At 45.5% G+C, this 72,089-nt stretch overlaps 1 protein-coding gene across 1 annotated transcript; it reads right to left on the bottom strand.

The window, feature by feature from the left end:
• Positions 1-17,116: 17,116 nt before the first annotated feature.
• Positions 17,117-31,382, bottom strand: LOC119431899 (uncharacterized). The gene is made up of 5 exons (XM_049658099.1): positions 31,108-31,382; positions 24,664-24,713; positions 18,307-18,548; positions 17,433-17,592; positions 17,117-17,343 (listed from the first exon to the last, which is right to left on the bottom strand). The coding sequence occupies exons 1-5, from the start codon at positions 31,380-31,382 to the stop codon at positions 17,117-17,119; spliced, it is 954 nt and encodes a 317-aa protein (XP_049514056.1).
• Between the last annotated feature and the right edge of the window lie 40,707 nt (positions 31,383-72,089).

Genomic DNA, 72,089 nt, shown 5'->3' with positions numbered 1-72,089 from the left:
TTGCCTGTAACTAAATATAACAGATTAGTGAGTGCGTTTTTCTTATCTATTTCTTTTTTGCTAGGACGTTTACCTGTAAGGCGAGGTGCCCTTTCTGATTCTATAAGATGCTGAGCTGCTCACGAGTCTGTTTTCTTTTATCCACCGAGGGGAAAAAAATCTTTAATTGGCATTTTCAAGACGTTTACAATGCGCATGTTTCTGAGGTGGTGTACTTACGAAAATAGTAAATACCTTAACGAACTGCAAGTTATAATAGTTAAAATGTATCCGTGCTCAGTACGCGCCTGTCATAGCCGTCTCGCCAGGAATGACACGCGAGTCTCGCGCAGGTCTGCATATGCCGACATCGCGAACATACTTGGCAGGCGGGAAATTGCGTGCACACTTTAATAATGCCTCGACACTGGCCAGTAAACAAAGATCAGGCCTGCAAGTCGTCGCAAATTTCTGGAATCTCATTCTATCTACAATGATTGGCTGAATGTCCTATCCATGCATGCATTCATGGTGTCTGCAACTTGAGATGGGAAATATTTGAGTAAATTGCGCTACTTGTCAGTATTGTAAATACTGTATGCATTTCATATTGTATACGCTGGTTATCTACATCTTCTCACATTCTTCTCCATTTCTTTTTGTGCACTCCGTACTGGCCGATGTTCAGGAGTGTGTAAGCCAGCAGAACTTTCCTTTTTTACAACTACTAACATAATATAGTTGCTTTTTGTACAGCCAGCTTCGTAAGGTCACACGGACGCGAAGCCATGAGCGCTTTGCATGGCGCTTTCTGTAGATGCAGTTTGAGCAAAGAATTGTGGTCGGTGAGAAGGTTCAAATTTGTCAGCGAATTTACCTTGTTTGTAAATGGCGGAGAATGAGAAAGGGTTGGGGTCATTGCCTCGATGAAGGAATGCCGGGTGGGGCCATGTCATCCGGACTCAGCGTATCATTTGTCCGCGTTGGCGCATATGTTGAATGGTTCGTCGCGCCCTTTTCTCCCTGTTCTGTTGTGTTTTAACAGAAAGTTAGACGACCACACTGCTTTGGAGCAATCGCGGCGCGCCCAGCCACATACTGTCACCAGCCTATTGATTTTGCTGGGTTCCTAGCGTCCCAAAAGCAAGAGCTGCACAAGAGTTGTGGCTTGCTGAAAACGTTTTGAACACTTTTCTTTCGGTTAAGAACTCAATACAAGAAAAACATGTGCACGCGCATTTTGGATTCCGCGGAAGTTAATTAATTGTGCACGAAGGCATCTGAAAACTGTGTGCCACCTAGCTTACTAGCTTACAATGACATAATAGGCAGCAGTGCTTAAGCAACCGGTTTTTACTAACACATTTTTAAAATGGGTGAAGGGGGGGGGATTGCTCGTCAAAATATACAGTGAAACGGAGGGAGACTCTCGGCACAAGTCTTTGTCAGCTTTGAAGACAGAACATGTCTCGGGGGGAACGGGTGGGGTTAGGGGAGGCCCCTTCTGGATCCGCCACTGGTTTGTAGTGGTGTGGGATGCGCTCTCCCTTCGTAAAACTGTATGTTTGTGAATGCAGTAAAGATAAAATAAAACACCCTTACACCCTCGCCCAATTTTCTTAGTCAGTACACCCCTATGGTGGGTGTAAGGGTGCTGTGACATCTAGAACAACCCTATGCTTCGAAAATCGACATGATGATGGGATGTTTCTTGAATCATAACACCCTTCACGGGTGTTATGATTCGCCATTTTCACCATCAAGGGTGCAAATTATTTCACCGTGTAGGCGCGGCGTATGCGTGCGATATTCCTTCGTCTGCTTGCCCCCTCCGGCGCGGCGTAGACCATCTATGGCGGAAAGTGATCACCAGACCGCAACTGACCAATCGGTGGAGTGGCGGGGATGAGAAAGGGATGCGGTACTTTCCAGGTTCCAGTGACTTTAGGTCTTGCTACAGTTACTGTATATAGCTCCCTCCCTGCAGGAGCCATAAATAGTAACTCAAGGTCTTGTGAAAGCGCACCCGCCGTAGTTGCTCAGTGGCTGTGGTGTTGGGCTGCTGAGCACGATGTCGCGGGATTGAATCCCGGCCACGGCGGCCGCATTTCGATGGGGGCGAGATGCGAAAACACCCGTGTACTTAGATTTAGGTGCACGGTAAAGACCCTATAGGTGGTCCAAATTTACGGAGTCCCCCACTACGGCGTGCCTAAAAATCAGATCGTGATTTTGGCTGTAAAACCCCATAATTTTATTTGCTAAAGCGCCTGAAAAACAACCTTAAGTAGCGCCATTCGTGTCAGTGTGCAGGCACCTCCTCTCACGTACGTTTTGTAGTTTGTAAATCGAGTTAGTTTAGGTGCGAAGCCCGTGGAGCATGGCGCTTGGCCGGAAAAATGGGCACGTGCAATTGTCCCACTAGGGCACACTAGGGCGGTGAGCTTCGAAGCGGTGTAGTGGGAGAGGTTTGAGAGAAGGACAAATGCGAAAAGTAGCGTTGGGTACGACAATGGAACGTATGTAGAGGCAAGTGGCGCGGTTTTTGTCGTGTCTGAAAGCGAAAAAAAAACGCTTAACCTTGCACTCGGCCGCGCAACGCTTGAAACAGCGAAGCTGGGCGATCGTAGCCCATGGAGCATTTTTCGGAAGTGCGTGCGAACTTTTCCTCTTATTACTCATGATGATATTTTTTGCGCGTCACGGACTTACGGCTGCCACTGCGCTTTGCACAGCGCAGCTTGCAACACCGACACGGCGTTCCAATGCCGACACCGCGTTCCAGGAGACCCGCTCCGTCAACGTGTCTCTCTCTCTCTCTCACTCTCATACCGCGCAAAACCTCCTCACCTCGCATAGCACGAGCGTACGAACTCGCCAGCTGTGGACAAAAACGATGACGCTCGAACGCAATGATATGGTTCTCATAAATGCATATTATGCAAGCGTGGCTGTATAGCCTATTTACTATAATATGAGCACCAGGTGGACATAAGTAATCACACGTCAATTAGCAGTCCATATAAATAAAACGTCACACACATCAAAAGCGTCCATCCCAACAAAAACTAGAAAGGTGAAGTTAAACACCTAATCAAAAGTGGGTACCGATGCAGCTGACATTCTTCTTGGTCGTAAATGTCCATTAAGTGCATGATCACCTGAGCGAAATGCGATCTTGAGGAAATTTTTCTTTCTGCATTTCGGTCTTGCATACGAAATTTCCATAGGCTATGCAGGCCTATCAGTAAAAACATATCGAATGAAACATCATCACTCGGAGCAACAAGATATCGGATACTGTGAGAATATAGACCAAAATATTTTTTTCCAATTTCTATGGATACCATCCTAAAATAAAATGGCATCTTTGTAAATAGTTTCTGTGCACACAACATTCCATTCATTGTAATTAATACCATGTTCAAAAAATGAAAAGCTGTACAGCCTAGTGGTTACGACGCTCGCTTTGGGATCGCGTGTACGCGGGTTCGAATCGCGTCTCGGCAAGACAGTTTGTTTTCTTTTATTTCTTGGTTAGTTTCTTGATACGCACCACGCACCACAAATTACGGCTGGCTTAAACAGCTTAGCTGATAAAATGTGCGGTATTCAATCCGTCAATATACAGAGCCCCTGAAAATGAAACCTATTTTTTTTTCAGGGGGTTTAAACTGGCAACGTTTACGACGGTGGTGCGGTTACCACTTGTTCACTATTTTAAGGGTGCATCGTGTCATGGAAGTGCTTCGCAGAAGAAAGTCAGCAAAACGCTTGTACTGGCAACAATCATCCCTGCAAGCAAGTAGGGCCGGACGCGAGCGCGTTTGCATGCAGACGCGATCTGCGTTGACGCGCTTTATAACGCTCCTGAAGGCAGCGCCACTGCGCTGGCAAGGGACATCCGGGTTATCTCGACGGCGCTGAGAAATGTAGGTCATGAAACAGCCGCCAGCGTTTTGGTGCTCTCATGATCATTTAGGTAACTTGGTAGGTACCAAAATTGCCATAGTATGCCAGGAGTGTATGGCGAACATAAGTGATTGGTCATGACATAAATGTCATGACATGCATGTCATGTAGGTCATGACAATGACTCAGCGAAATATATTAACACTCAAGAACCACTGAAATGGGTTCGGACGTGGGTACTAAGTGAAGGAAACACTAAAGGATGCTAGTAGAGGTCATAGTCATGAGTATGACTCATCAAAAATGACAATGACTTAGCGAAAAAAAATTAACACTCAAAAACCACTGGATTGGGTTCTGAAGTGGGTACTAAGTGAAGGAAACACTAAAGCATGATAGTAGAATTCATAGTCATGCCCATGACTGAACAGAAATGACAGTCACTCAGCGAAAAAAGATTAACACTCAAATACCACTGGAATTGGTTCGGACGTGGGCAATAAGTGAAGGAAACACTAAAGGCTGATGGTAGAAGTCATAACATGGGCATAACTGAGAAAATGACAATTACTCAGCGAAAAAAAAGATACCACTCAAAAGCCACTGCAATGGGTTCGGACGTGGGTACTCAGTGAAGGAAACACTATATGATAGTAGAAATCATAGTCATGAGCCTGACTCGGCAAAAACGACAATGACTCAGCGAAAACTGATTAACACTCAAAAGCCACTGAACTGGGTTCTGAGTGGGTACTAAGTGATGGAGACACTAAAGGATGATGGTAGAAGTCATAGTCATGCGCATGACTTGGCAAAAATGACAATGACTCAACGAAAAAGATTAACACTTAGAAGCCACTGAAATGCGTTCGGACGTGGGTACTAATTGAAGGAAACACTATAGGATGGTGGCAGAAACCATAGTCATGACCGTGACTCAACGAAAATGGCAATGACTCAGCAAAAAAAGATTAACACTCAAAACCCGATGGAATGAGTTCGGATGTGGTACTAATTGAAGAAAAGGCTAAAGGTCAATGGTTGAAGTCATAGTCAGGAGCATGCCTAAGGCTTTCGCTTTAAGGTCTCCTAGGCATTGCTAAAGAGACTCCTGAGGACTCATGACGGGAATGGCATGATATACGTGTATGTAGGTCATAAAAAAGCCGCCTACGTCTTGGTGCTCTTATATTCGTTTCGCCGCCTGCAGATTGATGCAATATTTCTGTATTTGTCAAAGGCATTTGACCGTGTTCCACATGCAAATTTAATTGAAATGCTTAAATCACTTGGACTACCAGAAATATAATACACTGGATTCAGGCTTACTTTGAAAATTGTGTTCAGTTTGTGGAAATTGATGGTGTAAAATCTAATAGCCTGCCTGTACTATCTGGTGTACCATAGGCGCCAGTGTTGGGACCCCTGCTGTTTCTTATCTATGTAAACGATATTGCTAAAACTTTGGATCCTAATGTCAAGGTAAAACTGTTTGCTGATAATTGTGTCATTTATTCTGCTGTCAGAAGTTCTTCATGCCAGGATACTCTTAACAGTAGTCTTTGTAAACTCGCGGACTGGTGCGATGACTGAGGAATTCAAATAAACTTTTCCAAAACAGTGTCAATGACAATAACATTCAAACGAAAACCACTAGTTTATGCTTACTACATGGGAAATGGGAACCTTGAATCTATTTCCTCTGCTAAAAACTTAGGTATAACAATTATCAGTAACCTCAAATGGTACACCGATAGTAACAACATATGCAACAAAGCATTAAAAACATCACTGCATATCCACGAAGTGAAAGATGATGAGTGGGTGAAGCACGGGAGGATCATTCGGGCACCCGTGAGTCCCCCGTTCATATATATATATATATATATATATATATATATATATATATATACTGTACATGTGTACAATATTTACAGCACTTATAGAGCCCTTGTGCACCGCAGCGCCCCTAGCGGTCTCCATGCAAACCAGAGCTACCAACGACGGACAACGACGAGGGACAAGTCTCGGCCCTAAGGTGCTTCGCCCCTAAATCTGCTTTCTACGTAGAAAGCTAAAGAAGTCACCTTCTTTTGTCCAGCTGCACGCTTATCATTCTCTCATACGCCCATTCCTAGAGCATCCTTCCATAGAGCGGGACCCGTTCATTACTAAGGAAATTGATAAACATGAACGAATTCAGCGCCTGGCTGCATGGTTTATTTGTTCCAATTACAAAACATCATCATCAGTTTCTGGTATGTTAAGCCAACTTGGGCTCGATCCGCTCCATGTGCGCCGTGGAATCGCCAGGCGGAAATTTTTTAACTCGTTCTTTCATAATCAAACAGGTTAGCAAATGCCGCATATATTACCCATGCTCCACACAGATCGTCACGTATATTTCATTCAGAAGTAATTCAGTCATACTTTGCCCGCACTAAAATCTTTCAGAAATCATTTTTTCGACTTACAAGCGAAGAATGTAATCATTTACCGGAATGTGTTGTTCAATGCACATCTTATGATTCAGTTGAAAAACTGTTGAAAAACCATCTTTTGTAAACCCTCTCGTGCTTGAACAGCATTGCTGCCTATAGTACAGTGTAAATAAATAAATAAAATAATAATCCATTCCATTATGTACAGCCCCATATGTCAATTAAGGTTCAACACTTCTGCCATGATCCTATGTGCCATGTGAGGCAATTATAACGCTGAACCCTCTCGGAGATTATGAACAATGACGCACAACAACGCCTCACGCAAACACGTTTTCCTGTGTGTTTGTGGACTACGCGGACGAACAGCAGTGGTGCACGCAAGATGACGTTTAACATCAACTCACCACTCTCGCATTGGACTAAACGCTGAAGAAATTACACATTCGCCGCCAACATAGCCGCTAATTATCGTCAATCAGAGCAAGCAGCATACAAAGCTTTGCTTACATCTATTTCCACAGTGCGTGTGATCCGCATGTTTTGTCTTCTAGTTTTACATGCACACTCACGTTCACACTCTGCTGAAAATGAATCTGCACTCGATTTGCTCTCTCCCATGAACTCAATTTCTCTCTTCCAGTTTCTCGCTGTAACCTTTGTTACGTCTTGGTCATCTCCAGCTTGTGACGCGTTTTGGATGCGTGTGCCTATCTGCTTCTCATATTGGTGCTACGATACGTGCTACTACATTTCCTGTGGCCTGCATCTTTTCATAACGGGCGCTAACATTGTTGCGTAGCATTCTTGCTTGACACCGAGTGCATCCAGCGCTCGCGTGTGCACTTGAACTGCTTGAAAAAGCTGTCTTAGCCTGGTCACATCCTAGAATAGGCACGGTATAGAATATCTTACTGTCTCAAGGCTCAATAGCGACCTCAGGTGCGATTCGGTCAGATGCACCAAGCTGCACCACTCTTATTACGATATCAATTATACGAACACTCCAAGCGCATTTATGCCGTCACCATGTTGTTCTGTATAGCGTCCAAACACGATAACATGCGCGCCGCGCACCATACACTCTATGTGCGAGTGAAAGCTTCCGAGGGCCAGCCAACGATCGCGGCTCAATCCCGCGCGCGCGATAAATGAAGGTGGGGCGGAAGCGCGTCAGGCACGGGGGGGGGGGGGGGGGGGGTAGGCGAGGGGGCGGATTCTATGCCGGCTGCTGCTGCTTACGGCGCGACCACGCGGCCGCCGTATCTTGCAAGCGATCTGCGACATGGGCAATGTGAGCGCACGCGCGGGCCTCATCTTTAAAGCGATCTGCGATGTGAACAAAGCACGCGGAGTGCCGGTAGCTTCGTATGCGCTTTGCTTTCGACGTTGAGTTCGCGTTGCAGCGAGAGACAGCACGAAGGTACATTCTCTCACTGCTACTGCTGTGCTTCCTCGCTCTAGCGTTTTGACAGCGCGTTTCCGTGGTCATCGAGCGAGGTGTATTCATGTTTACCTGTGCGCACGTGACATCATGCTTGTTAACTTAGTAAGCGAATGTTCGCAAGTTTAAACGGCCGATAAAACTAATGTCTTAACATCGTATAGCTGTCTACTAATTCGCCATCGCAATCGCTGCTTCACCTTTCGGGCTAAACTGCGACTTTTTTACGAGCTTGACCGATTGCATGAGAATATTGCATCATTTTATTAGCGCTGCTTGTTTGGCCGATCAACTCGAAATCTGTTAATAAACATTCTGGCTCAACCTGTTTCATGTGCTTGGGTTACTTTCCAACTTTCGAAACTGGTTTTAAATCGTTGCCACAACAGTTTGGCTCCATTAAACTTTATTAGTTCGAGCATTGCGAATTCCGCATAACGTTCAGTTTGTTGATTTCTAAACTGGTCAACATTTGTTTTAGCAGTGGTCGGGGTCTAAGGAATCGAGTTTTTAACAGAGGAGCTGCTTAAATAAGCCGAGTGTTAGTCCGTAACTTGCGAACAGAAAATGTGGGCCGATCCTGGCGGCTGTGCAGAAAGGGTCCAAGCGCAATGGCCCATATCGCTGTGAACTAGCGAAGCTGAGCCTAAGTCTAGCTAAGCATGGTTGGGACTATTTAAGCTTACTCAGTCATTGATAGCTAATCGATAGCCAATCAATAGTTAATCGATAATCGATTAATAATCATAAATTACGGAAAATGATAGGAATATTTTGTTGTACTGAGCCTAGCCCAAATACGTGGCCAATACCTTGCGATAGCGAATCGATAGCCAATCAACAGGTAATCGATAATTGATCAATAATCAATAAATTCCGAAAATGTTGGGGATTACTTGGTAGTGCTTAGGCACGCCAAATACGTGGCCAATACCTTGCGATAGCCAATCGATAGTCGATCAATAGCTTATCGACAATAATAAGTAAATTCCAGAAAATTCTGGGGATGACTTGGTAGCCTAGACCAAAATCCAGGAATAGGTAGCTGCCCATCAGCTGTGCAAGCTACGCGATTTTTTTTTACCGCCACTTCCTCGGCTCGCGTGTCCAGCTTGCAAACTATGTCTGTGATCTTTATGCTGTGTTCTACAGTTTTGTTAAGCTTAGGCGTTGCGTTTTCTACAGTAACAAAACGCTCCAAATGCTCATTGATGGCGTTCAGTAAATTCCTTTGATCTGTGTCAATACAGTCGTCAATCGGATTTTGTCATCACCATCGTGTATTCTTTTTTCAGCTTCTGTAATTGAATTTGTCACATCCAGGAATAGGTAGCTGCCCATCAGCTGCGATGTCTCTTTAGCACTGCGCCTGCAGTGCAAGCTACGCGATTTTTTTTTACCGCCACTTCCTCGGCTCGCGTGTCCAGCTTGCAAACTATGTCTGTGATCTTTATGCTGTGTTCTACAGTTTTGTTAAGCTTAGGCGTTGCGTTTTCTACAGTAACAAAACGCTCCAAATGCTCATTGATGGCGTTCAGTAAATTCCTTTGATCTGTGTCAATACAGTCGTCAATCGGATTTTGTCATCACCATCGTGTATTCTTTTTTCAGCTTCTGTAATTGAATTTGTCACATGAGTCCTGATTATTTTCCGCTTCTGAGTTATGACGTTGCGGCTCACAGTGCAAATAATTTTCGCTCACGATTTGCTGCACAGCGGCGCGGACCGGCTCGCATTGCTGTCCGCCACTGGGCTCTGTCGTATCCGCTCTTCTGTATCCAGCTTGCATCAACTGCCACGGTCGATGGTCTTCTTCTGAGCCACAGCCTCGCGTTGGTGGTATCCACGTAAGTACTCTGGGTACTCTTTACGACGTCATGTTATAAAGGGAGACGCCACAGAGCCAGGTGGTTTACAAGTGTTTCCATTTGTTTGCAGGTTGGATTGAAGACGCGCGATCCCAGCTTTTCTTTGTCTGCTTCGTTCGACTGTCTTGTCTTTGTAATGGGTTCAACACTGGCAGATAAACAGCGACCCAACGTTACTAGATACATGAAAATACTATCTCGTAACGTCTCAGTGACCCAAGTTGCAATTAAAGACTTTCATTGTAGCCCAACATAGAGTGAGTGGCACATGCCCACTGCTCTAAATCGGGTATTTTTATTTATTTTTTTTTGCGTGATCTTACATCTTGTTTTTTATGCATGCATGGTGGCGATCTACAGAATTTGTTCGCAATAAACTTCAGTTGTAAGTCTAGCGTTGCCCTGTGCGTTTCTTTTTTTAATATGCTCGCGTCTCTAGAACAATCACACTGTTATCGATAGATAGTTGACCCGCGGAAACTGCGTGAAGTGCCCTAAGAATGCTAACGCAATAAAAGCACTTTCCTGCAGCTTATCAACAGCATATTCTTCTCCATCCAACCATGTTAACAGGTGCGGAACCGTTTTTCGAAATCGAAGGTGTTTTAAATTACTTAAAAGACTTAAAAGATCCTAAAGATTCGTAGCACATCCTTGTAGCGTTCCTAGTAAACACAACTAAAGGAAACACATAGCTTAATACTGACGGATGGTTTCCGCCATTTTATTCTAACCGAAACTGCCCTCCTCGTCCTCCTCTTCCTTCGTCCACTTTGTTCTTCCCCTTCTTTCGTGGTCTAAATGCGGCACGCTTCCCCCTCCCTGGCTCTCTTTGTTCGCACCTCCTGGTGTGGTACTTGAAAACATTTCCGATGGAGGCACACTCTTCTTTACCAGAGGCTCCCAGATACCATATTGTCTTCAGGATGCCGTGCTGTGACGCCGTCTTTATCACAGAAAAGGGTCCATGAAATTTCACATTTGAAGTCCCAACGCCTTTTCTTATTAGGACCTTGTCATCAACCTCTATGTGTGGCATTTCGTTGTTGCGTCTTCTGTCAAAGTTTCTCTTCATGCGTTGTTTGTAGATATCCTCCGCCTGCGCGCTTTTCTTTGTTTCGGTAAGTTGAAGCTTGCCAAGGATACCCAGTTCGCGATCCGCAGGAAGTGTCAGCGGGACTCCTGAGGCGGCAAAAAGTGGGCTGCACCCCAAGCCACTAGTGTATGACCGGTTATGGTGCCGCACAGCAGCCTCTAGGCAGCATTTCCACCCACCTGTAAACTTTGGGTACATCCTTATAAATTGCTTCACATCTCGGATGGCACGCTCTGCAAGACCGTTTGCGGCGGGGTGGTAGGCCGAGCAAAATTTGATAGTCATGCCATGATCTCGAGTCCATTTCGGTAGTTTAGCACTACGGAAGGCCGGCCCATTGTCACACACTATGGTCTTCGTGTGTCTAAAACATTCGGCTTGAAAAAGAGCAATGACGCTGTGGGCGTCTTCCTTTCCTGCCTTAGCCGTAATCATTCTGGTGCATTCGTCTATGCAAAGTAGAAACGCCTGCGTTTTCCTGACACCTTCACCCGCTTTCTTTAGCTCTGCAAAATCCAAGTGAACGACTTCAAAGGGGACTCGCGAATGCTGCGGGATTATCATGACGTCTGTCGCCTGTCTGTACTTCACTTTGTTTACTTGACATATGTGACATGTCCGTATATAGTTGCTGATCTCTTCTTTCATACTTGGCCATGTAAACCGCATCAGTAGCTTGTTATACGTGCGCCAAAACCCATCATGCCCACCTGACTCTGGAGTATCGTGGTAAAGGTGAAGGATCTTCGGAACCATTGTCGGTGGCACGTGGTACTTTCCATCGATCTCTTTCATTTCTTCTGTGCCTTCCCACAGCTTCACGTAATTTATCTGTTCTGACTGTTGGCTTGTTTCATAGACGAGCAATCTGGACAAGGCATCTGCATCGGTGAGCAGCGGACCAGGACGGTGCGAAACGACGAAGTCAAATTGTTGCAGGTAGTTAACCCACCTTGCAATGCGTCCTCGTGGTTGTGCCATATCAAGAAGGTGTGTCAATGCCTGATGGTCAGTGAAAAGTGTGAATTTCGCTCCTTCTAGGTAAGTCCGGAAATACTGAACAGCTTTCAAGACGGCCAGTGCTTCCTTTTCGGTGGTGGTATAGTTCACTTCTGCAGGCTTCAATGTATAGCTGTAGTATCCCACCACACGATGTCTTTGGTCAGGTTCGTTTGAGAGTTTTTGATAAAGCACTGCCCCAGTTGCATAATGCGATGCATCAGTGTTCAACACAAACGGTAGCGAGAAGTCAGGAATGCGGAGAATAGGGTCGGATGATATAAGCCTTACTAGCTCACGGTAGGCACTTTCACACTCGTCATTCCACAGGAATGGTACGTCTTTTTGCATCAATCGTGTGAGGCATCGTGTCTTGACTGCATAGTCTCTTATAAAGGCCCTAAAGTGTCCAAAGAGGCCCAGGAAGGCACGAAGGGAATGTACGTCGTAAGGCTTCACCAACTTAGAAATTCTTTCAACGGATTCCTGCTTTGTGCTTTTGGTACAGCCGTCAAATGCCCTGTCTAGAAATACCACTTTTTCTTGGAAGAATGCACTTTTCTTAAAGTTTACTTTGAGATGTGCGAGGCTGAGCGCATGGAGAACTAGGGAAATGTGACTTTTGTGATATTCTTTTGTCTTCGAGAAAACGATTATGTCGTCTATATAAACATTGCAAAAGGTGCCCAAGTATGGTTTCAGAATGTCATTCATGAACTTTTGAAACCACGCTGGGGAATTCTTCCATCCGAAAGGCAATGGGTTATATTCGAACAAGTCGAATGGGGTAACAAATGCGCTGTACTTCTTGGTCTCCTCGGTCAAGGGAATCTGCCAAAAGCCTTTGCAGAGATCTATCCGTGAAAACCAGTGGCAACCACCAGTTTCATCAATAATAGCATCAATGTTTGGCATCGGGAAAGGTATTAATTCTGTTTGGCGATTTAGAATCCTATAATCGGTACAAAGACGAAAAGTGCCATCATCTTTAGGAGCGATTGTTATAGGCGAAGCAAACGATGAAATTGATGGCCGGATGATGTCGGCGTCTAACATTGCTTACAACTCCTTTTTCAACCAAGCCTTTTTCTCTCTTGACATATTATATGGGGCTTTCCGAACCACTGTTTTGTCTGCGAGTTCAAAGGGAACTGCATGTGACTTCATCGGCGGAGGATAGTTTTCTATGCATACGAGCTCTGGATACTTTGATGTCTTCTTCACATTGAACTAACCTTAGAGGGCTGGGTGTCTCTCCGCTTTTCGTCAGTTTAGCATTTTCTTCAGCCAATACCCTGTCATCCCAATAAAGGTTTATCTTGAGCTTTTTCATGTCAGGGCGAGATAAAAGGAAGTCATAGGTGACGTCAGGTATTGCCAGCACATCGCTCTTTACGCAATGTCCTTGAAATTCAATCACTACAGACGCCCACTCATTATGGGAGCTTACTGCCCCATCGTAACCCTGGACACGTAGGGTCCTCAAACTGTGGAGAAGGCTGGTGTCTATTCTTTGCTGGTTGATGATGGACACAGACGCTCCACTGTTCACGAGTGCGTTCATCTCAAGACCGTCAATCTTGACAGGAACATGAAGTAGGTTAGAAGACGCCAAGTACACAGTTTCGTGGCAGTCTTTCACGAGAGGCCGATCCTCTTTACCCAGTTCTGTGTGGGGTTCGCCGGCAGTCGGAACGCATACAGTGCTACCAGGACTACTTGAGCAGAAATTCGAGGACTTCAAAACGTTGTTGCGAAGGCTTCCTGCGAGTTGGAGGGATCGTATATGCGACTGAGGTTCTACGAGCTCATTGCTGTCCAGGAGTAATTCTTCTCCGCAAGGACTTTCCTGTGCTGGCTCCACGGGCAAATTTTTCAGACACCGCATGAGGTCGTCTATTGTATCGGGGGCTTTCAGCTGGACCTGTTTTCGAATACTGAGAGAGAGTCCCAGCATTACCAAAGCTATAACTGCGAGTGAAGAGAGTTCAGGTTCTGCCATGCGCAACAGACGACGCTTCTCAAGGCAGTACTCTAGTAGGGAGCCTAGTGTCTGAAGCGTAGCGCCAACTCCCATCTCTCCGATGGATTGCATTGGAAAGCCACCAGGAAGCTGCGTTTCCACTTCTCCCAATATGCTGGCTTTTGATCCAGGATCTGCAGATCGTACCATTTTCTGGCAGTGGCACCAAGGTAACGTCGCATGTTCTGAACTTTCTCTTCGTCGGATAGCCACCCGTTATTCGCAGAAGCATACTCATAATACCATAACCAATATTGCGGGTCTTCGGAGCCACCTTCAAAAACATCAGGTTCAACCATATCCGGCGCTCGTTTTCCTTTCCTCAGAGACTCGGCCAGTGCTACCATAAGCTGACTTTGTTGCATCATCTGTCGCTGTTGCACTTCAAAAACTTGCAAAACGCAGCTCACCTTCTCTGTTGACATATCCTCTGTCGGAGAACCACGGCGCATGGGTGCCAAAACAAGCTCTTCTATTGTTGCCAGCTGCAGGTTCACCTTGACTGATCCTGTCTGCAAAAGTTCCTCACGGCATGTGGACGCTTCTTTGAGCACTGCGTCGACGAGGTCAGGGGAGCTGACGTGGCGCGGAAGACTTGTTGACGGTTCATCTTGCACTTGGTAGCCAGTGAAGATAACGCGCTGCGACGAGGTCTGGTCAACGAAGAATGTAACCCACATCCTGTCGGGCTGCGCCAAATTAGGTAGCGTTCCTAGTAAACACAACTAAAGGAAACACATAGCTTAATACTGACGGATGGTTTCCGCCATTTTATTCTAACCGAAACTGCCCTCCTCGTCCTCCTCTTCCTTCGTCCACTTTGTTCTTCCTCTTCTTTCGTGGCCTAAATGCGGCACGCTTCAATCCTCTCGCGAGAGGCTGCTGGTATAAGATTGCATTATTTGCGAAGTACGTGCTTCCAGGCCTTTGCGTATAAGGGCCTTGCCAAACTGGTAGGGCAGCTGACGTTTATATTTTATTAAACCAGCCATACCAGGGATATTTTTTATGTCCATAGCACACCTCACCAGTCCTTGAAATTATATTAACACGCATATTTACGCACTTTACAGTGACTGTCTTAGGCCCGATACAGCACCACTTGCTGCTAAGGCAATATGTATGCACTGAAAGATAAGCGGGGAAATATCATAAGTGATTTCGATAGCATAGTAAAAGCAACGAAAAAAAACTATACTCCCCTGTACAGTACCCAGAGCAGCCAAGCTACTTTCATTCGAAGAAGTGATGAACAGGATGCAGAGGCTCCTTCTATAACTAGTGATCAAGTTAGAGGGCCTTGCAAGGCATGACCACGGGAAAAGATGCTGTAGAAGATGGAATAACAGTCGATTTATTAAAACATGAAGGACATATCATGCTTGAAAAATTTGAGGCCGTTTATACGCAATGCCTCATAATTTCGAGTGTACCAGTGAGCTGGAAGAACGCCAACATTATACTAATCCTAAAGATGGGTAACGTTAAAGAATTAAAGAGTTATAGACCCATTACCTTTCAGTATTGTATAAAATATTCACCAAGATAATTTCCAATAGAATCGGGGCAACACTTGACTTCAGCCAACGAAGAGAACAAGCTGGCGTCAATAAGGGATATTGTAATCATATCCGTGTCATCAATGAGGTAATAGAGAAATCTGCGGAGTACAATCAATCTCTCTATATGGCTTTCATAGATTATGAAAATGCATTTCATTCAGTAGAGATACCAGCACACATAGAGGCATTGCGTGATCAAGGAGTACAGGAGGCATACGTGAATATCTTAGCAAATATCTACAAGAATTTCACAGCTACCTTGGTTCTCCACAACAAATGTAATAAGTTACCTATCCAGAAATGCGTCAGGCAAGGAGACACAATCTCTTCAATGCTATTCACTGCATACTTAGAAGAAGTATTCAAGCTCTTAGACTGGGAAGGCTTAGAATTGAGGATCAACGGCGAATATCTCAGCAACCAACGAGAGAGGGGTTCGAGTGCGTGCCACGTGGAATGCGGTCCATGGGCATGAAAGAAAATAAGAAATCTGAAGACGAGCTGACGCATTGTATCTCAGTCTTAACGCTTGCCGGTCCCCGCGACAAAGCCTGCTCTTTCTGACGAAAAAGTTATCACCTTTACATTTGGTGCCGAAAAACTGGGAGCAGGACCTCGACTTGGATGTTCCATGGAGCAATTCAAGATGTGTGCAGCTCGAAGAGCTCAGCCAACGCTACTTGTAAAAACGATGAGCGCACTCATGGAGTCCAATGACTTCAACTTTGCACCACTCCAGACTATCCTTCAGTGTCACAGCATGCCGCCGGAGAAAGGAGCCAACTTTAACAAAATCTGTTCAAAGTGTTACCTTTTAGAGTGCATAAGATTAAGACCACCACAGACGTTCAGAAGGCGTTTCTACAGATTTCATTGAGGTAAGCCGACAGGGATTCGCTCACATTCCTGTGGTTTGACATTACGCCGACGGGAGTAGAAGACGTATAGAATGACTCGTGTTCCTTTCGGTACTACGGAATAACTTCTTCGTGGGCGACTTGGTGTTTACTTAATATGATAGTAGCGCAAGAACTCGCACTAAAAGATAACAATCTTTTATTTCGAGTTTTTGCGCTAAGTATAATGTTAAGTTTAGGTACTACATCGAGTTCCTTTCTTATCGATGGAACTCTACAATACCATTTCCAGCACGGATGTGAGCCTTATAAGACTACTGCGCTGAAGTTGTCTGCATTTATGTAGACGGCACACTGATAGCATTTGAAAATAAGAAGGCCGTTCGCCAGCTGTAGGGCGATGCCCCCAGGCAGCACAGCCAGGCTGGCCCCAGGGCGGCGATATCACGGCAAACGCCGGCACAAATAATGGCCCGCGGCCGGCAGCGCTACCGGCGTCAGCAATGGCCCGTGGTGGCATTGCCATCAGCGGACGACCTTGGCTGGCGACTGGCAGCGCCAGTACTGGCCATTAGCCGGCCCTGCCGTTCATAGCCAGCTTGGCTGCCCACTGGCAGTGCCAGAACTGGCCATTAGCCGGCCCTGCCGCTCATTGCCAGTTTGGCTGCCCACTGGCAGTGCCAGAAATGGCCATTATCCGGCCCTGCCGTTTATAGCTATTATAGCATTCCGCATTGCCCACTGGCATGGCCATATACCAAGTTACAATATTCGCGATGCTATTATTTTCTACGGTTTTATAGATTGTGAAACTGCGTGGCAAAATGTTGCATGGTTGCACAATGCAACATGCAATGATCTAGACACACATCTAAAAGAAGTTTATTTAAATAAATAAAATATCTGCACAATCCTGCAGATTTGTGACGGTGCACTACGCTGGCACACTGCCGGTAGACAAGGTGGAGGCTGAGCTTGCATCAGGAGCAGAAGGGGCAGCAGGAGCGGAAAAGGTGGCAGAGGGGAGAGGCTGCGCAAGCAGCGCTGCTTCAGCATAACGCCGCCTCCTGCCACCAGCACGGTCGATGGCGCCAGGCAGCCACCTCTTTATAAAATCGTGCGCTTCCCTCACGTCGACCCCTTGCTTCTCGCAGATGGCATCTGCATACAACACATAATTTATGTTATTGAAACACTGCGCAAGTAGTGCGACAAGTATACAATGAACACAAATAAAAAACGCATATCACCTGTTGCCACTCTGCAGAGGCGTGTGTTCACAAACGCCCTTTTGCCCTTTTTGCCATGAAGGCTGAACTGCAGTTGGACTTCATGGCCCATAAGGCCATTCAATATGTTGGACGCTGTGTCCCGCAGGCTTGTGCCCCCCAATCGAACCAGTTGCTTGCGCTGGAAAAAAAAAACAAAAAAAAACAGGAAAGACTCAAATTAAATAGAAAAGGCACAGCAACAAATTCAGGCAAGTTATGCTTGCCCTTGTCACAGCATTTTTTTTAACAGCATGACAACGGATGTAGATGCACAGAGCTTTTGACTTGTATCACGCTGTTACAAAATCATGCTTTCATTTCCTGCTCACAGTTGATGCTTGCAAGGCCACTGAAACTGATGGTAAAGTTTTCAGTGGCTCACCATGCAGCTGCCTTGCCAAGCCTTTATAATAGAAACCCGGCGTGGTTGCTTAGTGGCTTTGGTGTTGCGCTGCTAAGCACGAAGTCGCAGGATCAAATCCCAGCCACAACAGCCGCATTTCGATGGAGGTGAAATGCAAAATCACCCGTGTACTTAGATTTAGGTGCCCGTTTGAGAACCCTAGGCGATCAAAATTATTTCGGGAGTCGCCCACTACAATGTATCTCATATTCAGATCGTGGTTTTGGCACATATATATGAAACTTTACAGTAGTATTTTCATGCTATAAGCATGCCATGCCACAAGCACCATGCAAGTGCAACCTCATTCTTATTTTTAGCAAGAGTCTTGGGTTGCATTGTCTACAATAGATATCACTGCAATCAGTGGCAATCCTCCAGATAATAGTATAATAAACATGGCTTCATTATTGCCGTAGGTGTTTGTGATAAAAACAAACCGGTAAATACCAGAGCAGCAGCCACATCTTCATCCTGAAGCGACTGCTCTGCCACCTCAACATCTTCAACCGTTTTGGCAGGCAACTGGGGAAGTGTCGGGGGCGCTGCCTGCGGAACAGCAGGGCTGCTTTTGCTTTCCAGCCGGTCCAGCCTCTCCGACACCAGCTGCAGCTCCTGTTTTATTTGGGCAAAGCCCTCCCGCAGCTGGTGCCGGATATCCAGCAGCAAATGAATGCTTTTCAGTTCAGCAGCTGAAACAAGCATAAAGAACTTAACACTGCTGAAAGTAATTAGTGCACATGAAAAAAAATGCATGAAATAAAACTAACTGTTACAATATATACAGGGTGACCCAACTATCATGCACCAAGATTTAAAAATATGCAAATGCCACGTAGCTGGACAGAACCAAGGTAATGTTTGCCATCGCTTGGAGACGCTTGGTATCTTTTACATTCTGCCTAATTACATAATTAGCCTTAATTAACTTCTGAAATATTATACTTAGATAAAAAGTGCCGACGAGAAAAATGTGGAGCAACACGAAAACCTCCCGATACAGCTTTCTGTTCAATACACCCGCCATAAAAGTGTTTTTCGAAAGCCCGCAAATACAAGTAAGGTGCCTCAAGCGGACAGTCGCTCAGCAATTTTGCATGTATGCGCAGGCTTCTTTCACGCTTGGAAAAACTTGTACCACATATTCAGCAATAGAAAGCTATATCAGGAATTTGTTATGTTGCTCTACAATTTTCTCATTTACACTTTTCATCTATGTAATATTTCAGGTGAAGTGCAAAAAATATTCGGAGTATCACTAAGCGATGGCAAACAATCTTACCTTGATTCTGTCCAGCTACATGGCATTTGCATATGTTTAAATCTTGGTGCATGATAATTGTGACACCCTGTATAGAGCAGTTTACTATTATGTATCCGAGCAATCTTTTCTTCAGAAATGTCGGCCTCCATGCACTGCAACACATCTGTTCCAAAAGCGATTTCAAAGAATAAACGTTTGCTCACTGCCTAACTGCTTGGGTTACAGCTAGCATAATTCAGCAGCTAATACACATCATGCTTGCATTGTCACTTAACAACCAGGTCAATTGAATGCACATTGCCAGTCTTTCGTTCCCCCTCAATGCAGCTTTACTTTTCTCCTAATCAAAATAAGTCAAATTATGTTTTTTCTTTCTGGTATATTGGACTTCGATTCCACACTGCTGCTCACTGCATCGGCTGCAATTGTCACCAGTACCAATGCCTTGCCGCTTACATATGGTTCCAGAGTAATGAATGAGCACATAGTTATTTCAAATCATTTTTGAGACTGCTGGCACCACAGTGCACAGTAACGTAATCGCACAGTATTTGTTATTTCACACTACGAACAAAGTGCGGAAAAAAAATAGAAAAAGAGCATGCTGAAAACACTGAATCTAATGATTTAGGACATGACAACTTTTTCATTGGAAGACATGCCTTGAATTCCTAAATTAACACGTGACCTGTCTCAATAGCAAAGCAATTTGAAAAAATACATTCAGTGGCAAAAGGTGACCAATGACCACACATTAGCAGTATAATTGTATTTGCACGAGTGCATCGTTTTTAAGTCATAGGTTAACAGCTGACACACCCTGAATATGTATTCGCCAGTTGTACACGTTTACAAATTCCATTGCTGGCAGAAAAGTTCCCATTGCTGAACAGGTAGTATTAACACAAACATCAATATGTGTATTAAGAAAAAAAAAGCAGGTTGTGACGAAGCCTTTTCAGTGTGAACACTACTATAACTGGGCGATTACACTACAGGATATACAAATCTGCAGCGTTTAATGGTGCCTTATGTGCAGTTATTCGGAGTTGCACAAACTGTGCAAACATAGGGCAGTTTTACACTGGTTGGTACAATGGCATTCACAACCACAAGGAAAGGCTTTACAGAACGAAGAAACAATCATTCACTGAGCTGCCTGGCTGTTTGACCATACCGTTTTAAATGAGTACGGCACAAGCACTTTGTGGCTACTGACTTCATAATTACAGTATGAAGCCTCAATTCCTCGAGAGTGCCAGAAATGATTACAGTACTTCAATTTTAATACGACCCGTTGAGACTTCATAACACAAAAAGTAAAGAAGGTGATCACATGTAAAAGCCCATCAATCACCTTGGTGCAGTGGTTGAATGCCCTACAAAGAGCACGTCACTGAAGGGTGACAAATTGGCCCTTTAAATTCAGTTGTTCATGTTTGGAAAATGCAGGGAGACATGTTCTTCTCTCTAGTTCGTTTGAGTAGTGAATGAACAGTGCCTGTGTATCTGCATCGGCATTAACGGTATCGTTTTTGTGGTATTTAGCAGAAAACCATCACAACACATTTCAGCGAAAAGGTGGCTCCTTTCTCACATCTAAGCTGCACTACACTCTGTGCAAATTTTGAACTGATCACGTTAAAATGCAATGGCATTATTTTGTTGCAGTCGTGCGGGAGCAAGATTCCACAGGGTTTATTTCTAGGCTTATGACTATACCACCCCCCTCCAAAAAAAAGACAATAAAGGTGAGATTTTCTGCCAGTACCTGTTTAGTGCTGCCTCAAAGAGTGACACATGCTCAGGACTTCGCGACATTATTCAAAATTTGTGTTTTGGAAGAGGCTGGCACAGCTTGAATGTTAGGCCTAAGATTACGCAGTGCTTCTACACCTGTGTTATTCCTTACTGTACATAGACATGAAGGCTTTGCTGTCAGATATGGACATTACTAAACTTGAAGAGATGGACATTACTTCTACAGCAAATCAAGATGCATAATAGACTAATGAACAACATTTCACTAACGCTGAAGTGCACCATATTGCAACATACGAACTGAAGCAAGCAATTTCAGGAGGCATATGGACTTGATTGAATTTTGAATCTAGCACCAGTTCCGAGATAAGCAATGTCAAACTTGCAGTAAAAACTTATTGCTCTACTTTTCTTTCTTTTTTTTCAGGGAAGTTTTAAAATCACTTCAAAAATTACAGGACTACCACTCCACTATCCCATCGCAAACTTCTCTGATGCATATCACGAAACAGATGCCATCCTCTGAACTCATTCTAAGTGGACATGTCCTTCAAAGTTCCCAGCTACAATTCATAAATTGCCACTTGTGCAATGAAAGAATAGTTTAAAAGTTAGTTAGCAAAGCTTTCTTAATTAGTCAAACATTTATTTGGTTTCTTGTGCAAGTAATGTCCACATCCAAGAGTACATTGTTCAAGTTTGTTCTACAGACCATGAACAATTTTCAAAAAGTGTATAATTGTGTATGGAGAAATTTAAAATTGTGTATCGCAGGTATACATTGATGTAATGGATGGGTGCGAATAGTTAGGCTATAGGTAAATCACTCTCAGACTAAATATATTTGCCGAAGTTGGTTTTGCCCAAAACTATATAATGAAAAATTGTAAAATGTTTGTGTCAATACAACACACGAAGTGCTGAAAATAAGGCATATTACTATAGACCTACAGCATGTTTGTACACAGCGATAGGCGCTGCTGATGTATTTTAGGCCCGCGTTCACCGCCGCTTGCATGCACGGATGACACTTTTACAATTTTTTTTTCTTTTTTTGAGTCGGGTGGGGGGTGCTAAAACCACGATTTCATTATGAAGCACACAGTAGTGGGGAGGGGGGGGTCTGGATTAATTTTGACTACGTGAGGTTCTTTAATATGCACTCAGTGCACATTCTTGCGTTTCGCCCGCATAGGGATACGGCCGAACAAGGCGCTTGGCCTAGCTCACTGACCACCGCAGTGACGGCCAACAGCACTAGTGACCTGGCCTGCAGCTCATCATAGTGCACTTATTGTTGATGACACAATTAACAAGGGCTTAAATGAATTCGTTTTATCGTTGTCGTTGGTGCGAATAGCAAACGAAACATAGTATTTGCAAGCTGAGCCGCCTCGCTGAGACGGCCGCGCTTGGTTTCCGTCTGCGAGACGAAATATCATCGGATCGTTGTTCCTGATCGTGCCAGTGGGGCGGGGCGCTGCTTTATGAAACTCGCACAAATTCAAGATTTTTCTGTACTAGTTCGATACTATTGCTAACTATTTCATGTTAAAACAAGCTGTAGCCGATTTCTACGTTGCCGTGAGCAGCGACAGAAGCGACCGGCAAGGTACCGGCCCTACGGCAATGCCAGCTGTGTAGGCCCGCGCAATCTGAGCTCTTGGCCGCGGCCGTCTGATAACTCCAACTCTGTACTAACACTGTACATCTTATTTCGCGCTCGAAATTCAATTGACCCGTTTAGGCGCATTTATGACATCAACACTGCAATTAACATAGCTGACTGTGCTGCCTGCATATGTGAACGTGCGATAGGATATTTACATTGCAGGTTGCTCAATTCTACGAGATGAAAATAAATTTGAATGAGACATGTTTTGTGGGGCATCTGCTCGTTCGACCTACACTCAAGGCAAATTCTAATCTAGCTTTGCCACAGTGCGGCAAGAAATTGTAATGACACACTAATAACAATCCCGAGATCATAGGTTGGCTAATGCACGCCACTCAAAATAAAAGAGAAGCTTAATGGTTGCGAAGTGTCTTGCACATAATGGATGATCTGGAACTTTTTACAGCGGTGGCCCATTGCTTGCGACGGTTTTCATCAACTGGAAACCTATGAAAGCTTTAGCCTCCTGCATATTTCGACGCAACTCAGCTCGTCAACATACTGCATTACCTTCATTGTAAAATCGAATAAAGACCTTGCAAATGGAACCGCACAACCACCTGCAAAACCCAGCGGCTGCTGTGGTAGCGCGACACGGGCGGCAGAGTGCCCCAGCATGCGAAACTAAATTCCGACGACAGCGCCACTGCATTTTCGTGACGTAGCGCCCTGGTGTAGGTGTATAAAAGTTGGCAGGTATGCTGGTGGTAAGGAAAATATTAACCATTTATCTACATAACACAGCAGGTAAAGACTTACGAGTGGGGCCCTCGGATCCATGGGAGCAGGGCTCATCTGCAGCGCCATCCCGCTGAACAGCGTTTATAAGGTCAGCCGCTGCAGATCAAGTCAGTATTAGTACACATGGAACAGATGAGAAAAATACGCGCATCTGAAAAGCAATTACACTTAGCGAATAAACAAGACATTGCTGTTTGAATGTTGCTTTTGTAGAACCTGTGGCCATATTTATTCCAAGTCCAACAGGTGCCCTCTCTGTCTAAACAGGCACTAGTTGAGTCATACATTGCGGGAGACAGGCTAGTCATTGTCAACAAGCATAAACATGTAAAAACAGGCTGGTTTCCATTGTCCTTTAACACAGAAATGACTGTGTAATCCATTAAAGTAGTCTTTATCCTGTCCCTCTCTGAAGCTGCCTCCTAGATCAGACCTTGGCAAAGTAAAGGCTGCCGGAAAACTTGTCCTCATGGCTTTTCAGCTTTTAGTGCATGGAATTGTGCTGCAAGTATGCCTCATTTGTCATATGTAATGGACTCAACATGTAATGGACATTTTGAAAAATGATTGTCTAGCAGTAATGTCATCGTTGGACATGGAGGGAATAGCAGGGAGTAGAGGCAAATGCACAGAAATCGTTAATATCACAACTGATACTTCCAGACTTGGAAAACAGCCCACAAAAAAAAAATATCCTGTAGTAAACTTGCCAAATCCTACTGCCAACAGATTCAACCTGCAAAATTATCCTGCAGCGGAAGAACAGCTGTGGGTGGAAATTGCACAATCTGCAATTTAACAGTATTTGAAACCAAGGTTCTCAATGAAATGATGAATGATGGTATTGTGTGCATCCAGCTCTCATGGTAGCTCCTGTCATACAATATATCAACTTTTATCATGACTAGTTTTAGGTGTGTACCTGGCCATATGGAGACATGTTAAAACCCCACTGTCCGCATATTACACCCTGTTGGAAACTACAGCTACACTGATCTGCAATACCTTTTGAAAAGGAGGCATGCACTCTGCATTCAAAGCGGATACACCCATAGTCCCATGGTAGTTATTGTGCACAGCTAGAAAAAAAAATACTTCGAAAGGCCAAACTAGAAGAAACATAAAATTTTTGTATATATAAATAATTTAAAAAGTGCAGGCAGACGTAGAAAAGCAAAAACATTTAATTTCGACATTTCGGCCAAGGTCCGGCCTTTATCAAGAAGCACTTTTGATGAAAGCCAGACCCCGGCTGAAATGTTGAAATTTAATGTTTCTTGCTTTTCTACGCGCACCTGCACTTCTTTTAATTTATTAAACATCGCATCCGAAGAAACACCTTCACATTATATATACAGCTGCTTACGAGGTAGCGGTAGTTCCACCGACGGTGCTGCTTGCCGCGGCACACCTTCACTGCGTGAAGGGAGAAAGCATAGAACAATATGAACATTATACAACAAATTGTTTTTTTCACATATTTTAAACAGTTGCCTACTGCGTACCTGATGTAGCAGAAGTTTCCACACCTGAGTGGCATTCGTAAATTTTCAAATTTTATTCAGCGCTTTTATATGAGCCTGCAAAGGTATGTGCAAAGAAAAATACAACAATAAGTCAACAGGAAAGGTGCCACTTTGCATTTGTGATAATGAAACTTGTTGCATGGCAAGCTCGGTCAGCAGTGCAGTTCCAGGAAAATAGAAGAGACCTTGCAATTACCATAAAAGTCCAAACAGTTTCAATCCTTCAAAGACTGCCTTCTTGAACAAACACAAATTACACCTCAATCTGAAAAAAAAATGCTTTTGCAAAGCGGCGAATAATAGCTGGTGAAATAATACACAGTAAGCATTAGACTTTTGTGCAGTGCTGGTTGGAGTGAACATTCGTGGAGTGAGTAAGCAATCTCCTTTTGAGAGGTAACCCTAGCAAAAAGTTCGATTGAAAGACCAATAGCCTATGGGATTATGGAACATATGAGTGCTATAAATGCTACACAAATTTTTGTACGTAGTGCGACAAGCTGCCACCATAAATATTGTCACGTAGTAGTGACGCTGAAGTAAACAGTCGTAAAACTGTGTATGACGAAACTAATTCTTTATTGGGCGAACCTGTGCCCACAAAAGCAAGCTACACTCGAAGCACAACGAAAGCGGCGAACACAGTCGGCGGTCGTCTCAAATCTGCTCAGCGGCGAAACGCGTCGGCTTATATACCTGAGTCATAGAGAAAGAAATTCAACAAGAGGGGGACACTCGGCAAAAACTGGCAACAGGAAACACGTCACCATACGTCACGCTATACTTTTGACACCGAACGTTAGCTGCCGCGAGCATCGAAAAAAAAGAAAGTGAACTTAAGTTAACAGGCATTCATTTATTTTTTTTAATTCTTTGCCGCGAAAACTAAAACGTTTTGCGTATAAATGAACTTAAGCTTTGCGACTTATTTTCCTTGCCTTACCTAGCCACAGGTCAATGACGCGCCAGATACATGCGTTATCCGCCAGACACTCCCCCGAAGCCAGCGAGGATGGCTGCGCGCGGCGACCCGTCTGTCTCCTTTTTTCTTTTTTAAATGTAACCTTGTTTATTGGGCTCTCGGCGTATTCTTGCGTTCCTTCTGCACTGGGACAAGACACCACTGCACTATTGGACTACGGCAAGGTGAGAAATCTTGTTTCACAGTCTACGACGCAATTAAGCTTACGGCACGGGACCGAGACTTAAGACACAGTTAGCGATAAGCAGCTCGGCCGTGGTGATAAAGTTAGTTTGGTGTGTAATGAATCTTAGAGGGACAAGTCTGTGACGTTTTTTGTGGCTCAGTAACAACATATACCTTCTTTCGGTACTCACGCCTGTTGAAAACGCGATGGGCGATTGCCAAGAGTGATAACATGGGGTGTGCTGCTGGCGCCGGCAGAACGCGCGAACGACGAACATATCAAAAACTTGTAATTCGAAAATTACGTCTTCTAAAGGACTGAAAAAAGGCATTGCACCCACGCATTTGTCTTGAGTGCCTGTTGCGTCCGTCTCTGTGTATGTCGCGTACCGTCGCGTCGCCCGAGGCCAAGTTTTGGAAACGCGAAGTCGCTCGTGTATTTGTGCTGCCTAAGTGCAGGAAATAATGCCCGGAAATTGGGGAACGCTTGGAAATCAGATGTTTTCATATATGTTTGGGATGAGTCGGGTATTTTCTACGCCATGTATGTAAAAGCGAATTGCTTTTGTTTGTAATGCCGCCCATTCACCGCTTTTGCACGTTTCGCCTCGCAGTATTCCTATGTCTAAACACCAAAATGACTCATGCTTGTAACATGCTGTTACGTGCTTGCAAATGTAACATGCTTGTAATTTACTTTTTTTTCAGCTGGTACCGTCCGGTGGAGCTTCATACAGGAACTACTGCCTTACCTGCTGCTGTCACAACGTTGGATGAACGCACAAGAAGCGCGGAACGAGCTTTTATATAGAGCAAAATAAATATTTCCTCATTGCACAAAAGGTCTTGCGTCTACTTTGTGAAATTGCACTTGGCACAGATTCGATGGGACTTTGCGAGATCGTTCCCAATCATTTTTACTAAATAATAAACCGATTCTGCACGAAGAGCCAAAAAAAGGGAAAAAAAAGGGGGGGGGCGCAGCCGGTGTGCTAGCTTGCGTTCAAAATACGCGCGCCCAAAACCGAAACCGGAAGTGATGCAAGTGATCGACACCGACCGCTTGGCACGCTGCAGTCAATTCGGCCGCTGGGCCCTATGGGAGTGTCCCCTCTTGTTGAATTCCTTTCTCTATGCCTGAGTCATGGAAGCTTCCACATTAATCCCTGATGCCCGCGGGTCTTCCTGAAAGTTCTAGACAATTCGCGTTGGTCATACAATCAGATAACATAAGCGTAGGTCAAAACAGGCAACGGAAAGAAGCATCGATAACGCTCCAGAAACTTCCGATACAGGCGCGTCCTGCGCCAAGCGATAACATTTGTTAGCCGGTGGAAAGCGGCCACCGGTGAAAGATAAACATGTATACGTGTCAATACCCTCCCCTTAAAAAGCATCGTCCCGATGCTACAAACACGGAAGCGAAAACAAAACCACGCGTACAGAAAGGGACAAAAATAACAAAGCAACCAAGGACCTAAGTTCGTCAGCGGGTGTAGAAAGGCTTAAGACACACCACGTGGATGACTTCAGGTCATGCGCGGCGCCGCTGTGATTGCGAAATACCGTCTGGCACGACCTCATAGTCCAGTGCGCCAATACGTCGGATGATCTTATATGGTCTGAAATAGCGACGTAAGAGTTTCTCGCTAAGTCCTCGTCGGCGTATCGGAATCCAGACCCAAACACGGTCTCTGGGCTGGTACTCGACGTAGCGTCGTCGAAGATTGTAGTGTCGGCTGTTGGTTCTCTGCTGGTTCTTGATGCGCAGGCGGGCGAGCTGTCGACTTTCTTCGGCACGCTGCAAATAGGTGGCAACGTCGAAATTTTCTTCGTCGGAGACATCCGGTAGCATGGCGTCAAGCGTCGTTGCCGGTTTCCTTCCGTAGACCAGGTTTAACGGTGCCATGTGCGTCGTTTCTTGCATGGCCGTGTTGTATGCGAAGGTCACGTACGGAAGGATGGCATCCCACGTCTTGTGTTCGACGTCGACGTACATTGCCAGCATGTCGGCGATGGTCTTAATTAGGCGGTCGGTGAGGCCATTCGTCTGCGGGTGGTAGGCGGTGGTCCGGCGATGGCTTGTCTGGCTGTAGCGCAGGATGGCTTGAGTTAGTTCAGCCGTGAAGGCTGTACCTCTGTCGGTGATGAGGACTTCTGGGGCACCGTGACGCAGGAGGATGTTCTCAACGAAGAATCGGGCTACCTCGGCGGCACTGCCTTTGGGCAAGGCTTTTGTTTCGGCGTAGCGAGTGAGGTAGTTCGTAGCTACGACGTTCCATTTATTCCCGGACGTCGACGTCGGAAAAGGCCCCAGTAAGTCCATCCCGATCTGCTGGAACGGTCTGCGAGGTGGCTCGATCGGCTGCATAAGTCCGGCTGGATTTGTCGGCGGTGTTTTGCGTCGCTGACAGTCTCGGCATGTCCTTACGTAATGGGCGATGTCGGCAGAGAGGCGAGGCCAGTAGTATTTTTCTTGTATCCTTGCGAGCCTGCGGGAAAAACCGAGGTGTCCAGCCATTGGATCGTCATGGAGAGCTTGCAGAACCTCTGGGCGCAATGCTGAGGGTACCACGAGGAGGTAGTTGGCTCGGAGAGGCGAGAAGTTCTTCTTTAGGAGAATGTCGTTTTGCAGGAAAAACGACGCCAATCCTCGCCTGAACACCTTCGGCACAATGACGGTCTTGCCTTCCAAGTAGTCTACAAGGCTCCTTAGTTCCGGGTCGACTCGCTGTTGTTCGGCGAATTCGTCGGCACTGATGGGTCCCAAGAAAGTGTCGTCATCCTGGTCGTCCTGTGGCGGCGGTTCGACGAACAACAGCGAGTTGTTCAATACAGCGACCCTTTCATGCGTCTCCAGCCAGCTTTCCGGATCCTCAAATGTTGATCCGCGGAACGTCGGTGGCTCCCGGGGGTGCTGTAACACGATCGGTGTTGGCGGCACTGAGGCTGTCATGGTTGATGCGTTCGTCGTGGCCGTGCACTCCCTGGTCTTCTCGGGAAGAAGTCCGTACTCCAGGGGTTGGTTTTGTAGCCTGGGGCTAGCTCGATGCTCCGGGACGACGTTGGTACTCTCTTCGAGGTGCGGGCTTGGATCACGGCTTTTCGGGGGCGTCCGCTGCATGGACACAAAAGCACCTCCACCAGATGTCACGTAGTAGTGACGCTGAAGTAAACAGTCGTAAAACTGTGTATGACGAAACTAATTCTTTATTGGGCGAACCTGTGCCCACAAAAGCAAGGTACACTCGAAGCACAACGAAAGCGGCGAACACAGTCGGTGGTCGTCGAAAACCTGCTCAGCGGCGACACGCGTCGGCTTATATACCTGAGTCATCGAAGGTTCCAGATTAATCCCTGATGCCCGCGGGTCTTCCAGAAAGTTCTAGACAATTCGCGTTGGTCATACAATCAGATAACATAAGCGTCGGTCAAAACGGGCAACGGAAAGAAGCATCGATAACGTTCCAGAAACTTCCGATACAGGCGCGTCCTGCGCCGAGCGATAACATTTGTTAGCCGGTGGAAAGCGGCCACCGGTGAAAGACAAACATGTATACGTGTCAATATTCACTTCCAATGTCGCAATGTATTTCATTGCTAGAGAGCACCGATTTCAGGCGATTATGTATAGGATTTCCTTGTTCGACTCTGTTGTGCTAAATGTTCTAAGGCATATCGCGTATGATACACCATGTTAAAGGGTGCCGTTTACCCTGTATTTTCGCTGCAGCAGACGAGGACAAGCAAGGTACACGTCACCTGTGAACTATGAAGAAGCCTTATAATCCCATACTTAAGCTGTGGTGTTTAGTCGAGGTAGCCTCTGTGATAGATGTGTTCTAGCATTTTAGGAAGAGATTCAGAGCAGTTATCTAAGCAGAACTTTTCGATCTATATTCCCAGTTTAGCATTATTGAGAAGCAGCGGGACATGTCAGTAGTGCTATTTATTGCTGGCACTCATTTACGGCACAATTAGTTGATGGCATTTTATATCTCACAGACCACAGAGTCGGGATACGCATTCGCAATTGAGAGCAAGCAGGTTGGTATTCCATGACCAATAAACTTAAAGCACAAGGAAGACGACAGGACAGACAAGGACTATGTCCCGTCTCATCCCTTATGCTTCTAGTTTATTACTCACTCGTGTGTGTATAAAGCACTCAAGTGCACCACCATGAAATGAGGGACATTCTGGTTACATTATTCCACTCGTTGCTTACAGGTAGCAGCGCTCGTTAGCATGAAGTTCTTTGAAATAACATGAAGTTAAAACAAAAAGTATGGGGTGCTTTAAAATAGCCAGCATACTTACATTAGTATGATTGCATACATCTCAAGTCCCAAATTTTACTGCCAATTCGTACTACAAACCGTTGCCTTTTCCTTTTTTGTGCGCATATAAATTTACAATTCCTACAAATATCAGGAACCGCATGCTCGATGCAATCATTAAAAATGAGTTCTTTTTTTGCACTATTCTTGCGATACACTCAAGGCGGTTGTTGATACCTTTAAGTGTGCAAAATACAGGAAACAACTGCAGGGAATCGCCTATGGCAATTTGCAACATCAAGACCCTTCCCTACTTTTTCGCAAGTGAGAGATCAAGCTTTAAGCAACTAGACACATCAAAGCAGGCTCCCACCACAAATGGAAGCACGGTGCAGATGCTCTTAGCCCTCAATTGAGAAATGCAGTAACAAACAGCCCATTAATGTAATTTAAAACACAGCCACAACAATTTTCTGCATAATGTATACAGGAGTTAGGGAAGACATTTTTGTTTTCAGTGTGCCTGCTGCCCTTTGGTGGTGTCTTCTACAGGTTGCACACAAGATATCTTTTCAGAACCCCATCAGGGCAGCATTACTGCATCTTTGCACTCTCTCTGATGGATGTAATTCCACCAGAGCTGTCCCAAAACACTGCCGATGTTACAGGAAAACACAAGGAGTATAGATAGCAGTGAACACACAGCTACTTCTCCCTTTACAGACTGCATTTGCAAATTAATGCAAAAAAAGAAGTCTAAAAAATGTGACATTTCAGTGCCAAGCAAATGTGGCAAATACACATGTGCAAGGAATTGCATAGCAGTGAAGCATTGGAAACAAAAATAATTAAATTACTTTCCAGGCTGAAAAGACATTATCAACGTAAAATATGTAGAGAAAGCACCGTGATGTGTGTACTTACGAGATGTGGCAACAACAGAGACTGGGAAGGAGCGCCAGCCTGTTTCGCCTGGCTGTGCAAGTTCCTCGACAAGCCTCACAACCTCGCTGTTTCGGATATTTTCCGGCCATACGCACATTTTGCTATCTTCGTCCAGCCATGACAATGGCACAGTGGCAATACTGTTATTTTCCAACGGAAATTGCACTACAGCAAATAATTTGGGCATCCTGCACAAAGAAAATACCAGTGGTAATAAAGGGCAGGGGAGTATGGCACAGTATTAATGTTAATGCTAGTGCATTTGTGCCACTATAAAAAACAATGTTTGCATTGGGTCACTGACACTTTGGCAATAGTACAACGCATCTGTCAGCTGGTCCCATAAACTAATTCGCTCATTGATTATCACATGCACACAAATAGTATACCAGTGAAATATATTGAATCACCTAACAGGCATATTAATAGTATCTGAATATAGGCATACTTGTCCAGCGAATGTATAACAATCATGGCAATTGCTGCAGCAGTAATTATTTGACAAAAATGACAGGTTACTTGTATGAATGAGAACCAATTGGGTCTGATGTTTGTTAGTGACAACCACACGAAGCCAACACATAGGGTCAAGGAAGGCATATAGGGTAAATAATTATAGCGCTAATTTAAGTGTAGAAATGATAAGGCAAAGGAAAATGAACGTGTACAACAGAACAACTGGTCGCCGATGGGAGCCAAACCCACAACCTCTGCAATTACACGTGTTGCCATGTCAATTTTGCTATGACAGTGGCTGTTCCCATGCTCACATAGGTTATATGTTATATGAACAGTGGCTGTTCCCATTCTAGGATATATGCATGTGCACAAGGTCTAACAGAGCCAGACGGCACCATTAATGGCCATGGCATAGATGTGGAACATCCCTTTGACCAATGGCACTGCATATTACGTGAACATTACGAGCTTATCATTTCAACACTTCAATTAAAAACACATAATTTCCCGTATGTTTACCCTCGCTTTTAAACAGTATAAGGCAACTAGACATAAATCCTAGCAATACAATACATATAAGTGGATCCTAACTCCAAAACAAATGCATAAAACGTGTTGGGCTGCTGAGCACGAGGTCGCGGGATCGAATCCCGGCCACGGCGGCCGCATTTCGATGGGGGCGAAATGCGAAAACACTCGTGTACTTAGATTTAGGTGCACGTTAAAGAACCCCAGGTGGTCTAAATTTCCGGAGTCCCCCACTACGGCGTGCCTCATAATCAGATCGTGGTTTTGGCACGTAAAACCCCAGAATTTCAAATGCATAAAACAAACACTATCCATTATTGCACTGCATTGCGATTCACACTGCTAACATAGGTCTACATGCATTTGAATAGATCATTAGCACTACTGAAGGTAGATTTTGGTCGACACAGCCATAGATCTAAAGCTGACTATGTTAAAATATGGTTGTGAAAACTCTCTGATAAGTCAGGCCTACTTCTTGGTTGAAGTAGTCACCATTAAGTGGATCCAAAATGAGAAAGGTTAGGGGTAATTAAAAAGAAATAAGTGGAAAGAACAAAATGATAAATAATCAGGTACCAGGTAGTACTTATCTTGCCCCTTATTATTTCGTACACGCCGTTCTTGCCGAAATAGGACGTTGGCGAGCTAATGATTTCGCCGGGTGGTTGATTGCACAAACGTCATGGCACGATGAAGCCGAGTGGGACAGAGGCCGAAAGAGCGGAAAGGACCGAGTCCTCACAAATGTCGGTTCGTAATTAAATGTGAACCCTCGCGGTATGGTAACAATGGCTTTGCACAGCAAAAATTCCGACCCCGTCCACTATGGCAAATTACTTAGAGCACTACCAGCTGATCCCTGCACGACGGCGCAAAGCACGTGTACACGTGTCTCGCACGTGCGGGCATGTGTGTCCTGCGTGCACATCTCGAACCGTGTGGCCAACGTCATTTGCGAACTGATGCGCCGAAATTAAGGGGATCTAACGTGCAGTACGTTGAACATAACAGTGTTTGTAAATGGCACCCTGCGAGTGGTTATATAATTGACGTGTCTCTGCTTCAGGCAAAGCTTGATAAAGTTCGATACGACTGCTATTGGGATGCTGTCGCAGTGGCTGCTGCGGTCCGCTTTTATCGAACATTATTCTGTCCCGACGGCATACGCACGTGAGGCATGCATTAAGTGTTTAAAGGAAACTGGTCAGAAAAACATGGCATGTGCATGCAGCGCAGCTTACGACGGACGATTTTTGATGCGTGGCCCGATTGCTCATTTCTCGAGCTGAATTTACACAGGCGAAAAGCAGAAGCTGGCGCACGCGTCGCAGCTTCATCGACTTCATGCAGCTTCATTCGGTTTCTCACCGTGTGCCAAGTGATCTAGTGCTGGCTGAATCGGTGAAAATGCACCGTACAGACATATGCTAGCATAACATGCATATAGTTTCCTTAACTAAACAATATCGGTTCAATGTGTCCTACAACGCGATAAGTAATGATTTAAAACCAAACATAGCGCTACCGCGAGTGCTGAAAACACCGACAACAAAGGAAAAGAGGAAATCTCGCATACTCACGTGGTCAGGCACTTGCGGTGGTACAACACAGCCCCAGCTCCAAAGAAATTTCCAGTCAGAAAGACTTCGCAAGAGAATGTCATCGTTTATATAGGGGATACATTGCACACGCACACTATCGTGCACTTCCATCGTATCCGTGGTTCCCGCTTTCCTGCCGCTTTCCCTATGACGGCTAGAGTGTACAACACAGGTACAGCGCAGGCTCCCCGCTGAGGCTCTTTTTAGCGAAAAGTTCGTGACGCCACCGTCGCCTTCACCTGAATGAGTGCTTGCGCGCTGGCCGGACGCTTGTCGCGTCGCAGCTGCATAGAGCTTCAATAGGCGCTTCACCCTGCTGAATTTAGTTTTGATACTCGGTGGAGGAACCTGATTTTATTACTCACCGATCTGTAGTAAATAACGCAGAGAAAAATCGACGGAAACAATGCAAACGATGCAACAATGACGGAGCGTCGAGCAGACGACAGCTGCTCAGCCCGTCAGCCAATGGGCGCTGCCGAAACAGCCGGAGCTCCAGGATAAGGCGATGGCAGTACTTCTTCAGCTTCAGCGTTTTTTTTTTTTTGCATCAGCCTCGGCGATGGCCAAGGCGTTCGCTGGTCCCACTCTCATTCGTCTATATTCTACAAGGGCTAGCCTCTGCTAGTGATGTCGATGCGAATACCACTTGTGAAACGAGGAAAGCAGTCGGGAAACAGTGTATAATAAGAAACTTTTGTATTTATACTGCGTACAACCCACTGCACCTCTGTGATGTCTATTTGACCATGAGGGTATTTGTAATAAATAAACAAATGTAATGTCCAGAATATGGCGGTCATAACGTATTTTTTTTTTACTGTAGGTTGGCTTTGACGTGTTTGTCGCTCCCGAGCTACCCCTAGAAAGACCGTAGCTGGGGTACAGCGTACACTGTAGCTGGGGTGCACATTTATAACTATCTGGCAACCTTTTCTTAAATAAAAAGTTTTATTACATTCTAAATATTCTTTTACCCCACTAGCGTCCCGAATTCACTATGCACTATGCAAATGCACTATGAAAATGCACTAAATGCACGCAAAGCTCTGCCACTATATGTGGCCTCCGAGATTTAAATGGTGCTATACCAACACGCCCAGTATTCAACCTTGGCAAATAAAACCAATCATATGGCGAATGTACATTTTTGTAGTGAAGACACCTGCTGCAATTTCAAAATTATACCTGCTACAATGCAACGTAGAAGACCCGGCCATGCAAAATAAATGAAAAAATCAAGAAAGAAAAAAAACATATGCAATGCACAGCCATTCTAAACGCGCCTTCAGGCTTGAACGCACTTCCTGAAACGATATGTGCAGAACGTTCGGGGTTTCTACCACCTCCCCTCCCTTTTGTTTAACCCAGTTTCTTTCCTTGCGCCTTCGAGTACTGCAACTAAGATATACGTAAGACGCTCAATCGTCTGCACACTCGCAAACTTGCGCAAAAAGCGCATTTTTTTACAATTTCCCGTGAAGAAATTGAAATTAGTGTTGTTTAGATGCATATTGGCAAACTAAGGCAAAGTGTCAACCCCCCCCCCCCCTGGCAGAGATCTTGGGTGCGCTACTGCATGGTTCCTATAGTATACGAACAACATACACGTATGCATACCAACGTGGCCTACGTATACATGCCCTGAACCTCAGCTTGCGTACGCCGCGGTGCGCCCATGAGTATATTGCCCCACGGCTACAGCCGCGTGCTGAGCTAACGATTCATTCGTATTACGTATGTGGCGTACCCTATATAGCTTCGCCCACAAACATTTATACTGTAAGTGTGGTCAATATTGCCGGTTTTATGAAGCGCACATATGAATGCAGCTGCAGCTATAGATGTCAATTGTGCCACATTTATGGCTTGCTCATCTGATAGCAAACATGCCAAGAAGCAATATATGGAGTTAATTAAGCTGGTTCGCAAGCTGAAATGCACTGAAGAAAATTGTTATCATTAATTCTGTCATACCACTTAGCCAAAGACTCAATATGATTGTGCACAAATTAAACATAAACAAGGAATTGCAAAGCATACAAACAATTTTGTAAGTAATAAGCGCACTGCACGAGCCGCGGGATCGATTCCCGCCGTGGCGGCTGCAATCTAAGGAGGGCGGAATGCAAAGAAACACACGTGTACCGTGCTTTGGGTGCATATGTTATTAAACCAACACCACGTGTTCATATTAATCTACAGCATTGCCCTCTGTTTCGATGGCACGATCTAGAGTTACTGTATATGCTCCCTATATATATGGCGCCCTGCCTTTTATAGTAACTCTAGCACGATCGATCTCTCATCGCCATCTGGTCGCTAAATATCGATGATTGCTTGACACAAGTACAAATCGAAATCATGCCCAAGTTACACATATTAATAAGGAAAGTGGAAATAATATGGTGTAGCAATCCTATTGTAAATTTCGCCTACGTTGGCGTTATGTTTAAAACTCGGCCAGTTTTCTTGTACCGAATGATATATTGACGACCGGCCTGTCGTAAACGAATGGTGATTTGAAAGGGATAAAACCAAGCCCAGCTGATAACTACAAATATCGGCCTATATTTTCTTTCCCGTGTTATATAGATCTGTGTTATCCGCGGTTGTCAGGGCCACAAGATAAAGCAGTTACTGCCGGATAATAATACTAATTCTTTATTCGCATTCATGTGGGTTTGTCCAAGCACACGGGCGAAAAAAGGCTGTACTGCCCATGACCCAGGGGCTTGCGTTCCTAATCTGGGCCCCGACTGGGTGATACCTAAGAAGGAAGGAAGAGCAATCGAGAGGGAAATACAGGGAAGCGACGTGAAACAATTTTCAAGAGCTCGTCACATGGCTCGTCATAAGCAGGTTGTGCTCACGACGCTGGCACCAGGCACGTCGCCATCCAGCATCTCCATCGCTATCATTCATAAGGAAAATATTTTAGCCCTGTGTTCTTTTTTTTCTTGTCGTCAACTTTTTTGTCCGACCTGGCATTGCCTGTCGGTCTCCCGTTTCACCGAGATGTGTGCACTGACTGGCATGATCGTCATCATCATCAAGTGCCCCCTCGCATTATCCCATTCCCAGTCCGTGAAGTACGTTTCTTGTTTGCTGGTTCGCGTTCGCTTTTGTACGTCTAGTAGTTTGGCTTGTTCATAGTCCAGTCATGAATTCTAAGTGGACTAAGTATCGAGCCATCAGAAAGGACTACGACAAGATATTGCAGGGGCTCGGCGTCCCGAAGCTCACTAAAAGGGCTTCGTCATTGCTGCCATGCTCTGAAAACAACAAGAGGCTCGCAAGCGAACCTTTTGCTTGCCCCGTTTCTACATCAATGCACGCTCTATCACGCGGTGTCAGCAAACGACCGAGAACCGAGGTTCAGCCTGACGACGCTTGCGACAGCATCGGACCAGCTGCTTTGCGGGAGTATGTTGGCGGCGGGCAACTTGAAGGCGGTGCAGGTCAAGGTAAATTTGCGGGCCGCCGCTCAAGTGATGAATGCGCTCAAAGTGGACGCGCTGATGTACCGGAGCTTGTTCTTGGTGGAGAACACTCGCATGCAGAGTCAGCAGCGGGTGGCTCAGGCGATGAATACTCTGGAAGCAGACAAGACTGACATTCGCGTGGGCTCTGCAGATCTTGTGTCATCAGGCAGCTGTACAGTGTCAGATATTGAGGTACCCCAGGACATACGACCTGATGACTCTGCCTGCCAAGAAGCTTCGTCGAATGTGCCTGCGGAACACGGACTGTCTGCAGCAGAAGAATTTGCCATTAAAGCTGCCAAGCACAACTTGACACATGCCAGTACCAATGATATCCTGGATTTTTGCCGTCGACGAGGCATTCGGGAACTGCCTAAAGGCGCACGGACTGTCATGAAAACCGAGCGCAAGGCACAACTAGAGCAAGAGGGTTCATTTGTGCATTTTGGTCTGGAAGAATGCATTCGGCGAACAGTGGAGTCAGGACAGTTACCACAGGAAATCAAACTTCATGGAAGCATTGATTGTGTACCTCTCTACAGGAGTAGCCGACAGCGTTTTGGCCAATACTGTGCCGAATTACAAACCTGACTGGATCGGCACCATTTGTGGTCAGCGTTTACTGTGGACCGGGAAAATACCGAGCCTTCAAAATTATCTTGAACCATTTTTAGAAGTACACAATCTCACTTCCAATGGGTTGATTTTAAAAGGTGTCCACGTTCGTTTGAACCTGACTGCAATGGTGCGTGACGCCGCTGCGAGGAACTTCATTAAGGCCATAACTGGGCACTCTGGCTACCATGCGTGCGAACGGTGCACCCAGAAAGGCTTATATGTTGAGAACAGGGTGACGTTTCCTGACCTGAATGCGCCGCTTCGTACGGACGCATGCAGCATTTCGTTCGCAACAGGATAAAAGCCACCACACTGGCGTGTCACCATTTGCTTCTCTAGATGTTGACATGGTGAAATGTTTTCCAACAGAATACATGCATCTTGTCTGCCTCGGTGTGATGCGGCGACTGCTGAGAAACTGGGTGTGCCCAGGTAATGGGACGAGACTTGGCAGGCTCGACCGTTATCAGCTCAATGAACGCCTGCGGGAATCTGCCAAAGCCTTCCCTGCCCACTTTCAAAGAAAGCCAAGGGTAACTGAGGAAATTGACCGGTGGAAGGCAACCGAATTTAGAACGTTTCTTCTCTACGTGGGGCCAATAGCCCTGAAGTGTGTCCTGCCTAAACAACAGTACAGGCATTTTCTGCTTTTTCACGTGGCTCTTAGAATCCTGGTATCGCCTAACTATTATAGGGTTTACAACCAGTTTGCTCGGGACCTGCTTAGGTACTTTGTACGGGAGCTTGGCCAGTTGTATGGGAAAAGGCAGCTCGTGTACAATGTGCACACGTGATTCACCTTGCGGATCAGTGCCTTGACCATGGTGCATTGGATGATTTCAGTGCTTTTCAATATGAAAGCTACCTTGGAAAGATGAAAGCTGCGTTCCTCCAGCAAGCCTCTTGCTCAGCTGAGCAGGAGGATGTCAGAAGTCAGACATACTTCGCACATTGCAGGCAACCAGCAACAGCACCAAGTAAAGGCGGGAGACTGCTTTTTGCTAAAGAATTACGCTGTTGTCATCTTGGAGGTCATGGGCGACAGCTTCAAAGGGCGTGTCCTGCCAAACAAAACGGACTTTTTTAAGGTCCCGCTGCCATCGTCTTGCCTTCATATCTGGCGATGTGATGCAGTTGGGCGTGACTTTAGGACCTGGCCTCTTTCTGATCCTCTTTCTGATCAAACATCAGTCCCTGAAGTTGAGCTACAAACAAGGACATGTAATTTTGCCTCTGCTGCACCTACAGTAATATCTTCAGTTGCAGACAGCAGGTTGTCGTGTTTGTGTTTGAGCAGGTTGTCGTTGTTATATTGTGTTTCACAAAAGGGAAGGAGGTGGAGCACTAGAAGATACAGAATACCTGTGCCACACTGGCACAGTAAATGACATTAACCTAATTCTGGGCTTTTACGTGCCAAAACCACGATTTCGTTATGAGGCATGCCATAGCGGGGTTTTCCGGATTAATTTTGACCACCATGGGATCTTTAACGTGCCCCCAATGCACGGTACACAGGCATTCTTGCATTTTGACCCCATGAAAATGTGGTCGCGGCGGCTGGGATTTGAAATTAACATTAACTTGCTAATGCCATCAATTTAATGCCATTTGTGTGTTGCCACAGAGACAAAACTAACGCGATGCTTTCGCCAGAACTCATTCGACTGAGAAATGCATACTCTTGGTGCCATAGCTTGCGCAGTCCAGTACAATAGACAACCTTTACATCCAATGAAACAGCCTTTATCAAGTAAAAAAATTATTTATACATAACATTCAACTACAATGCTCCTGTCAGGAGTTGTACTCGCCAAACTTCCTCGGGTAGGTGTTGGAACTGCTTTGATGGGGCAGGGGTCATTTTTTTGGTAATGCTTTATTTAGACAATTCATTGTCTGGGATGAAGGGGCTAAAGGCAGATGCAACTGCCTGACAGAGGCCCCCCTACCCATACATTACTCAGCGGGTGGGACATTATGAAGGATAGTGCAACAATGTAGAAAAAAAATGAACAAAGTGTATGCGGCACGCAATCAAATACAAAAAGAGCAAGAATCTTACACTGTATACATAGTATAGCATCGGTTAATGCGAGAGAACAAGGAAATATTTAAACAAACAAATATTAGTAATCAGTGTTACAAAACGTTATACAACAAATAGGAGAAAAATTGTAAGAGAACGAGTAGAGACTAAAAAATGGGGAAAAAATATCGAGACCAAATAGAAGAGCTAAGCACCATACAGAAGTTTTAAGAGATAAGCAAAAGATAATTTCTAACCTTTTTCTTGAGATTGTAAGCTGACCTGCATGCCTGAATCATATTAGCGATTTCTCGATTATTATTTAGGAAATGAGGTACTAGGTAGGCGAGTGTCTGAGTACCATAATTGGTTCTAAACATAGGTGTTCTAAGTCGGTTATGCCTAAGGTGATATTGTGAGTTGTCAGATGGCGAAGATGTGGACAGGGTATTTGGGTCATGCAAAATTTCCTTATGTGTATACATAGCAAGCCTTAATTGGAATAACTGATCTACTTTGAGTATGTTTAGTTTGGAAAAAAATGGCGCTGTGTGGTCAATTCATTTAAGGTTCTCTATGCAATGAACAGCTCTTTTTTGTAGGATTGTCAACCTATCTAAATTTGTCTTAGTAGTTGTACCCCAGATTAGTAGACAGTAGTGTAGATGTGAATGAACAAGGGCATAGTATAATTGAAGTTTTAACCATTTTGGCACCAAGGTTCTGATGTTATATAATATTGAAACTGACTTGGACATATTTGCATGGAGCTTGTTTACATGAGGTGTCCAGCTCAAGTTCTCTTCGAAAACAACACCTAGGAATTTATAAGTAGGAACCCGTTCGATAGAAGAGCCTTTAAAGCTAATACAAGTACTATAGTCATCAGGTTTATTACGGCTTTTAAAGATAATATACTTAGTTTTTTTCTACATTTAGTTGAAGCTGATTTAAATTTAACCAGTTTGATAGTTCTGTTAACCAACTATTAGCGGCTATTTCAAGTTCAAGTAAGTGTTTGCCTGTGAAAAAGATGCTAGTGTCGTCTGCATAGAGAATTATGTCAGGGGTTCGCGGTATATTCACAATATCGTTTATATAAAGAATAAAGAATAATGGTCCAAGGATGGAGCCTTGCGGTATGCCATATCTTATCTGTTGTGATTGGGAACGGTAACCATTTACACTAGTAAACTGCACCCTGTCGGATAGATAACTGCGTATCAGATTTAATACCAAACCTCTAACACCGTAGAGAGGGAGTTTACGAAACAAAATGGGATGCTTAATGGAATCAAACGCCTTTTTAAAGTCTAGAAATAATCCAAGAATGTATTGCTTATTATCAATATTAGTAACTAACTTTTATTTTATATCCAGGAGTGCCATTTCGGTTGATTTCTTTTCACGGAAGCCAAATTGTTGCCGGGTAAGCATTTGGTGGTCGCCAAGGAACTTCATTAATCGTGATTTTAGTGCATATTCTAAGACTTTCGAGAACAGAGGTAGCACAGATATAGGCCGGTAGTTATTTAAGTCATTGTGAGAGCCCCCTTTGTGGATGACTACTACTTTAGCTATCTTCATGCCTTCAGGAAAGGTGCCCGTGGCGAAAGCTTTATTGCAGATATGCTGCAGTGGGTCACATAGTAATTCGGCAATATGTTTAATTGGGTCAGCCTTAATGTTATCGTAACCAGCAGCAGTATTTTTATTTAACGATTTCAGGTATTTGACTATTTCTTGTTTACTACATGGAGCCAAAAAAATAGATTTTGCGCAGGGAGAAGAAATATATTGTTCACAGTCGTTTGTTGTGTCACCTGTCTGACCTGCTGCACCTCAAGTAAGGAAATGATCATTGAATTTATCCGCTAGACTGGCTTCAGTGAACTCAACGCCGTCAATGGTTAGTGTCGTAGGAAGGCTATCTTTTGATTTACCTATGAGTAGACGCGCCGACTTCCAGGCTTTCCTGGGATTACAGCAGACCTCAGCAAATCTAGCCTGATAATACTGAATACGGGCTCTCTTCAAATCCGAGTTTAATTTGTTGCGAACATTTTTGTATTCATGTAGTAGAGATATGTCTCTTAGTCTAATGAAGTTATGGTATAGTTTATCTCTTTCTCTAATTCTGTTGTAAAGATCTCTGTTAATCCATGGTTTCCTAGACTTGCTGTGCTTCTTATAGTATTGGAGTGGAAAGGCAGCATCATAGGAACTCTTTACATGTTGCAGGAACAGTTCATATGATAAACTAGGGTTTTGCTCACTGTACACGTCACTCCAGTCAATACTCTCAACACTAGCATGAAATATAGACAAGGCATTGGCATTGAAGGAGCGATATGTAACAGGAGCATCGTTATCGTTTTTTTTCTTTCTTTGCTGCAGGGAAAAAACAAAATACTGATAAGTGATCGCTCAGATCAGTTGCTGGCACACCAGCGTTGACATCACTTTTATCATGGTTAGTTATGCATAAGTCTAGCAGTGTTTCAGTTGCTGTTGTTATTCTAGTGGGCAGTCCTATTAAGTTTTTGCATGAGAATGAGTCGATTACATCTAGAAATTGTCGACTTTGTGGGCTGAGCAATAGCAGATCAATATTAAAATCACCAACAAGGACAATAGGGAAACTCCTTAAGGACGCATATTCAAAAACCGTAGTTATAAATCCAAAAAATTCTTGCGTATCGCCTGATGGGGGGCGATAAACTGAGAGGATCAGAGATGTTACACATTTAACAGCAATAGACTCATAATGTGCACAAACGGAACAAAATTCGGGAAGCACCTCATATAAGACATCTTCTTTGATATATAATGACACTCCACCACCCCTACGATTCGCTCTATATACACCTTCATGTTTATATCCTTCAAAAAATACTACATCGAACGCACATGAGTACCAAGTCTCAGTGAAGGCCAAGAAATGAAACGTATGACCTAATGAATCAAGCAGTACATCAGCTTGTTTGTTTCTCAGACTGCGTACATTTGAATGGAAAATCGACATTCTGTCCTGCTTCTTAAAAGAGGGGCACTGCACAAAAGATTTAAAAGATTCAGCATCATGATATATGGCTTCATGGAAGATAGCCATGATAGCAAAACTCGCAGTTGAACACAAGTTATAGAAGAAAATAAGTCATTCAGCGAATCTTATCAAGGTCGCTTTCACTGTCAATGCGGAGTGCTCGATCACCAGGCATCTTGCGCACAAAAATCTTGCCGTTTTTATACCACGCGAACTGATAATGAAACTCCACAGCCTTTGCCTTCATTAGCCAAAGAAGTTTCTTGTTCTGTGGCGTGAGATTGTCAAGGAAGTACACGTCTGAGCTAGCGGCTTTTAATTCAGTCTTCTTAGCCATCCACTGATCACGTGCGGCACGTGATGCGAAACGGACTAGCACGACAGGAACTTTGCCAGTTTTTGGCGGAAATCTGTGCACGCCTTCAACTTCGGAGCTAGACAATTCAGGAAGGGAAAGCTTAGTTGCTAAATTATTCAGCTTCCCGAGCAAATTTTAATTCTGGGTGACAGGTAAACCATTTATTTCAATATTTTGTCGTCTGCTGTATTGCTCTAGGACATTGACTTGCTTTTGCAACTCAAGCACATCCATGTTGGTGTTAGATGATCCGGCGGAATCTGCCCTCTTTTTAAGGGCGGTTATTTCAGTTGCTTGCTTTTGCATTTCAGCATATACCAAATCATATTGATCAGACAAATGCTGAACAGACAGCTCCAATTTGTCCACTGTATTCTTTAATACCATTAGTGCATCCACCTTGCTTTGTATTTCAGGTATTTGGGCCAGCTTCTTATTAATTTCAATAAGTATTTTCTCGAACGTCAATTCATGCTCGCCGGTGTGGCTCTTTTCGCCACGAGCCCTTCGGGTCGCCAAAACAAGGCATGTTTGGCACTTCCATGTTTTCTTTGCGGCATCGTCTTTTTTGAAGGTCGTCTTGCTCACACCCGAGCAAACTCCCAGGTGATAGCCGTATTTGCATTCAGAGCAGGTTGGGTATGTACCGTTTTCTAAGAGTGGCTCATAACAAACTAAACAGGCATCGCACTCGGACATATTGAACAGAGCAAAATCAAAGACTCACGGCAACAATGGTCAATGAAAGGAAGCTACAAGCTGAACAGGAAGCCACTGCATCAGCGGCGGCGGCAGTGGCGGCAACGACAGTGTTTAGTACAATGTAAATACATTAAGCGGAAGAAATGTAGCTGGGCAGGCCATGTAATGCGTAGGATGGATAACCGGTGGACCATTAGGGTTACAGAAAGGATACCAAGAGAAGGGAAGCGCAGTCGAGGACGGCAGAAAGTCAGGTGGGATGATGAGGTTAGGAAATTCGCAGGCGCAAGTTGGAATACGCTAGCGCAAGACAGGGGTAATTGGAGATCGCAGGGAGAGGCCTTCGTCCTGCAGTGGACATAAATATAGGCTGATGATGATGATGATGATGATGAAATACAGTGTACACCAACCTGCAAAGTCAGACGATAGGAATTAGTCACGAGCCGGCTGTCTCCGTTGCCGCCACCGCTGAGCAAATGGTCCTCCAGTGCCTGGATTGCGCCTTTTGTAGGAGCGTCTTGGTGACGTAGGCCACGTTGGGGGCGCTGGGGGCGCTGTCGATTCTTGATACGGCTCCGGAATTCTTGATATGGCGTTGAAGAAGTGAAAGAGGCAGCAGGTGCCGATCAGTAACCACACTTTGGCCAGTAACTGCAAAGTCAGACGATAGGAATTAGTCACGAGCCAGCTGTCTCCGTTGCCGCCACCGCTGAGCAAAAAAAAATGATTCCTACACCCAAAAATAATTCCTACACCCAAAAATTTGCTTTTGGGTGTAGGAATTAAAGTGCAGTGGCTGAAGTTTATATGGTCAGTTGCAACTTTGTAAAAGACGGCAACAAACTCAAGCTAGTGGCAACATAGTATGCTTGTTTTTACATGTCACACTTCATAAAGGGGAATGAAACGTGTAAATTCAATTATTTTTTAGTCCTTTAACATTGCTAACTTCAGAAGAGGCTGTCATCGACATCAATGCCAAATGTAATTAAATTTGGATGTGTGGCAGCACCACGAAAATGTCGGGCTACTTAACACATTAACGAATGATGTAATTTGTACCCGTGTGGCACAGGTATAAGTAGGCAGTACTGAGAGTTCCGTGGCTGTGGAGCTGACTCATTTTTGTGCCGTAACAAGAGCAAGTTCACTGTGCATGCTAGTACCATCTTTTCTAGAGTGTTTAATGCATTACCCTGCTAAAAAGTGTGGGTCCATTTACAGTCCTTAAGATCTCAATTCAAGATGTTGGTCTGTTGCTTTAGTTTGCAGAAGAAAACAACTGTCAGGTCACAAAAGCATGTTTTGACAAGCAAGCGAAAGTATCCTAACATCACTGAAACCGGAAGGAGTGTGTAGAAACAAGTATATTGGTAAATTATCGTGCTCTTTGTTCTTTCTCTTCATTTTCTTGGTGCTTCCTACTGTGAATCAGTTCCCAAAACTTGTAGATCTTCATCGGCTCCGATGGCTTGAATGGCCTGAAAAATGTGAGGCTTCCTGTTTACTTGGCTAACGTCCACCCCCCAATTCTTTAGATATGATTACGAGGTCTGGCATCTGATACTTTTTCAGATTCATGCTGAAAGCCGCTTTCTGCTGAGGCATGCAACGCAACAACCAGAATTTCTCTAGGCACTTGTAAACACTCCTGGTTTTTAGCAATTTCTAAGCTGAAGACATGATGTATCTCAAGCGCAAAGCCAGACGTACTCGCCCTATACCATGATGTCATGATGTGCTGCATTGATTCCACCGCTTATCATCCAGTTGTTGAGACTCGGGGTAGTGTTCAGGGCCAGGAATCTTCCAGGCATGGGGGGATATAGTACGTCCGAGAGTAGGAGCGAAAGAAGAGGTAATTGAAGCAAATAGTCGGGTTCTAGTCGGAGCTCTCTCAGTCACACTCGAGAGGTCCTTTTACAGCAGTTTCCTTCCCCCAGTTTCCTACACAAGGGAATGGGATGACCTTGTTCTGGCCAATCAGAGAGGTTGCACTGTTCACAACACTTTGCCCATGGTCGCACCACTTTGCTGGACTCCGTCTCTGATGTCCAACCTTTGCACCCGCCTATGATGCAATGGTGAGCGAATCGGGAAACATGGCTTCATGCTGTTCCCATGAAAGTTATCGACATTGGCTCCTTGCCACAATTGGTGGCTCTCCATGACGGTCAACTTGTAGCAGTTTGCAGAGCCTGGCCTTGATGGTAATTGCCGTCTACAGAATGCAGCGGTTGCCGTCACCTCAAAGGGAGCTTCTTTGCCTGTCAACAGTCTGCACCAAGCCCCGTCATCACCTAGGAAGGCGCTGAAGAAGGGGTCGCTTCGTTGGAAGCACCCAAAGAATGTCCATGGCAATTCTCATACGCAACACAACGTAGATATAGAAGATCACTATTCTTCTAATGCACAAGAAGAGTTGATAAAGCATGTATAGAGACTCGAAATATTGAGCTTGACTTCATTGCTCAATGTAGCCTTTCATTAGTCCCTCTTCAACTGTAATTTAAGCATTCAGCCTTTTCACAGATAACGAAGAGGAATTGAATTTTTATTCAGTTGCAACATGACATTATTAATTTTCAAATGTTGATTGCCACCTCATCTGTCTTTTGTACACTTTTATTTTCTTGTTACTACTATCTTTTGAGAGACTTTTGCTGTGTATATGCACTCATATCTGTTGCTTCTGCAACGACTGTTGCTGAAGTCAGCTATATTGTAAATAATAAATGTGCTCAGTGTCTCAGTGGAAATATTTTTGGAGGTCTTGTCCTTGCAGTCCATGGTAAGCATTGTAAATGAAAAAGTATTGTTACAGATCTAAAGCCAGAATCTTCACTGGTTCAAAGGCGGTTCCTGTCCGGACTGCCACTTTTTGCGATTTTTTCCTCTCGTGGCAAACACTTCCCACCTGATCCAAAACGATGAACCATTTTTTACAGGCCCTTAAGCTAATGTGACCTCTGAAGTATACTTGCTTCAACGTACCCACTTGTCTTTAAATATTGCTTTCCTGCACATACGAACATGACTTGCAAACAGATTTCAATCATGGTACCGCAATGCCATACTTAACAATTTGGGTGTTGGGAGGTCCCCTGTACAGTCTGTTGACTATGGGACCTCCCTCTGTATGTTTGTATAATTTCCATTTGTAACCTTACTATTATGCACAATAAAGAACTCTCGAAACCATGACTGCACTATTTGAAAATGTCTTAATTCGTATTTTAATGAATGTTATTCGAAATACATGGTCGTACCAAAATGTTTCGAGAAGAACTCTGATTTGAAAAAAAACTAAAAGAAAAACAGACAGCTTATATATGTGCATTCAAACACTCACTTTTGAAATATTCCCGTTGCGCAGCAATAATGCTCTCCCAGCATTCCTTCCGCTTTGCGAATATGTCCTATAGCAGTCTTCTTTCCGAAAGGTGTCTATCACCCTAGGTCCAGCGATCTGACCTTGATTAACCCTTTCGTGCCAAAATAGTGACTTTTGAGCTGGGTTTTTATTTTGCGAAAGAGAAAAATATACGCAGCTTATTGAAATGCAGCAGCTTATTTTCTCTGCCACAAAAGTTCAGTGGAATTTGTGTTTCAGTTTTGGCAGAAAACGGAAGTCAGCCGTAGGGCTAAATACTATTTCACAAGCATTTGGTTGTACCACAGATATTGTGCAATTCGCCTTTGTTATGTGGTTCATAATACGTCGGACAGACTGGAAGGAGTGTGAATGCGAGACTGAGGGAGCACGAAAGACGAACCAGCCCTCTTTCTCAAGTTATAGCGCATTGAAAAAGCATGGGCTCCATTTTTCAAACAGCATTTTTTTGTCAGGCATGCGGACCGGATCACGCGAAATTGTAGAGGCTTTCAATCTTAAAAGACGCTCAACTTTTGCATCATTCACCCCTCACTTTTGCTTAACAAAAAAGAAATTCTATAACTGAATGTTTAATTTTATATTAATTTCACTGTTTACATAGTGTGCTTTGGTGCATATATTAATGTTTTTGTGTAATAAAACCTCAGTGCATAGCACTTGTCTCTGTCACTTCTCGTAGTCATGTGCACTGTTTTAGTGTGAAGCACTGGCAGTAAATCAGTTGTGTGTTCTTTAAGCACGTGTATTTAATTATAATTTTTTTATATCTAGAATCTTGTCAGCTGCATAAGGTTGTGTTAAGGCAGTTCACAACAGGCTGTGACAGTCCTAAGTAAGCCACAAGGCCACTGCACGGCGTCTTTTGCTGCTCATGATAGTCTTCAGCAGTTTGCAGATTATTGGAGATATTGACCTTGATGTCACACATAGTAAATTATGCACATGTGGCACAAAAAGTAACTGACCAAAAAACTTGCAGGGTGGTTACCAGCGTACAACACAAATGTTCAAGTGTTACCTGTGATGCGAGCTGGGCGTTTTCGCTACTGATTTCGAGCTCACTGAATTGCTTGGGGGTCTGAAGGCCCTGCTTGCCCTTTGACAATTCAGTGTCAGGAATGTTTTATAGAGTACTGGTTTAAACTACTATGATCTTGTGTGATGCTTGAGGGCTTGTCAGCTTTCTAAGTATACACTAGCGCAGCTGAAGGTGGCATGATGGCTCCAATTGCATCCTTCAAATTCTGAGGTTGGCGAGTCTGCAATGGAATGACCACGGTATGATGAAGATTTAATTACAAGGGTGGAATAAAGACGAAAGAACGACCACAGTGGCATTACCACATTGACAGTGAAGGCGTGACAACTGTATAATGATGGCACAATGAATATTCTGAAATGATGACGATGGTGAAACAACTGTTGGCATGAGAGCAATGCGACGATGAGTCTGTGACAACGAGTATATTTGAATGAATATCAGCGCAACACAGAAAGGGGCACAACACAAGTTCTTGTGTCATCTCCCTTTCTGTGTTGCGCTGATATTCAAACATGCATGCACTACGTACCAACTCACCCAAACAACCAGCTTCCTGGACAACTGTATGACATCTATACGATGACGATGGTGTGACAAGAGGGTGATTGGTGCATTTGCTTGCTGACCCTAAAGCTCAGCTGCTCGAACTGCAGGGTTGTGGTGTATAAAACTGTGTATACTTCTGCTTCTCTGGCTTGAATTGCAGGGTCCTCGCGTCTATGTCACTTTACATCTGCTTCTGCAGTTGGAACCGATCAGTTGTCTCACTTACGTTGCCTTGCTGTTGCCTCCAATGGACACAAGTCAAGTCTGTTTGACAGGCTCGGCGTTTCTGCTCTCAATCGCAAGTTTGCCAGAGCACTTTGTGGTCCGTCACATTGCGCATCAAAAATACATAATAAAAAATTCTGGAGTTTTACGTGCCAAAACCACGATATAATTAGGAGGCATGCCATAGTGGGGGACTCCGGATTAATTTCGACCACCTGTAGTTCTTTAACGTGCACCTAAATCTAAGGACACATTCCATGTCAACATTAGGAACTTTGAGCATTAATATAGCTTTGACCTTTCAGCATAACAATGAACTTGTGTCCCTCTCAAGGCAATCTGCATTAGTGCAGTTCAATTAAACAGGGAGGCCTGCATGCTTGCTGTAACCCAAATTGTTTTCTTAGTCTCATAAGATTAATGCAGTTGGGTGAAAAAAATTTAAGCCACTGATTCATCATACCACATCAGTATGAAATAAGGTCATTGATAAATATATAGTCTTCATAATGCTGGACTTCCAGAGAAAAGCTTTTTTGCTGGTTCTGTGTGGCAACACTTCATTAAAGAAGCGGGTTTAAGCTTACAAAAACAAGTGTAATTAACTTTGTTATTTTTTCATTAATAATGAAAAAACATGCTATGATAGTGCGTGTCTATTGCTAGAACATAATTAACATGCTGCACAGGAAAGGACTAGGCAAGATGAATAACAATGCATGTTCTTTTCTTTGATGCGCATCAGTAAAAATATTTACATAGCTTCACTGAATTTTTTTGTACAGAAATGTTTATGGTGTGAAATCTGTTTCAGATTTAAGGAAAGATGAAAATGGCAGACAAAGTAGGCTTTGTAATTGTGTTATCAAGCGCGCTTACTGATGTATAGCATGAGCAGGACTGCTTGCACGTGTCGCACTCTCGCTTATCAAGGCCGGTCATGTGATCATTTCCGTTGACTTAAAGACCTGTAACACCGAGCAATAAAGGTTCTTTGGTTCAGCCTCTACCTGCCAGCTAGGCGGCGTCATTTCATTGGCGACGAGGGTGGGATAGCGGTAGGATGACAGCGAGGCCACCCGAGTTCGTAAGTGCTGGAGCACTTACCGTGTACGTTTGGAGGCCTTTTTCGAAGGCCACGCCATCACAGATGAAGGAAAACGACGTGCGCTTCTGGTGTCGGCACTGAGTGACAACGTTGTTCGCGTGCTTCAGGGGCAATGTCAGTCGGAATCGGTGAACAGCCTGAGCTTTGAGGCCGTCGTACAACACCTGGACAACTATTTCGATCCCCAAGCAAATTAGATTGCCGCCATCTACGCTTCCTTTATGCGAAGCCAAGCGGAAGGCGAAAAGGTACGGGACTACGTCACCGATCGGAGACGCCTCGCTAAGGATTGCAATTTCGACAAGTTCCTGGACCGCATGTTGCGGGATCGGATTGTGTGCGGCATCCGGGATGAAGAAGCACGACGACATTTGCTGTCGCAAAAGAAGTTAAACCTGGCGGAGGCAGAGGCATTTGCGATTGCAGCGGAAACAGCCGAAACAAATGTCCGGGCAATGCAAAAAAGCAGCTTCAACGACAACGGTGGTGCCAATTTCGTACAGAGGCTCAGAAGGAATCCGCGGAAATCTGGACATGGGCCTGGGTCCAGGACCGAGACTACACAATGCGGGAGATGCGGCTCGAACCACGCTTCGGAAGTGCGCAGACACAAGAAAGCGACGTGTCACAAGTGCGGCAGAAAGGGACACCTGGCAAGGATGTGCTCCAGCGGTCGCGGTAACTCCTCGGGGACATACGCGGTGAAAGGGCCAGACGGAAGTGACGAAGAAGAAATGCTGTACGCTTTGGTGGCTCACAGCTCTGGTAGCAACGACTCCGTACGACCGTCCGACAAAGATTTTGTCTGGGAAGGCCGGAGGTTACGCATGCTGGTTGATACAGGGTCGGCTATCAGCGTCATTCCGAAGAGAGTTTTCAAGAGCCATCGGCAGTGGTGGCCGGCGCTGGAGAATACTTCACGGCGCCTGTCGTGCTTCCTGGGGCCACTGCCTGTCCTAGGCCGAATGACCATGAAAGTCAAATGCGGTAACGCGCAAGTGGACAGCTCGCTGGTTGTAGTAGATTGCGACGGGCCTCTATCGTGCGGCCGGAACACCATCCAAGCCTTCCAGAATGCCGGCATGGCGCTACTGGAAGAATGCGTGCCGCAGAACGTAAATGTGCTTCATTGCGACGCAGCGATAGCGAAGCTTCTAGCAGAATTCTCTGAAATTTTTGAAGAACGGTTGGGTTGTTGCAAGGGACCCCTTGTGACGCTGCACAGAAAAGAAGCCGTTATACCACGCTTTCTCAAGGCTAGACCAGTGCCCTACGCACTTCGCGAAAAGGTGTCTGAAGAAATCGATCGCCAAGTGCAGGAAGGAGTGCTTCCGCCAGTGAGGGTTTCCGAGTGGGCTACGCCCGTCGTGCCAGTAGCGAAACGAAACGGTGATATCCGACTGTGCGGCGACTTTAAACTAACCGTGAATCCGGCAACACATTTAGAACAATACCCGTTGCCCAAGATTGAGGACATATTCGCATCTCTGTATGGGGGCGAGGTGTTCACCACTTTGGATTTACGCCACGCGTATAATCAACTTCCGCTGGACGACGAGGCCCGAAAGATGGCGGTGTTGAACACACATAAAGGTTTATTTCCTTACAACCGTCTAGCTTTCGGCATCGCGTCGGCACCAGCCTTGTTCCAGCGCCGCATTGAGTCCCTTCTACAAGGCCTGCCTCGGGTCAAGGTGTACTTAGATGACATAAGTGTAGCCGAAAAGCGAAACGACGATTCAACGCTCCGGCAAGTCTTCGAGCGGCTGCGCGACAGTGGAATGACGTTAAACCGGGACAAGTGCAGGTTCAGGGAGAAGCAAGTCTCATTCTTGGGCCACGATATCGACGCAACTGGCCTGCACCCTCCCGATAATATGGAAGCCATCACCGCAGCACCCAGACCAGAGACGGTGAGCCAGTTGAAATCATTTTTGGGGTTGATCACATATTACGGCAAGTTTTTGCCCAGCCTTGCAACCACGATGGAACCACTCTATAGGCTTCTGGCTAATGGAGCACAGTGGCAATGGAAAGCCGAACAGGAAAACGCTTTCCAGGCAGCCAAGCGCGCTATGGTGGAAGCTAAACTTCTCGTACACTATGACCCCGAAACGCCGTTGCGGCTTGAATGCGACGCTTCGCCGGCTGGGGTCGGCGCGGTGTTGTCACACCGAATTTACACCAAAAACTATCCTATATCTTTCCGTTCAAGAGCACTGACACCCACTGAGCGGAATTATTCGCAGTTGGAGAAAGAAGCGTTGGCCTTGGTGTAAGGCGTTACCAGGTTCCGAAATTACTTGTTGGCGAATCGTTTCACTCTGGTAACAGACCACAAGCCTATTGACGGGACTGTTTCACCCGCAGAAGCCGATTCCGCACACGGCAGCTGCGAAAATTCAACGGTGGGCCTTGCTATTGTCGGCCTACCAATATGATATCGAGTACCGCCGAGGATTGCTGAATGCTAACGCTGACGCTCTCAGTCGCCTGGCATTGTCGAGCTTGGGGGACCGAGAAGGGCAGGAGCCGATGGAATACGTGCTCTATACGCAGGGCCTAAATGTTACGGCCCTTTCCGCTCAGAAATTAGTGATTCTGAGCAGCACAGACGATACCCTTCGTCAGGTTAAGGAGTGGATCACGCGTGGCTGGCCACCCCACTTACCTAAAGCACAGCAACACCTTTTGCCATACTTTCACCCCCGTGACGAGCTCGTGGCCAGGCACAATCTAATCTACTGGGACCATCGTGTAGTGTTGCCGGAGGCGGCACGACGGTGCACGCAGGAAGAACTACATGACATTCACCCCGGTATCAGTGCCATGATGCGCACAGCGCGAACAGTATTTTGGTATCCCGGATTATATAGGGACATCGAAGTGATGGTTCAAAGGTGCCCTCAATGTATACAATGTTGGTCCATGCCAGCCGCTGAAGTTCCGTCTCCATGGCCCGCGAGCAACAAACCATGGTACAGGTTGCACATGGATTTTGCAGGTCCCATCAATGGTTACCAAGTTTTTGTGTTGGTTGATGCCGAGACGAAGTGGATTGAGGCTGTACCTCTAAAGACCGCCACAGCGGAGACCACCATTCAAGTACTTCAGGGTATTATCGCACGTTTTGATCTACCGTACTGTTTAGTATCGGATAACGGACCACAGTTTTCAAGTGTCACCATGTCCCGTTTCTTGCAACGAAGCCACGTGAAACACATGAGGACAGCCCCATACCATCCGCAGTCGAATGGGCTGGCGGAACGAGCCGTGCGATCAATAAAAGAGGGGGCTTCGAAAGAATCAGACTGGTACATTTCACGACCGACTAACAAAGTTTTTATGCCGTTACAGAACGACACCTTTGGAAGGCGGAAAATCGCCAGCAGAACTGCTGCTGGGCTTTCGTCCCCGAGCCAGGCTGACGGCTTCCTTCACAGACACCAAGGAGACGGAAGATAATGGTTCCAAGGCACTGGCGTCAGGGGCAACAAAAGGACAAGCACGGTTTCCACCAGGAAGGCATGTATGGTCGCGCCAGTATCGGGCGCGCCAGAGGTGGTTACCGGCGACAGTAGTATCCACGACAATAACACGTATGGTTACATTGCAACACCAGAGGGGCCGCAGCGGCGCCACGTGGACCAACTCCGGCCACGGCTCGACACAGAGTCGCCACCTAGCAAGCAGAGCCAAGTCCGGACCAATGACGGAACTCAGGAGAGCCCTCAAGGGGCAGAAGTTCCTCACGGTACGGACACACGGGATACCAGCTCTCAAGCAGAAGACCGAGAGCTACCACGACGTTCGACTCGCAACCGGAAGCCACCAGATCGTCTCACGTATACTAACTTAGGGGGAAGGGATGTTGTGTTATCAAGCGCGCTTACTGATGTATAGCTATGAGCAGGACTGCTTGCACATGTCGCATTATCGGCTTATCAAGGCCGGTCATGTGACCATTTCCGTTGACTTAAAACATGTAACACCGAGCAATAAACGTTCTTTGGTTCAGCCTCTACCTGCCAGCTAGGCGGCGTCATTACACGTACGAATGCCCCGGCTGTGGATGAAGACAACGACGCTCGAACGCAGTCATATGGTTCGCATAAATGCATGCTCTGCAGGCGTGGCTGTATAGCCTAGGGATAAGACGAAGACGCTGTTCTAAATGGTCACGCTTTTGATGTTCTCCGCCGCAAAGGATCAATCGGCTTCAAGCCGAGGTACTGCACAGGTTTCTACCAGCAGTAATGATTATCGTATCATCCTGCCACGTCTGCCTCCGGTAAGCTCATTCGCCGACTCCGTTTTTCTTCATGCAGGACCTCGCTGGTCGTCCTTACCGGGGCCCAAGACTTTAAGATATGCTCTCCGGAAACGTTATCTATCTCAAAGACTAAGCTCGATCAGTCAATTTCAAATGTCACACGTGTGGATGGTGACTTGCAAGAAAGCGCTAGCTGAAATCAAGCTAGTCACTTGTGGTGAACTTCTGGTTCGAGGCCCCCGCAGGGGCGTCTGCATAAGCAGGCGTTTGGTGTGTTGCGACACCACGGACCCGAGCACATGATGGTTGGACCCTCCCGCGCCTAACCGTGCGTGGCTTAGCCGTGTCCGGGGAAAAGGGGATCCTGGGGGTTGAGCCGATGCTGGGAGTTTGGACCTTTAAGGCCGCCCGGCGGAGGCAACACACCCCTTTGGCCTCTGCTTCACGTAGACGGCACCCCCGGACTGACCCGCCCGGGGGAAACCGGTAGTCGTCTTTTCCTATCTCTCTCTACCCTCATCTTCGTCTTTCCCTCCTACTTTTAATCTGTCCTGTCCTCTCATTTTTTCCATTCACTTCGACTTTTCCTGGCGGCAAGGGTTAACCTGGTGTGGCTATCCTACCTTGGGTATACCATATTGGGTTATAGTAACGGCATACTGCTGGCGCTGTGCAGACTTGTTTTCATGTTCTGCCACGTCCCCTTGTTGGGCTCCGTGGTGGGTGGCAGACGCCGTTGCCGAATAAGTAATTTCTTTCCATGGGATCGCCAAACCCTTTCTCAACCGATCGTGCCTCGAAAAGGGTACGCACCGATGCAACCTCGCTATTCTTGCCCAAAAACAAAGAAAGTTTCCCGAAATTCCACGTCCTTCACTGTGAACAATCATCAACAAAAGCTAGAGCAATTTCGCCATTTCTTGTGGCCAAGTGCCTGAAAGAGACCATTGGAGCTGGTTATAAGGTAACAAAGATGGCAAGTGGAGATCTGCTCCTCGAAATAAAAGACAAAGAACAATACAACAGACTCGCACACCTCGTAGCCTTTGGTAACATCCCTGTTTCTGTAAGCGCACATCGAACTATGAACACAGTCAAAGGCGTAGTATCAGACGAAGACTTGATGACATTGAATGAAGAAGAACTCTTGGATGGATGGAAGGACCAAGGGGTAATCCATGTGCAGCGCATCACAATCAGACGAAATGACAACGAAATCCGAACAAAGCATTTAATACTCACTTTCAGTTCCACTACCTTACCCGAGACTCTTGAAACCGGCTACGTAAAACTTCATGTTCGACCTTACATTCCGAACCCACGACGTTGCTTCAAATGTCAAAGATTTGGTCACGCATCTCAGAGCTGCCGAGGGCAGCTTATGTGCGCAAAGTGTGGCACAACCGGTCACTCTTCTGAGGATTGCAATAATGACGAGGTACATTGTGCTAACTGCGATGGCAGTCACCCTGCATACTCCAGAGCTTGTCCAGCCTGGAAGAAAGAAAAAGAAATAATTACTGTAAAAGTGAAGGAGAACATAACATTCCGTGAAGCACGACAACGCATCTCCTCGTTATTCTTGCTCAAAACGTCTTTTGCCGAAGTGGTGCAACGGGGGGCGGCACCACAACGGCATCTGGCGGCAGCCCGGACCACGCCTAGCGTGCCGAGGCTAACGCCACCCGCCCCTAAGGTGGGAGCAGCCAACGCTGCCCTGCCATCTCTCAAATTGTCCACACCAGTGGCCTCTACAAGCTCCGGCAGCAGCCAGGGCACCGCAGAGGCCCCAGGGGTCCTGTCGACCTCCGGTCCGGTGGGGACGAAGACTTCGTCGCTCGAGATGAAGTCTACGCGACGCACACATCGCTCTCTGGAGCGGGTGTCCAGTGCCTCGCAAGAGGCTATGGACACCAGTCCAAGCCAAACGGCGCTAGTAGCGTCGATGGAGCGGCGAGGTTCCCTTGACCGCTCCAAAAAAGACAAAACACCAATTACAGGGCCTAACAAAGGCTCTGTAAAGTAAGTCACTCTCGTCCCTTTAGAGCCACACAGCACATTCTTTTTTTTTCCAACATGGACAACATCATACAGTGGAATATTAGAGGACTATTAAGAAACCTAGATGACGTCCAAGAAATTCTCTGTAAGTTTAATCCTAAAGTGCTGTGTGTGCAAGAAACGCATTTAAATTCCAAACACACCAACTTCCTCCGACAATACTTGACTTTCAGGAAAGACCGCGAGGATGCTGTCGCATCATCTGGCGGTGTAGCCATTATTGCTGATAGGAGTGTAGCGTGTCAGCATTTGAAGCTCCAAACGGCCCTTGAGGCAGTGGCCGTTCGAGCCGTTCTTTTAAATAAACTCATAACCATCTGCTCATTGTATATACCACCACATTATCAGCTTCATAGACGCGACCTAGAATCATTAATAGATGAGCTCCCAGAGCCCTATCTGATTCTTGGTGATTTTAATGCACACAGTAGTTTGTGGGGCGATTCACGCTGTGATGCGCGAGGTCGCGTTATTGAACAGCTCCTTTTTTCCTCTGGAGCATGTCTCTTGAATACGAAGGAGCCTACGTATTTTAACCTGGCTAACAAGTCATACTCTGCCATAGATCTTAGCATTTTATCGCCGACGCTTTTACCGTATTTTAAATGGAATGTGCTTAATAACCCGTATGGCAGTGACCACTTCCCGATAATCCTGAGTACGCCGAAACAAGATCAGCTTCCCCCGCAGGTCCCTCGGTGGAAGGTTGACTCAGCCGATTGGGAACGGTACCGAACTCTTACTCACATGACGTGGGCTGAGATGTCCGGTCTAACCATGGATGATGCTGTTAAATATTTTACAGCTTTCATACTTGACGCTGCCTGTAAATGTATTACTCAAACAAGCGCCATGGGCTCCAAGCGGCGTGTTCCCTGGTGGAACGATGCATGTAGGCAAGCACGGAGGAACCAGAACAAAGCGTGGGCGCTGCTTCGCGATTCTCCAACAGCAGAAAACCTGCAAAACTTTAAGCTTGTCAAATCGCAGGCAAGGAGAACGCGCCGACAAGCAAGACGAGAGAGTTGGGAAAAGTTTATATCAAGCATCAACTCGTACACAGACGAAAGGAAAGTATGGAATAGAGTGAAAAAAGTTAACGGGCAACAAACGTATTCCCTGCCTTTAGTAAACAGCCACGGAGAAAGCCTGGAAGATCAAGCAAACTTTCTTGGTGCTCATTTTGAACACATATCGAGCTCCTCACACTACTCCGAAACCTTCCTAAATTACAAAACGCGAATAGAACAACAAAAGCTAGAAAGAAAATGTACAGGAAGTGAGGCGTACAACAAACCATTCTGCATAGCAGAACTGCAGGCAGCACTGAACTGTTGTAATACATCCGCCCCAGGTTCAGACCGCATAATATATGATATGTTGAAACATCTACCCTCCGAAACACAAAAAACCCTCCTTTCCCTTTACAACGTTATATGGTTTTCTGGCGAGATCCCCTCTGTTTGGAAGGAGGCTATCATAATTCCAATTCTGAAGCACGGAAAGGATCCCTCCTCTGTATCAAGTTACAGACCTATAGCATTAACAAGCTGCCTCTGCAAAGTATTTGAAAAAATGATTAACTGTCGCTTACTACACTTCCTCGAATCAAACAAATTGCTCGACCCATACCAGTGCGGATTTCGGGAGGGCCGATCCACCAGTGACCACCTCATACGTATCGAGGCACGTATCCGTGAAGCTTTTGTTCATAAGCAGTTTTTCTTATCTGTATTCCTTGACATGGAGAAAGCCTATGATACTACGTGGCGGTTTGGGATATTGAGAGACCTCTCACACTTAGGTATACGCGGTAATATGTTCAATGTCATCGAAAGTTATCTGTCTAACCGCGCATTCCGTGTTCGATTGGGCAATGTGTTGTCACGGAAATTTCTACAGGAAACTGGAGTGCCGCAGGGCGGGGTGCTCAGCTGCACGCTCTTTATAGTAAAAATGAATTCTCTTCGCGTCTGCATACCACGTAACATCTTCTATTCAACATATGTTGACGATGTGCAGATCGGTTTTCAATCAAGTTCTCTCGCAATCTGTGAGCGACAAGTCCAGCTTGGTCTCAACAAGGTCTCCAAATGGGCTGATGAGAACGGGTTCAGACTGAACCCACAAAAAAGCACCTGTGTAGTTTTCTCTAGAAAGAGAGGCGTGCACCCTGATCCTGAAATTGTGTTACATGGTGAGCGTCTGCCTGTAAACAGGGAACATAAATTTTTAGGCATAATTTTAGACGAAAAATTAACCTTTGTAGAGCACATAAAGTATTTAAAAAACAAATGTATGAAAACAATGAATATATTAAAGGTGCTGTCACGCACAACCTGGGGTAGTGATAGAAAATGTCTTATGAACTTGTATAAAAGCCTCATACGCACACGACTAGATTATGGAGCCATAGTGTACCAGTCGGCTACTGCAACTGCTCTGAAGATGCTGGACCCTGTCCACCACTTAGGCATTCGTCTGTCCACAGGCGCCTTTAGAACAAGCCCAGTAGAAAGCCTTTACGTTGAATCGGATGAGTGGTCACTTCATCTGCAGAGAACATATTCGTCTTTTATGTATTTTCTAAGAGTGAACGCAAACAGTGAGCAGCCCGCATATTCCACTATAAATGATTTGTCCAGTTCTCAACTTTTTCGCAACCGGCCCAGAGTGGCACAGCCTTTCTCACTGCGCGTTAGAGACATAGCTGAAGAGACAGGGGTTCCACTGTCTGAATACCACCTAATGCCCCCTGCTATACGGCCCCCGCCGTGGCAGTGGCAACTTATACACTGTGACACATCTTTTGTAGCTATTACAAAGCGTGCACCTGTCGCGCATATCCGAATGTACTTCCTCGAACTACAGCACAAATACTCCTATCCTGAATTTTTTACAGATGCTTCGAAGTGTAATTCCGGCGTGTCTTACGCAGCGGTCGGTCCGTCCTTTTCGGATGCCGGTGTTCTGCACTCTAACACAAGTATTTTCACAGCAGAGGCCCACGCGATATTGGCCGCCGTTAAACACATTAAAGAATCTAATATCCCAAAGGCAGTTATATACACAGACTCTTTGAGCGTCGTAAACGCTTTAAAAACTGTCAAAAAATATAAAAACCCTGTAATTCTATCCCTTTACTCTGTACTATGCACCGCTTATGCGTCCAAGCAACATATCGTGGTATGCTGGGTGCCGGGGCACCGAGAGATAGAAGGTAACGTGTTGGCTGACCAGCTAGCCACATCCGTCCACGCGAACGTTTCCAACTCTTCTACGACTGTCCCTGTAATGGACCTCAAGCCCACCCTAAAGAAAAAGCTGAGGGCTTATTGGCAGCGGTTGTGGGATAGAGCAACAGAAAATAAACTGCATGTTATCAAGCCGTATCTTGGCAACTGGCCGCCGGTATCAAAGAACCGCCGCACAGAAGTAACACTTTGCAGACTTAGGATAGGACACACATACAGTACACACGCTTACCTCTTGTCCGGTGGTGATTCACCCACGTGTGATAAATGTGGTGAGCCACTTACCGTGCTTCACATCCTGCTGCAATGCACTGAATTGAACGCTAATCGGAAAAAGCATTTTCCATTACCACACCGGCAGCAAATTCCACTTCATCCTCTAATGATCTTAGGTATAGAACCTCTGTTTAAATATCAATCATTGTTGGAATTCTTAAAAGATGTACACAGTTTTCATGTTATAGCCCCAGGCAATCCGTAGCACGGCCTCTTAACAGAGGTTTCTGCTGCGGTAGCTGCGTTAAAGAAAGCACCTGCCTCACAGCTTTTGGGCTCAAAGGCCTTAAGGAGGCATACGTGCTATTTTCATTCTCTTGCATTTTAGCCTCATGATCACTTGTCATTCGTACTGTACCCATAGACCACCCCACATATCACTATCATATTTTTATACTATATATCGTTTTACGCTACTACGATAGCGATTGATTTTAGGCCACTTTACAGCCATGTTACATCCTATCATCGCAACTAATCAATCAGCGCTTAACACAACATTATCAGTCATGGCGCTCTTTGGCCATACCTGGCCCTTGCGCCCCAAAAAAACCACATATCATCATCATCATCATCTGGTTCGAGGCCACCGCTGTGTTGTGATAGACCCTGAGCCTACAGAAATTAAGATGAAGCTGCTATGGCTGCCTGAAGGCATGGAAGATATTTACATACATGAAGCACTTCAGTCATTTGGGAAGAATAAAGCCATATCTGCAGAAACTTGGAGGGTGTCCGATATGGAACAGATGCGCACACTTAATCGAGACGTCGTAGTGTCACTGGCGGATGGAGTTCGCGTCAGTTACATTCCGAATCTACTGACTGTTTGTGGCCTACAGAGCTTAGTACTCATTCCTGGCAGGCCACCATTATGCTTACGTTGCCAAAGAGTCGGGCACATTCGTCGGCACTGCCGCACGCCGCGATGCGAGGAGTGTCACCGGTTCGGACACTCTGCAGAAGAATGTGCGTTGACATACGCTGGTAAACTACGGAATCGCACAAGACCACCTGACGATGCGTTGCAAGACCATATCATGAATGCTACCGAAGTCTTAGATGCAACGGGTGACCTTCCAGGTGCTGTGGTGTCCGACGCCAACGCTGTCGAAAAGGCATATGGAAGTGAGTGCACAGCTGCGGTGATATCTGAAGACAAGGCAGAAAATGCTGATATGACGCTCCACTGTGTGAAGGAAACGCCGATTGCTCCTGAGCCAACGTCGAGGGAGCAGGATAACCTCAGTCGAGATACTGCTGCAGAAACTTCGGAGACGTAACCACCTAGTGCACAGCACGTCCTTACAGCACGCACTGCAGACGTAAATGTCTGCACCGAAATACCTGCAACTAAGCGCCCTGCATCGTGCAGCACTGTTACGAGTGAAGAAAGTGACTCAGCGAGCGGTCCTAGACAGTCACGTCGTCGGAGAACGTCAAAGCATTCTGGGAAGTGCAGACGCTCGAGATCAAGGGGACCTGGAGATGGTACGCGGCAGGGTTCGCCTCCGCCTACCCCGCCAGATAAACGCATGCAGTAATGAGGCATAACTTGTAGTCACCATGGCGCTGTCCCATCAACTTATTTTTACAATGGTTAACGTACGTGGCCTCCGGTCCCGCCAGAAACAGGTGCAGCTACGTCAGTTGCTATTAAGCAGACACTTTGACTTCGTAGCCGTTAAAGAAACGAAGGTAGACAGCGATGAGGACACTGAGAAGGCTTTGAAGCCATTTCTCTCTGTAGTTCATGTATTTGTGTCGCATGCTGTGGGCCTTTCGGCGGGGTGCCTTTTGTTTCTCAGGAAGAGTTTACCATATTCTGCTGTCGCATTTTATGTTGACAGTGAGGAGCGATTTATACAATGCGATTTTATGTTGCATGGCTTGCCACGGCACCTAATTAATGTATATACCTTTAATGATGCACCGCGACGCATTAATTTTTTTGAGAACATAGCTACCTTACTTGACTGTGACCGTAATGTTGTGTTCATGGGCGATTTCAATTGTGTGTGCAATCGAACTGACCGTACTGGGCCTAGTCGTAGCGATAGGAGTGCTGAAGTGTTGTCTCTTATAGTTGAGAAGGCTGGATTGATAGACACAGGGGCATCGAGTAGCCTACCCTCTTATACACATGCACAAAAAAGTACCCACACACGACTTGATCGCATTTATGTTTCATCGGTTCTTATATCCACTGAAATGTCCTGTAAAGCAGAACGTGTTTCTTTTTCAGATCACTGCATTGTTACCACGCAGATTGGAAAAAGCACTCGTTCAAATTTCAGACCAAACTGGGCGCTCTGGAAACTTAACTCTTCACTTGTGAATGATGGGGACTTCATTTCTCGTGGGCGGGTGGCACTCAAAACTTGTTTGGCTGCTGATATGCCTTTATTTGCCTCTTGGGAGCTTTTCAAACAAGCCGTTCGGTCATACGCGATAGAAGTAGGGTCTGTAAGGTCGTTCTGTAGAAAATTAGGAGAAAATACTTTACTGATAAGTCATCATAATCTCTATGATCTAGAATGTGAGACACCTGACTCTTATGTGGACGAAATTACGAAAGCTAAATGTGCACTTCAGGAATATGACGCAATACGCTACAGAGGCGCCCGTGTTCGATCGCGTAATAATCGTACTTTACATTCTGAGGAACCCGCACGTCAAACTTTACTTGATGAATACCGCAATGCAAAAGGCAGGCTAATACCAGATAATTATTTGAATGGGTCCTCTAATACAGAAGAAATAATGTCGGAATTTGAGTCCTACTACAAGGCATTGTTTAACACCCCTTCTGATAAACAAAATGATAATGTCGTAAGACGCTTTGTGTCCTTTGTAACCCCTTTAACTGAAGAAGAATGTGCTGTCATTAGCGGTTCTCTCGCTCAACAAAAAATAGAATTAGCTATTGACCAATTACGGATATCAAAGACGCCGGGTCCGGATGGCATTTCAGGCGAGTGTTATAAAGCCTTTAAATTCCTTCTTTCTCACGTGGTACTCAAGATTTTCAAACTTGGTTTTGATCTGGATACTCTTCCTCAGTCATTCACTAGAAGCCACACAGTGTTCATTCCAAAATGCACCGACAGAGAGAAACTGCGATCTGTTGAAGGCTACAGACCTATTACACTGTCTAATGTAGACTATTAAATTTCGGCAAAACTGTTATCGAACAGACTACAATTTGCAATGTCGATTCTTATTGTTCTCACCAGACCTGCGGCCTGTAAGGTCGATCAATACAAACAAACATACTGTCACGTGCCTTGTGAGAGAACTGGCGACGCGACGTTTATTGAGGGTAGCGGCTCCTGAAAAACACGGCGCTGGGGGCTGGCTATCGAGCGGGCGGAGAAGCATGTGCACTTCTTTCTTCTTGTCCGTGCCTGCCTCTTAGCACTGTACCCACTACTGCTGGTGGCATTTCCCCCCTTCCTCGGAAAGAGCATCGGCTCGATGCTCAAGAAGCGGTTTTAGAAAAGGAGGGGGAAACAGCATGGGCAAGGCAGGTGCTCGTGCAAAGGACACAATCACAGCTAGAGGAAAAACAAAAGCACAGCAGCGGGGAAGCGCGACGGGTACAGTCTCAAGAAACAGAGAGGTTGCAAACAGTAGCGTAAGTATAAAGATGAATAAAAAAATATTAATCACGAACGCGCAACTAATGGTTTCATGCGCACAACGTGAACTACGTCAGGGCGAGGTTGTTGTCTACGCCGTGTTTGCGCAGCACTGTCTGGAACGACTTCGTAGTTCACGTCACTAATGCGGCGCAGCACTTTGTATGGGCCAAAATACCGGCTAATCAACTTTTCACAAAGGCCACGGCGGCGAACAGGGGTCCACACCCACACTTGGTCTCCGGGACTGTAGCGCACTTGCCGGTGACGGATGTTATAGCGCCGTGCATCTGCATGTTGCTGCTCACCGATGTGCAGCCGCGCGAGCTGGTGGGCTTCCTCAGCGCGCTGAGCAAATTCCTCGGCGTCAGTAGTTAGGTGCTCGGCGTCGTGGCACGGAAGCATAGCGTCCAGCATCGTCTGTACTTCGCGGCCGTAAACGAGGCGAAATGGTGCGAACCGTGTCGTCTCTTGTACGGCGGTATTATACGCGAAGGTCACGTAAGGCAAGATGCGATCCCATGTTTTGTGCTGGACGTCGATGTACATAGAGATCATATCTGTGATGGTTTCGTTTAATCGCTCCGTAAGTCCATTGGACTGCGGAAGGTAAGCAGTCGTCTTGCGATGCCTGGTGTTGCTCAATTGAAAAATTTCGTCCATGAGCTGTGCCGTGAATGCCGTTCCTCTGTCTGTGATTACAGTGGATGGGGCACCATGACGCAATACAATGTGGCACATGAAGAACTGTGCTACCTCAGAAGCCGTGGCTCGTGGGAGCGCCTGCGTCTCGGCATAGCGGGTTAAATAGTCAGTGGCGACGATCACCCACTTGTTGCCATCGGTTGACAGGGGAAAAGGCCCAAGGATGTCCAAGCCGACTTGGTCGAATGGCTTATGAGGTGGTTGGATGGGTTGCAATAACCCGGCGGGCTTCAGGGGTGGTGACTTTCGTCGCTGACATTCACGGCAGCCTTTAACATACTGTTTTACGCTTGCCGCAAGCCCGGGCCAGTAATACATCTCGCGCACTCCAGCAAGCGTTCGTGAGGAGCCGAGGTGGCCAGATGTAGGCTCGTCGTGGCAAGCGAAAAGAATATCGTCCCGCAAGTCTTTGGGAACTATTAGAAGGTAGGCTCGGTCATTCGGACGGGAGTTCTTCTTGTAGAGCAGATTGTCTCGTAGACAGAAGGACGTCAAGACGCGACGTAGATGGCGTGGTATGGATGTGTGACGGCCCTCGAAGTGGTCGATGAGAGGTCGAATTTCAGCGTCGTCACGCTGCCATTTGACCAAGTCCGACGTAGTAAGGGCGCCCAGGAAGCCGTCGTCGTCCTCTGGCTGTCGACTGACAGATTCGGCGGGAGCACGCGACAACGTGTCGGCGTCTTCGTGCTTGCGGCCAGACTTATAAACTACAGTGACGTCAAATTCCTGTAGCCGCAAGCTCCATCGTGCCAGTCGGCCTGAAGGGTCGCGTATGTTCGCCAACCAACATAGAGCATGGTGGTCTGTCACCACTTTAAAGGCACGGCCGTAGAGATAAGGGCGAACCTTCGTGATCGCCCAGACGACCGCGAGACACTCGTTTTCTGTGGTAGAGTAGTGCGCCTCGGCACGGGACAGCGAGCGGCTAGCATAAGCTATTACTCTTTCAAAGCCGTCTTGACGTTGGACGAGTACTGCACCAAGGCCGATGTTACTGGCGTCAGTATGCACCTCGGTGTCAGCCTCTTCGTCAAAATGAGCCAGGACGGGTGCTGACTACATGCGTTGTCATAGTTCAGCGAAGGCCGCCTGTTGCTCATGCGTCCAGGCAAATGGCGTGTCATCCCTGGTAAGGCGAGTCAGGGGTTCCGCAATCTTCGAAAAGTTGTCGATGAAGCGGCGATAATACGCACACAAGCCCAGGAAGCGTCGGACGGCCTTCTTGTCGGCAGGAGGAGGAAAAGCTGTTACAGCGGCAAGTTTGTCGGGATCGGGTCGAACTCCTTTGGCGCTGACGACGTGTCCGAGAAGCTTGAGCTCTTCATATCCGAAGTGACACTTTTCAGGTTTAAGCGTGAGATTAGCCGATCGGAGCGCTTCGAGCACATTCCGCAGGCGATGAAGATGTTGCTCAAATGTTTCAGAAAAGACAACTACGTCGTCAAGATACACAAGGGAAGTCTGCCACTTCAATCCAGCGAGGACAGTATCCATCATTCGCTGGAAGGTTTCTGGGGCAGAACACAAACCGAAAGGGAGCACTCGAAATTCGTAAAGGCCGTCGGGAGTCACAAAGGCAGTTTTCTCGCGGTCTCGTTCGTCGACCTCGATCTGCCAGTATCCACTTTTCAAATCGAGTGACGAAAAGTATGGGCACGCCGCAGTCTATCTAACGAGTCGTCGATACGCGGCAGTGGGTACACGTCCTTTTTAGTTACGTTGTTGAGCTTCCGGTAGTCGACGCAAAAGCGTAGCGTTCCGTCTTTCTTTTTCGCAAGAACGACCGGGGACGACCATGAGCTGTTAGAAGGTTCGATTACGCCATCTTCAAGCATCTCTTGTACTTGCGTACGAATCACTTCACGTTCCTTTGCCGACACGCGGTAGGGCCGCTGGCGTATCGGGCGTGCGTCGTCGCAGGTGATGATCCTGTGCCTTGTAACTGAAGTCTGGCGTACCTTAGACGAACTTGCGAAGCATTCCCTGAATTCAAGCAAGAGCTCGTGCAGTGTCGCCTGTTTGTCTGGAGATAACTCTGAATTAATGTCGACGTTGCCTAGTGACTTGTCAGCCATCCTCACTGGTTCAGGGGTAAAACATTCAGCAACGTGCTCTATTTCCTCGGCAAACGCTATCGAAGTACCGCGGAACAGGTGTCGATGCTCGTTACTGAAGTTGGTGACAAGCAACTGAGAACGGCCATCACTAAGCTGTAGCACACTTCTAGCAGCACAAACACCTTGCATCAGTAGATGCGACAAGTTACTTGCAGCGACCACTTCACCTTCGCGCATCAATACCAGGAATCTGGGACATCAACGAACAGCGCCTCTAGCGGCCGCCTCTGAAAACATGCGCCTTTTCTATGGGAGAGCGTCGTTTTTCCCAAATAACTAATCATAGAAGCCATCTTTCAAAATATTACCGTGGAAATAGGCTCTAGGAGCTTAGCCCGACATCTCATGCAAGCGGTACCATTAATTACGACAGAAAACCCGTTCCAAATTGCGGGAGAAGTTCGAAGTATGGGAGTCTAAGGAAAAGGCCAAATTTTGGAGGCTTTTTTGGCCAGTAAAAAGCAATTTGCGATGAGCCTATTGCATCGATCGACGTATTATTGGGGATTTATCAACTTCAATGACTCGGCTTTCAGCTAGTTGCAGCAGCAACTCTTGAAATGGCAAAAAGGTCGTTCCAAAATCGCAGTTTTCATAACAAGGTCGCAGAATTTATTGTGGTACCTATATAAACCTAGTTTTTGCCTCCGGCAGCACTCAAAGCGATAGCCGAGCGTTCTGCGCGACCACCGATTAGGATCGCTGATACCACGATTGGCACTTCGCAGGTTCGAAGCCAGCGGCGCCGCTATTTTCTTTATCACTTTGTCGCTGCTTAGTTTGGCCGTTTCCCGCCAGATGGCATATTCCGAAACGCAGGTCATTTAGTTGCGGTTCTTGTTTCGTATCTTTCTACTGTACCAACGTATTCCTAAAAAAAAAATAGCAGGCTGGTTTCGTAAACATGCGAACGTGCTTCCAAACTTCTTTTGCACTTTAGGTGTAATGTATTTTAGACAATAAACCCAACTTTGTGTTTTCATAGTTGATTTCTTTCTTAAGGCAAACATTTATGAAGACATTACTAAGAAATATTTTTGCCTATTCAGCTATGTAATGGAAAGGCGTGTTTTTGCGACTTTTGTTCAGCCTGAAACGTACCACAAAAATAAATAGCTTCCCGTGAGTGCAATTAAAAGACGCAGAAGTATAAAACTTGGCTGCAGCCCCAGACGTAGTATTCTTACAAAGGAATACAGAAGCTATTTGACTGAGTATATTTGCATTATATCAAAGCAGAATTTTTGCGTACCGGATCTTCGGTGCAAATGAAGGCTGTCCGAATTATTTCACAAGCTTTTTTGCTTAGTACAAACCAATACCTCGAAACATAAACATTCTATCCTCAATATGGAGCGCACGTGTCTTATCATTTGAACTATTCCCATGTACTTTCACGAAATTCCCGAAATACTAAAGGTCTTCTTATCCTTTTACCACGACGTACGCAGAGGAGTATTGGAAATAATGCGAAAAGACACCACGGCGTGTTAATGTAGTTTGTCGTGTAAAAATAGAGAACTATTCCAATCACACACCAAACCCTTTTTGAGTTATGCCCACAAAGCGTTGCGAGAAGACATTTTTTTCGGCTAGAATCAACAAAGTTACTATGGCATTCTGCTTTTCTGTTCTTAACTAACTCTATTGCTGAATCGGATCGCAGCACCATGATATAATTACTGGTACAATTCTTCATTAATTCTGTAAGAATTTTCTCCTACGCTAAATTTAACGTGTTTCGACAATTGAAGAAACATGAGAAAGGACCGTGAGGCTTGCAGAAATGTTCCCTTATTAGAATCGTTTATCACCCATATCGATACGGTGGTATTGTCATGATCACTCCAGCGTCCACGGACACCATTTATCACTTTACTGCCTGTAAAAAAATACAAAAGTGTCATTCCTTGTGCGTGAGTAGCACAATCGCAGCTGATCCTTTCATATAGGCCCACTAAGCTACACCTTCCCTTTTCTGCCATGGTGCCACAAGAGATGTCAATTTCACCCTTGAATTCCTCCCTTTCAGTTTGCTAGACAGTATAGGGACGTACACAAGACGAACAGGCGAAGTTTTGAAGTAGTCCTGAGATTTTAGTAAAATTTCATAGGCAATGTTATTATCCTTTATTTGTTTATATATTTATTACACCTGATTGGTGATAATAATGACGTGCTACATTATAGTTCAGTTCTTCTACTTAATAAGTCATGTCTGAATCTGCTGTCCTGAAAATTAACCAGGTGGAAGCACTGCATGACGTTGGCTGAAAGGCCATTCATTAAAAAAAAATTGTGTGCAGAATAAAGAAAATGCAGGTGTTCAATCGCACAGTCGCCGCCAAAAGTTTACGCGGCCGAGGTTCTGCGAATAAGTTCATTTTCAACGCAGCTACCCCGCAGCCAGTAAAACTATGCAAAACTTTTGTTTTGTTTACTCTAGACCAGTATACGCTGTAAATCCGAATACTACGATGCGTGACTAAGGCGTAGAAATATAAATGTTTTTTCACCTTCCGGGGTACGAAAGCTTGTGACGCTGACTATACGTTCTGAAGGCGAGGTTGCTTTTTAGCTTATTCGTGATGAGAAGCGCCGAGCTCTTGGTGATGGGATATTGGAGCGTATAATTGTAGAACTTGTGCAAGCTCAGGCGACTTCACGACGCAAACCTAGCGATAGAAGCTCAGAAGGAGGAATAAACATTTATTGTAGAGCCAGCACTTTATGATGGCCGGGCCTAAGCCTCCCATGAGGGGACGTCGAGGGCTTGCCTCGCCGCCGCCTCACAGGCGTGCTGGGTCGCCCAGGTTTGGTCGTCGAGGGCGGAGCTCCGCAGAGCCTCACGCAACCTCGACGAGGGGGTCGTGGTGTTAATGTATGTGTACAGTGCTGGGCACTCCCACAGCACATGCGGAAGCGTAGCCGGGTGAGTGCCACAGCACCGGCAGTTAGGTGTACTGTAGACTTCAGGGAATATAAGGTGGAGGCGGGCGAGTGAAGGGTGCGTATTTGTTTGTAGCAGACGCAGGGTGGTAGCCTGCGCCCAGCTGAATTTGGGGTGAGGTGGGGGGAAAGATCGGCACAGCATCCGTTTAGTTTATTAACACTGATGATAGATGAATAGTCAGAGTAAATGAATGTTACTGTCTAATTCTGGACAGACTTGAGTGTAATGCATACGTTCTAGATCACTGTAGGTTCCATACTAATTCCATAGTGCGCATTCCTATTCGAATTTTGGCCTGTCTTAAGCCTACCGAGTCTTAAGTAATCAAAATAGGTAGGAAATTGCTTTTTGGGATGTAGCCGAGGCCATGGTTGATGTGATTAGTAATGCGCTATATGTGAGTAGGCTGACTGGGATTATTACATGAAGTGCGCCAACGTACCTACGTAAAGCCATGGTGGAAATTATGGAGCCCTTTATTGTAAATATATTGAAGTCATCTGAGAGTGTCACTGGTAAAAAGTTATAAGTTTATTAATATGAGAACTGGTTAGCCTTCTGTTAAGCTGTTAGGAAAAATGCCATGTACGAAGTGCTATTGTGGTTAAAATTACAACGTTATCAGCGCTTCCAAAAGAAAGTGACTGTACAAGTCCATTTTTCTCGGGCGTTCATGTCACCGAGGTACCACCGCCTGACCCAAGACCTTTATGTTTTAAAATCTGCCCCGATGACGTAAGTTACGTTGCGGAAAAAAATAAATACCCTTTCTAAAGAATGAACCATAACAGCTTCCCGACAAAGCGCAGTACGTTGCCGCAAGTCGTCATTTGTGATAACGATAAGAGCGACAGCCCGTCGTTAAAAATGACTGGTCACTCCCCGGTTTTCTTTTTTGCTCAAGGATGCAACTAAACCGTACAAGGGTAATCCCTCCCTTCGCATGATGCTTGCGACCTTTCTGGTTCTGGACAAGCGCGTTGTTTGTGTTTATTTCAGGCGCTTGGCATCGAAAGGCTTAAACCTTTAAACAGCGAAAGGCTGTCACAGTCGCTTCGGTAGCTGCACGTAAAGGCCGGACAATCAGTCTACTTTCAGCACACGCGCTCGCAACCAAGACATATTTGCGAGAAAGGGGCTCCTATATTACCTATAGCGAGAAATGTATCCACAAATTACACCTGATTATCCCGATGTGTTTATGAGCCGCACTCTGGGCCTGTATTCCGTGTTATGACAAAAATATAGTTTGTGCAGTGTCAGTAGCCTAAACATAAAACAGGAAATTGAAGTCATCACATCAACTATCATATATCATAAATTGAAAGAAATAAAACTGAAACTGTACTTCATAATACTCGCACAGCAAACTTTTATGCATGTGATTCATTTCAATTTCCTATCTGTTCCAGGGTAGAAATATGCTGTTCAGTTGGTAAACACAGATTATTTTGCAAAATTTGCTAAGACTTTTGGCTCCAACATATGTTCCTATTGGTCATGCACATTTCTATCTATCAAATATATGGTCGAGACATCACAAAGTCGAATTGTGAATCATTTAAAAGTTCAACCGGCTTCTCCACATAGGGGAAATGCCGTAGGAATTAGAGAATGTAATAATACACAATCATTTGGTTGCATAAACTTCCTGGCTATAGGCATGTAATGAAAAGCTCAAATGTATTACACGGCTTTATCTTTTCGCAGCAATTTCATTCACTGCATTTATAAAGCAATGTACGTGTTTTTTTTTATTTTAGCGCATGAGTCCAAAAACACATAGCAGCTTATTTACCAAAGCGATATAAGTTTCAAAAGCTTGTTAATTAGGTTGTTATTTGAGCAAATAAAACGAGAGACTTTCACACACAGACAAAATAAGCGCCTAAGAGGAACAACTGACTAGTTATTTCAGAAGAATAACTGAGTTTAGCTACGTAGTGTTAAACTATGTAGCTTTAAATAATGCGCAGATTTTATACATCGCCGGATAGGGGTCATTGGAGATCACTGGGCGAGGCCTTCGTCCTGCCATGGACACAAATATAGTCTGATGATGATGATGAAACATTGCCGGAGGTGACCACCTCTCGTGCAAGAAATATTTTTTACAGTTTAATAATTTATTTATTTGCGCCGTCAGCACTCGAAGGCATTACGGAGGAAGTGGGTTGAGCAGGCTAAACAAATAATGCAATGATTAAAAAGTAAATTTCTAATCATATAATTTTAGCTGGTGGTACGTGGAAAAAAGTTCAGTGCGCGCGACGAAGGCAGCTTTACAATTATACCATATTACCTGACCTTACAAGGAATTTAAAAGGAACATAGTAAGTAATTAACAAATTCAGATTACACAACGTACGGTAGCTAATGTTGCACGAAACTTGCGTTTATTTGTACTCTTTATAATTTCTTTGGGGAGGCGATACCATTCAAGGGCTGTGTGAGGCCAGAA

This window comes from Dermacentor silvarum, chromosome 10 (assembly GCF_013339745.2).
Source record: "Dermacentor silvarum isolate Dsil-2018 chromosome 10, BIME_Dsil_1.4, whole genome shotgun sequence".
Taxonomy (NCBI): domain Eukaryota; kingdom Metazoa; phylum Arthropoda; class Arachnida; order Ixodida; family Ixodidae; genus Dermacentor; species Dermacentor silvarum.
The sequence above is the reverse complement of the archived record's forward strand: the minus strand, read 5'-3'. Positions and strand labels throughout refer to the sequence as shown.

Bases quoted from the DNA above. Each gene is read 5' to 3' on its own strand.
- LOC119431899 (XM_049658099.1), bottom strand. From the start codon at position 31,382: ATGCCCAAATTATTTGCTGTAGTGCAATTTCCGTTGGAAAATAACAGT. The intron at 18,549-24,663 runs GTAAGCAGCTGT...TGCTTGTTTCAG, and splicing joins GGTGGAACTACCGCTACCTC to CTGCTGAACTGAAAAGCATT. The intron at 17,593-18,306 runs GTATTTACCGGT...TTTTTTTTCCAG, and splicing joins AAGATGTGGCTGCTGCTCTG to CGCAAGCAACTGGTTCGATT.